The sequence below is a fragment of the Schistocerca cancellata genome, chromosome 7 (assembly GCF_023864275.1).
Source record: "Schistocerca cancellata isolate TAMUIC-IGC-003103 chromosome 7, iqSchCanc2.1, whole genome shotgun sequence".
Taxonomy (NCBI): Eukaryota; Metazoa; Arthropoda; class Insecta; order Orthoptera; family Acrididae; genus Schistocerca; species Schistocerca cancellata.
Genome location: NC_064632.1, coordinates 74,671,938 through 74,744,026, shown reverse-complemented (window position 1 = coordinate 74,744,026; position 72,089 = coordinate 74,671,938).

Below are 72,089 nucleotides of genomic sequence, written 5' to 3'. Positions count from 1 at the left end.
TGTGTGTGTGTGTGTGTGTGCGTGTGTGTGTGTGATTTTAAAACTAGTACTTAAAATACGAGTACTACTGAACCTATGTTAGAATTCGTGAAGTCAAAATGGCTGTCGGAGAAGTTGCTCCTCTTCTGTGCTGATTGTAAGGTTATTTCTTAAATACACTCCTGGAAATGGAAAAAAGAACACATTGACACCGGTGTGTCAGACCCACCATACTTGCGCCGGACACTGCAAGAGGGCTGTACAAGCAATGATCACACGCACGGCACAGCGGACACACCAGGAACCGCGGTGTTGGCCGTCGAATGGCGCTAGCTGCGCAGCATTTGTGCACCGCCGCCGTCAGTGTCAGCCAGTTTGCCGTGGCATACGGAGCTCCATCGCAGTCTTTAACACTGGTAGCGTGCCGCGACAGCGTGGACGTGAACCGTATGTGCAGTTGACGGACTTTGAGCGAGGGCGTATAGTGGGCTTGCGGGAGGCCGGGTGGACGTACCGCCGAATTGCTCAACACGTGGGGCGTGAGGTCTCCACAGTACATCGATGTTGTCGCCAGTGGTCGGCGGAAGGTGAACGTGCCCGTCGACCTGGGACCGGACCGCAGCGACGCACGGATGCACGCCAAGACCGTAGGATCCTACGCAGTGCCGTAGGGGACCGCACCGCCACTTCCCAGCAAATTAGGGACACTGTTGCTCCTGGGGTATCGGCGAGGACCATTCGCAACCGTCTCCATGAAGCTGGGCTACGGTCCCGCACACCGTTAGGCCGTCTTCCGCTCACGCATCAACATCGTGCAGCCCGCCTCCAGTGGTGTCGCAACAGGCGTGAATGGAGGGACGAATGGAGACGTGTCGTCTTCAGCGATGAGAGTCGCTTCTGCCTTGGTGCCAATGATGGTCGTATGCGTGTTTGGCGCCGTGCAGGTGAGCGCCACAATCAGGACTGCGTACGACCGAGGCACACAGGGCTAACACCCGGCATCATGGTGTGGGGAGCGATGTTCTACACTGGCCGTACACCACTGGTGATCGTCGAGGGGACACTGAATAGTGCACGGTACATCCAAACCGTCATCGAACCCATCGTTCTACCATTCCTAGACCGGCAAGGGAACTTGCTGTTCCAACAGGACAATGCACGTACGCATGTATCCCGTGCCACCCAACGTGCTCTAGAAGGTGTAAGTCAACTACCCTGGCCAGCAAGATCTCCGGATCTGTCCCCCATTGAGCATGTTTGTGACTGGATGAAGCGTCGTCTCACGCGGTCTGCACGTCCAGCACGAACGCTGGTCCAACTGAGGCGCCACGTGGAAATGGCATGGCAAGCCGTTCCACAGGACTACATCCAGCATCTCTACGATCGTCTCCATGGGAGAATAGCAGCCTGCATTGCTGCGAAAGGTGGATATACACTGTACTAGTGCCGACATTGTGCATGCTCTGTTGCCTGTGTCTATGTGCCTGTGGTTCTGTCAGTGTGATCATGTGATGTATCTGACCGAAGGAATGTGTCAATAAAGTTTCCCCTTCCTGGGACAATGAATTCACGGTGTTCTTATTTCAATTTCCAGGAGTGTATTTGTTGTCTCCTCTGTAAGAGGCAGTCAAATGAAAACCGAACATCCACCACAACGGAGCCGTGGGATGGTAGCATTCGAGAGTAATCACCACCCATCTTAAGACATTTATCGCACTTGGCGACCAGACGATCAATTCCCGTTTCGTTGAACGCAGTCGGCCACTGACTGATCCACACGCGCAGCCACTGTTGCACTTTCTCGTCGGACTTAAACCAATGTTCGTTTATATCTTCCTTCAGCTTGCGAAAGATGTGAAAATCACAAGGTGAATGATCCGGGCTGTACGGAGGATGTTGCAGTCTTTCCAAACCAAATCATTCTACCGTAGTCTTCGTCCGATTGTGAGTGTGAGGGCGGGCGATATTGTGCATAGGATTTCCGTGAATATCTTCTTCTCGAATGTGAGTAGTGATATCTCATAGAAGAAATAGGTGGCAGTAGTACAGAAGGGATCAAAATGGGACAAAAAGTCCACTGACAGAGGAAGAGTGAGACATCGTACGGTAAGTGTAGCAGGTGAGATGAGAAAGAAGAAACTGGAAATAAGGGGATAGGAGAAAAATAGGTAATTTACCATGTGACCGAAATACTGCCTCCCTGTTTCACAGAAAGAATACAACTGTTTTATGCTAAGAATAAAGATAATGACAAAAGAAAAAGCTTTAATCCGCTCTTAAATGAAGAGTGGTTTGCGGTAGGTTACAGGTTCCACGATAATTTATTCCACACTCTTCCCGGTGGAATGGAGCAAAAATTTGTGTTATGCAAACGTACAGCTAAAATGCTGGCAAATATGAGATCTGGTATTGCTGTTACGGAACGATGAGAGATATTTGGTGCATGAAGAGACGTACTGAGAAACCAGTGACAATATGATAAAGCCATAAGACTACAGTGAGTTATCTTCCGCCCCTCACCGCTTTCGCTTAACACTAATAAGACGAGGTAAAATAAGTAACAGAGTCGCACACTAACCCAAATCCCATATTTTCTTTTAAATTGAGACCTCAGGCTACAGGTATGAGGCATATTAGACTCTTGCGAGCTAACTGATAGGTTACTGAGATCAGTGCATCAACGTAGGGACAAATTACAACTTATCTCTAAGTTTGTTTCTGAGTGATATGGTGGCTTAGTCTTGCAACAAGATTTCTTTTTTGTTCTTCGACCTTTCGGTATTTTGAACAATGGCCAGTGTTTCACATTTTGCTTTAACATCTTTCATTCTGCTTCAAGCCTGCCATTGCTTAACTTACGTAGTAAATCGATAGTAAAACGTTCCCACTACAGTAAAGTGGAGCTACGTTGGGATGGGTTTTAGTATTTTCCTGAATTTGTGGAAAGCTTTACCTTATTATATGACTAAATGTAAGCTAGTTTGATATAATGTTCAAATGTGTGTGAAATGTTACGGGACTTAACTGCTAAGGTCATCAGTCCCTAAGCTTACACACTACTTAACCTAAATTATCCTAAGGACAAAGACACACACCCGTGCCCGAGGGAGCACTCCAACCTCCGCCGGGACCAGCTGCACAGTCCACGACTGCAGCGCCTAGACCGCTCGGCTAATCCCACGCGGCCAGTTTGATATAATGAACCTTCCTATTTTGAATATGAAACGCATTTTGTTCTATAACCATTTCTCGCCAAGTGAGACACCTCAGACTTTTCCCAGTTCCCTAAGGATTAGGATAACATTGTGACAAGTGATTATTCAGGATAAAACCAGTAAAGAGAAAGAAGTGTCCAAATGTTGGACTACTAACTCTTTATTTTAACAAGTATTGGCCCCACCACAATCACATTAAAGTAACAGTGACATAGAAATTCTGAAAAAAAATGATTAAACGCATCAAAGAATTTGAAAAATTAAAGAGTAACTGGGAAGAAATAAAAGATCATTAATAATGCGAATCACCAAAAAAGAAGAAAGCATTTTGTACAATTCAGTCCAGCATATATAGTTCCAACTCCTCTACATAAAACAATACCTCATCGACCAACTTTCTCCTGCAGGCTGATGATTTGTAAGTCTTCTGTAGCAGAGACCACGTAACCCTTTGTTGTTCTTTTTGTGACTTGTCCTGGATAACGTTTACTTTCACATGCGAGAAGTACATGCATCCCATTACACACATTCTCTATTTGATTCCATTGTTACGTAGCCAAGCGGGTTGGTGAAGACTCATCAGCGTCTTTGGATCCATCTTCTTCTCCGTAGCATTGATGGTTACACCCTAATCAGACTATGCTTAAGATACAGAAAACAAGCTCTCCTCAGTGCCACTGTCTGTGTCATCATTGTTTACCGTCGTCTTTGACAGACGAAAAGCTCTCTGTGCAGTTTTAGCTCTTTCTCTTGAAGTGACAGCTCGTTAACCCTGTCACCACGAACGTCTCCTGCAGAAATGCTCGTTCCTGCGGCAACATTTATCCTTTTACGCCTCACCGTTTGACGCTTCTCAGTTTCTTAAATTCTTTCCTGATCGAGTGGATCTATGTAGGTGTCGCCGATAATTCCAGTGAGGTTTGTTTTCTGGACCATCGTGAATGACGGAAGCCTTTCCAGCAGAATTTGGTGATCTAAGGGGTAGATGCCAGTCTTCCAGAGGCCTGCTTTGAAGTTGTCTCCTCTTGAGGTCACGCATTCCCACAGCTTCTTGTGCAAGATGGGAAGTTGATTCTTGGACAAGAGCTGTATCTGCTGCTCACTACCATCTGTTTTCAGTCTCCAAGGATCTTCCGCACCTGTACTTCGCAAATTCGGAAGTACGCAACATCAAGAGGCTGCAGAAGATGGGTAGCATTCGATTGCAGTGCAATGAATATTCTTCACACAGCCGGAACAGTTCAAGATTGATGTGCATGCTGAGGTTGCTGTCTATAATAAGCATAACACGATCTTGTCGTCTTAAGATATTCATGAGTAACTGGATAAATGAATCCTTAAAGTTCGCACTGTCAAACAACCCTCTCTTGTTTCTGTTACACCAAGTCCCCGTTGGCCCATTTTCCGTCCGTGTGTCCCACAATTTCTCGGCTTTGTAGCTTAAAAAAGGGGGGCGAATGTTCGCACTACATTACCACATACCATTTAGAAGGAACATGATTTTGAGGACTTCCATATTTGTTCAAGATACTTTATTCCTCTTTTAGTAATTATTTTCGACCCGCTCGGATCATAACCTAAATTGGTTTCATAGTAATTCCACACATTCTCACGTGGGACATTTTCCATCTCCGTCTCGAAATTGTCATAATTTGTCTGCTGCTTGCTGCACACGTGATGTTTCTCGCCGCCCTGTGTGTCAGAACAGAGCTGTGGCGTTGCATAAATTTTCTTGCCCAGTCTATCCCAGTGAAGTTGTTTTTACATCTGGCTTCCTTCCTGATTTAAAATAGGATTGAAGTGTCGCTATCGTAATGCTACCCCACCAGTCCCAAAGTATCCCCACTTTATGGTACTAATTTGTTAATTTCGCCAAGGATGACCATTTGTGTGTGAGTGTGTGTGTGTGTGTGTGTGTGTGTGTGTGTGTGTGTAGCAGGTATAATCAGGCAGGGCGGACGTTACGCAGCGCTCATGAATCAGGAATTAGTCGCGGGCGCTCTCTGGCCTAATGCGCCCCCTACGGCGCGATATGTGGGCCACCGCTCCACACCACACAGTGGCCCGCTCGCCGGGTTGCCGGCCATTAGGGGCTGTGTGCCGGCACCTGCGGCCTCACCGCGCCGCTTACGAGTGGCGGCCAGGCATGCTATAGGCTGGTCCGGGTCTTCTCCCTCCCCTTCCCTCCCACCACTCCTCCACCTGGGGGAAACCTCAGGCAGACGCGCTAATGGACAGCAGGGACGGCGGCGTCTCCAGGGGAGACCACCGGACGGGATTCGTCTGCCGCTAAACAGTGTTCGAAAGCGGCTATTACAAGCCATTTATACTTAATCCAATCCACTGCTCCTAATGTGGATACTGCGATGGGGTTTTAGTGTTCACTTCAACACGACTGAAGTAGGTCATTCAGCTGTGGTCGAGAAATTAAACGGTACTTCACCTTACCAAAAATCAAAATCTAACCGCAAACGTAACAGAGACTTACTGGCTGCATCATGCGGATAAGTGATGACAGCAACCACGAAAATTAATTTCTTAAACATGTTACTGGCAGTACTGACAAAAAAACCATTTCATCAGCATACACAGCACAAGACGGCATCACTGCTGAAATTATAAAGGTAATTACTGATGCACTTCTGTCCACAAAAGCAGATATCGTAAACCGCTCATCGAGCATAAGTTTTTTCCCTGAGGCCTCGAAACTGGGACTTACAAGATACTATTTGAAAAGGATGTTGCTGCTGCATCCTGCACTGTCCATGGCATTACAATACGTATTCCACCACCACCTAACCAACTGCTTGTTGATAAACCAACAGGTTTGAGGAATACGAATCAGGCTCTTGGGCGTCAGATTGTTGCATTTAAGCCACATCACGCAAAGATTGTAGCAGATAGAAAACTTATTTATATTTGTGCAAAAGTAATGTTTCCTGAAATAACAATTTCCGATGGAAAGAAATTTAGGTACACATCGATAGCTACAGACTTCGAAAAAGGATAACTGTCGGGATTGAAAGAAGGGCACTTATATGTCAGGCAGTTTTAGTGGATACGTCATGAACTGTCTTTTGAAGCAGGAAATTCTATTCAAAAAAATGGCCCTGAGCACTATGGAGCTTAACATCTGAGGTCATCAGTCTCCTAGAACTTACCTAACTAACCTAGGATTTTATGCCTACTTTACATTATAGGCTGCACTGTGTAGAGCGAGGCTGCATAAGTAGCCGGTAGGTGACTCCACACCACGCGACACCAGGTGATCACCTAGTGTGGGAACACGGAACGTTCGGGAGGCTTCCAATGCAGGAGGTGTGGGGTATAACCATTCGCATAGGGAGCCAAGTCGCATATCGCACACAATTTGCCTTTTCACATTACTATTAAATCTTAATTTCCAACCATAAAGGTGGTCTTACTTGTAATGAGAACAGTCATTCATTTAATAATTTCAAAAACTTTTATTATTTTTATGAGAAAAGTTAGATGTTTTAATTAATGTGAACTTTTATTTCATGTTAAGATGGACCAGTCAGAAGCGAGCAGGAGGAGACATGCGCGAAACGGTGGTTAAGCGTCTGTTAGAGTCGCGATCTGGACTGAGAAGTGTAAAGACATGCGTTGTAAGTGGCAGGACGCTCAGTGACAATAAAATGTTTCGTGTGACATTACCAGAAGATATACAAACTAAATGTTAAAGCATATTGCGTGCAGTTACTGTTAATCACGGTGTTCACGAAATATTTCAAATAGCAAAATTTAGTTTTGCTGACTTTGTGCGTCTGCAGGCTGTTCACGGCACAGTCTGAATAAATCTGGAGAGGCGTTTGTGGCATCCTAAGTCAGTGTCCGTAGTCCGGAGTTTTATTTTGCACTACTGATTGTTGTTGCACCTTTCAGTATAGGAGCAACGAACTCGCAACCTGCTGTGAAGAAGAATCCATAAGGGACATCAGTATCTAGAAACGGCGTCCACGAGATGTCTATAGAAGACGTCTGGTGAGCTAAGACACCTCCAGATAATCAGTGGAGATACAGGACGCAAATTTCGTAGCGTCCGTGTTATCATGGTGCAACCCAAACGGTGAAGTCCAGTGCCGGCTGGTGTAACGTGTGGAAGCGGAATTCTGCATAGCAATTTTCGGCATTATGTAGTAGGCAATGTGCTTATACCTTGAAGGCCATCGTTTAGGTGATAAAAAGGCTTAGTAATATGCAGTGCACATCTCAGTACTCTGCTTATTTTCATTTCGCTATTTTGTAACCGTATTTGTGTTATAAGATCATCTAATTATAGATTTAATGGGAAGACAAAACGCACCTTTCATATACTTCTTAGATTTTAGCAAGGCACATGATACTGTTGACTTCGATACTGTACTTGCCAACATAGGGTTCAAAGTTCTTCTACAAGTGCAGTGGAATGGTTTCGCTCTTATCTGACACCAGATAACGCGTGATGTTCGCCAGTGAAAACTCGCAATGGAGACAGGTGGTATGAGGCGTCCCACAGGTTTTAGTATTAAGTCCTATACTCCTCTCTCAGTACGTCAACGACGTCTGCTCGGTTCTGTTGTGCGAATATCAGGTGCGTGGTAATGAGCTCCATCGAACCAAAGTGAAATACGGATACCGAACATTTCTTTGCTGCCTGTCACATTACCAAAATGAGCACGGATAATGGAGTTAGAGCTGAAACCATACTAAACCTTCGCGGTATTACCTGGTCATTATACGCTCACTAGCCCGAAATGTCTGAAATCTCTAGCATCTTTCATCGTATATGGGACAAATATTTCTTTCCCACAGCAAAGAGGCTAGGGGTAATAACAAATAAAAACTTAAACTAGGCTGAGATCAAGGCTGCAATATGCACGAAAGTAACAGAATATCTCCATGACTCACAAAAATGTAGAAACCCCTTCTCTTTTGACGTGCAATATAAATTTGTATAAACGTTTGCACTTCCAATATCGTTGATTATCGATACGTTACCATGGAATGTCATTTTCAGAATAGCTCGTAGAGCTTTGGATCGGCGATGAATATCTGTTTGCGACGTATCTGTGACGTTCACTTTTTTGAACGTACTTTGCCGCCGTATACAACTGTCGCATTCACCGTCTTATTAACGTATACAATCTCTCACGTTGTTGGCGACCCTAAATTTCTCAACAGTGCAGCAGGAACACTCCATCACTCAACCCCTTTCTCAATGTCTTTTTCAATAACAGGAACCCAGCTCTAATTTCTATCCTTCAGAATTTCTTATTTCATGAAACATTACTTCCACACAAATATAAATACATTTTCTATCTGCTACTATCATTGCCATTATTGTCATTGTTCAGTGCAGCAGAAGTAATCGTTGTATGCTTATATTAACATTATTAATTCCTAGTCAATCGTTGTCCGCTTATATTAACATTATTAATTCCTAGTCAGTACTATCTAGTTTATTTTTAGTTCTATTAAAAATGTTCAATAACGTCTTATGATATTAGAATCATATTCGTAAGTAACTGTAACGTAAAAAGTACTGAACATCCAAGGCCCTCGTTTCATGAAAGTGAGGGCCTGAAGACGATACTGTGATCAGGTTATATAAATACATAAAATAAATAAATGCATGTCTGTTTGCAGCCACGTTTTGTATCGTGTAAGTAATAAGAAGCATTTAGATTTAAATTCACGTTCATTACTCGCTGTTCTATATCCGCTGTGATAAAAAAATTTTCTTTATTAATAGTAAAATTCAGGACTTCTCCTACTAAATCACATGGTCCATCCACAGAAACGAGAGAGGCAATTCGTTTCAGCTTCACTTTATTGGTCGTAACAGCAGATCATGTACGGATGTAACTTTATCAGTAGCTTTCTAAACAGTAGCGTGGGAGTGCCGGCTCCTCCAGTAACGAAATATTATTTCACAAGTAAGAGCATACACTTGTATGTATCCATGCTGATCCTGCCCTGTTTATGTCATAAGGACATGTTATATTTCGTCGCATTCTCGGTCTTCCCCTATGTTTCGAGGATAGGCAAAGAATTCCTCCGCTAACCACACTTCATTTCTGTTTCATTACAGTTATAAGTCCTCTCCTATTTCGGTCTCTTCCCTATTCCATTTCTTTGTTTTTCTGCTCTTAGGACAATCTAAATGTGAAAAATATGATGCAGTTGAGTAGAAAAGCAACCGCGTAACATAGAATACAGATTTAGTTGTGTGCCGCTTGACACGCACATTAGCTAACTATCTAGGCGTAAGGTCGAGAAGCAATATCAGTCGGAACGAGCATATAAGGTCGAGCATAAGAGAAGGTTAATTGTCGACTTCGGTTTATTCGGTGACCGTCTAAGAAAGTGTGGTCCATCTGTAAAGGAGAGCCTATACAGAACTCTAGAGCGACCCGTACTGGAGTACTGTTCGTTTGTTTTGGATTCCCATTAGTTAGGTTTACAGGAAGAATAGAATTAATTCAGAGGCGTTCCTAGATTTGTTACCGGTGTGTTCGATCAACAAGCGAATATTACGAGGATGTTTCATGATCTCAAAATGAAATCCCTGGAGGGAAGATGACTTTTTTTCGCAAAACATTGTCGATAAATAATTCATGCAATTACTGCTGATTACAAAATATGTCTACTAGCTCCAAAGTAAATTTTGCCTAAGGGTCGCGACAACAAGGTAAGAGAAATTAGGGATCGCACTACGACGTATAGATTGTAGATTTTCACTCGCTCCATTTACGAATGGAGCAGGAAAGGTAGTTAATACTAATAGTGGATGGTAACCTCCAGCATGCTTAGTGTGATATCTTGCGGAGTACGTAAGTAGCTGTAGAGGTAATGGTAATATACTCTTGTTTGCTTGCCAAACAACCTTCGCTTTCTTAATGGCTTTCACATTGAAAGACCATCTCTCACTGCTATAAGTTTGAAGTAACACAAGTAGGTTGTATGGCTTCCTTTTCAAATATAACAGAAGCCTAGCACTGAAAACAGTTTTTAGTTTACCAAGCCACTCGAGATCAGCTGTTTTCTACTGATTACCTTCAGGTAGTCGTCTTTAGCTGCCCTAAATAAAATACAGTGAATAGATCATAAACTGATAAAGTAAATATTTTTCGGTGGTTCTTTTGTATCTTTCTTAGCGGTAGTGAGTTGATTTTGCAGCTACTTATATCTTGCTACTTTCATTTCTTCTCTAGTGCTCTAGTTTGTTTGCACCGAAGGTAAAAGTCGCCGCATCATCACAACTAACATGGTAGAGATAAGAAGCATTGACGATGTAACCCCTGTTCATTCTCTCTGTTTCAGAGTTCATATGAGTCCCCATAGGATAGTTCAAAGTAGTTAAGGCTTTCATTAATATGGAATCACCTCGTTCGACTTCTGTTTACGATATGTTATCTGACACCGTCTTCATGAAGTCTAATGAGAGCTGCAGCATTGATGCATTTATTCGTCAATCTACTAACACTAGAAAAATCAGTGCCTTTTTTTCAAGGACTGACAGTATGGATTTAGCTGAAAGCGAGTCAGACACTTTCTTAAAAATTTTCATCCCAGGTAATATGGCACTTCAGACTCATTGCTACGTTATGCAATATTAGGAGCGGTTACAAAGTTTCCGTTGAAGGTCTTTGCTGCAGTGTGTATGCAACTCAGCCCGATTCCGATGCGGGTTTATAAGAACCGACAGTTAGGAAAGGGATTAGTGTGGTCTTCAAACGGAATTTTCGATCAAGTCTTGAATCTTTATTAACTTCAAATTGTTTATTGTGCTGTTTCTATTTCGACAATCAGTTTCATCCTTTATCTGACTACCATATTGGGTGTCCCATTTATCTTGACCATCATCAATAAATGTTTGTATAGATGCAAATTACAAAATGTTTCAAGCAAAAGCTCTTTAACCGTCAGGGGGACATTAATCAGCAAAATTGCCTTCGTTGTAGCTTTGTTTTTTTACAAAGATATGAACAGCGGTATAACTTTTTTAAATGGCACCCTGTATTTTTTATTCTGTAATCCATTTCCTCTCCTAAAGACCTACTCAAAAATGTATCACAGTGTACCATTCACTGAAACACATTGTTATTCATTACATAACTCAACACCGACGTTGACGCTCCCAGCGCTTAGTGCAGGTAATCGGAGTAATGGAACACATCCACATGCTGACGTTGACAGAGGACAAATGTAAACGTAAGTAGAATGCACACGCGTCATTCCGTCAACCATCATCAGTTGAAGATTTGTGTGACTAGAATGTACACCAACGAAGAGTAGGTAGAAATGTTATCTGCGGGTAATATAAGTTAGCAGAACAGTAATTGCAATACCGTTTTCTTGAGTACAATTATACTTAGTACGGTAGTTTAGTCCTTTTAAATATTGCCTTGTGGAGTAGGCATACAGTAAAGGCTGTCCTTCCTATAAAGTGCATCTTCTATTGTTGTTGTTGTTGTTGTTGTTGTTGAAAGTAGGTGAAATGCTACGCAGGCAGCGGAACTGTACAGAGAGCGACATCCTTACAAGAACCCACCTTCCCGACGGATGTTTCCTCGTCTCGTTGCGACGATTCAGGAAACGGGAAGCTTCAACACACGACAAGGCAATCGTCGTAGTACTCGCACCGAAGAAGCTGCTTAAGTTACTGTTCTCGCTTCCGTTGCTATGAAGTCTATGAGTCTACATGTGAGCACCCGGCAGCTTGAACACGAGATTGGCATTCCTAAAACCAGTGTACATCGTATTCTTACATGCCACCGGCTACATGCTACCATGTAGACATACATCAAGAATTGCATGAGAATGACTTCCAGAATCGTGTACAGTTCTGTCAGTTGGCACAGCAGCAAATCCTCGCCAATCCGAACTTCTTCAATGTTCTATTTACCGATGAATGTTCCTTCTCAAACAAAGGGCAGGTAAATAAAAGGATCATGCTGTACTGGTCCAGTGACAACCCATGATGACAGACAGGTGGAACATCAGCGTCAATAGAGAGTTAACGTCTGGAGTGGGAGGCATGATACTACAATAATTGGCCTTTATTTCATCAATGGTAGTCTAAACGACAGATGAATTCTTCCTCCTCTTCTGGATGATGTGCCGCTAAGAACCAGAATTCTTATGTGGTATCAACACGATGGAAGTCCAACACATAATGCCTTACGTGCACGTCGTTTTCTGAACTGAAGGTATCCTGCCAGATGGATTGGTCGAGGAGGAAAAGTTACTTGGCCTGCTAGATCTCCCGATTTAAATCCTCTGGACTTTTTTCTTTGGGGATGCATTAAAGACGTTATCTATCGAGATATTCCAACAGCTCCAGAGGACATGCAGGAACGTAATGTGCTTGCTTGAAACTCTCTTCAGCAGGCAACACTGGAAGCAGTAAATAATTCTTTCATTCAACGAGTGAACCAGTGTATCGGTGTCCAGGGTCACCACTTTGAGCACCTTTGAATATTCAACTCGTGGGCAATGGTACAGGAGAGTCAAAGTCAATTTTTTGTTGTGTTCTTACTTGGTTTTCATTTGCTTCCTGCCAACTCCAGCAAGTGGGCGATTTTGTGATCCCCAGCTCAAAGTAAGTGTTGTGTTATGTAATTAATAACGTTGTGTTTCAGTGAATGGTACACTGTGATACATTTCTGAATAGGTATTTTGGCGAGGAAATGAATTACCGAATGAAAAATACAGGGTACCATAAAAAAGTCATACCACACTTCATATATTTGTAAAAAACAAAGCTACAACGAAGTCAATGATGCTGATTGATGTTCACCTGACTGCTAAAGAACATTTGCTTGAAATATTTTGTAAATTGCATCTGGACAAACAGCTATTTAAGGTGGTCAAGATAAATGTGACACCCTGTAAAATGTTTTATGTTTGCTTTGTGCTAATTTTAGTGAACGTATTTTACATCTCAGAATAGAGGCTTAGTGGTCCATAGTTCCATGTGTTTCGTCTGCCTTCTTACCTATGACGTATAATAATTTATACATTTTTCCTATTTTGGAAAGTTTTTTTCAGCTGTAGATATCCCGTAAACAGTTTTGCACGTTCCTACTGTAAAACGTTGTCTCTATCTTTATCCGTCACTAAATTACTATGCAACAACATAATATCGCAGAGCCTTTCGTTTCTTGCTGTCTCGAATTGTTTTACACTTTTCGTTGGCATTGCTTCAGGAATAATATTACATCATTTATTAACTACCAGTTCATCTGATTCCTGTGTTGTCGGCCTACTATACAAAACTTTAAAGAAATGTTGAAACATTTGTACAATTTCGTCTCCCCTTCTAGATACTTCGCGATCTGCAATCTCAACTGGTGAATGTCGCTCCTATCAAACGGTACTTTCTATTTTTTTTATACTTTCAATAAAGCTTGACAGAGTGTCAATATGCGAAAACTGAAGTTTTAGCTAGACACATATTACAGTCCGCCATCTCTTTTGTTTCATAAAGATACAGAGTTCCGTTCACTTCCAGAACACGTTCGTAACATTTTCAGAGCAATTTCAGGTGACGATAAATGTCTTTGATTCACTTTTCACTTTTGTAGTATCATCTTTGTACTTTTTCACATTATCTCGAAGACATTTGTGAACAGTTTCGTCCTAAATGAAATCCTTATTATGTAAAGATCAATTAAATAAGTGTAACTGAGCTTGGACGTTGTTGTAGAGCACAGAAAAATCTAGGAGGCGAAGTGGTTTTCATTCTATTACTAGAACGGTTATCTACTTTCCAATATATTAGTGTTTCTACTACAACATTTTTATTGAATTATTGTTAAATTAGGTATTAGGTATTATCTTCCGAGTCGTGGAAAATAAGGCGGTACTCCACTACAAATAAACCACGTCCGTTGGATTATTCGGCGGGTAATTTGACGGACAAAACTCAACGATGAACAGCATCTGTTAATACGTTAGATGTATTGTCGGTCTACGAGTCCGCCTCCGATAATCCATACAACCACGTTCATACTGAAGCCAACTTCGTACCTCGATTTCCATGATCGCTCTAGAATATGCATCAGTCCACAAATAGTTATCATGCTAATTTATTATCTCTGTGTGTGAAATCCTCTTCATCCATTAACTAAAACTACGTAGCGAACTACTGATTCTCAGTACTCCTTAATAAAATCTGTTGAGTGAACCATAATCTGGCATCGATGTCATCGGACCTGGAAGTTTCCACAAGCTGTGAACTACGAGAGCTGTTCGGAAAGTAAGGTCCGATCGGTCGCGAAATGGAAATCGCAGTGAAACTCAAAAATTTCTTATACGCAACAGTTAGCCACACCTTCTAGCTATCTCTCTAAATAGTCGCCGCTCCGACTTAGACATTTGTCGTGGCGTTGTACAAACTTTCCAGTACTCTCGTCACAGAAAGCAGCCGCCTGTGCTTTCTGCCAATTCTCAATGTTGGTCTGTCTTTCTTTGTTTGTGCCGAAATGTTGTCTTCGTAGTCAGCGATTTATGTGAGCAGAAATGAAGGAGGGAATCAATTGAGGGCTCTATTGTGGCTTATCAAACACTTCCCATCGAAAACGCTGCAGGGGCGTCTTCATTGCCCTGCAGAATGCGGCAGAGTCTTGTCTTTAAGAATGAAACGCGTGACATCTATGTTATGTGGGCTGCATATCTTCAGGCGAAATCTCTCACCTGATCCACATACTTGGCGGGAGGCACTGTTGTTTTAGGCTGATCGCTTTACGCTCTGAACTGAAAAGAGCGACGTGAAGCGGTCGACAGGCACACTAAAGACACTGCGCAACACATCTGTGCAAAGTTCAATGGGATTTTCACAGTGGTATCCATTTAGCGCTCAATTGGACCTTACTTTCCGAATATGCCTCGTATATGGATATAGAAACTTCTCATTGAAATTTATCCTTGGATGAGTGTTGTTTACTTCTTTAGCGACTCATATTCTTTGGACCATTCTTCTGTATGAGACATGCGAAATGTGCAAGGCTACTGTTCTCTTATGTACATGTTGCGAATGGACCCGTGCCGCGAAATCGTCTGAACAACCTGCAGAATTTTCCTCTCGGGTGCAATCTGGTCTTCAGAATTCCGTTCGGTGTACCTTTTTAGAGTACCTGTCGATTCACGTTGTTGGCTCAGTCTTCGCAAAATACCATGTCTGTCATTTCTCGCGTGCTACAATACCTTGTCACCGTTAGTATTGGTCACACTGTGTGGTATCTCTATCCTTACTCCTGCACGAGCTGAAGAAGAAACGTACATAATAGTAGGTTTTGAACGTATTTGCAAGTGAAATTCTGGCTACAGCATCACATACATGTGAAAAAGAATATGGAAAACTGAAAGTATAATATGTGTGCAATGTGTGACAGTGTGTGGACAACCCACACTACTTGCAGGGGGAAGTCCTGAAACAAGGTCAGCCGAATCAGCTTATATCTGGCAGGTCGCTTCGTAACAACATAACATGCGAGTCTTTAAGATATTTCGAATCAACCACTCCGTCCCAACTCCCTTCATTGAAAAAGAAATCCGAAGTTCATAGCGCACTATCGAATAAAAATTAACTGGATCGATACGTAACACAAAAGGGAGCGTTTTTCGTTATCTTACAAGGGGTCCACAAACGCATATTTTCCTGGACATCGAGGAAAGATAATGTTACGACTGGCGCTTATGTACCAGTAATGTACACGTAAACCGCTGGCGTAATGACAAAGGCATTTTTTTTTGGTGAGAGGAGAACCAGGGTTCGATTACCAATAGTATTCCGCATTTTTCTTTAGTGTTTTTACCTTATCGAAATTGGTAAAGTACGAAGGTTTAAGCTAAGTAAATCAATAAGGAATAAAACAGGGGTAGGCAAATAAAATTCTGGAGCCGCTGCGAACTAAAATTTTAAGCGTTATTGTGTGAAGATAATTTCGAGGAGTAATACTCTGAATTCGTCACAATGGACTGCAGACAACTGACCGCTCGATGCTCATTAAAGCCAGGTATGGAATGGAATGTTATTTCGGGGCTTCAAAATGGCAACATGCTTCTGCAAACACTGCGGGAATTATCCAATCAAGCGGATATTATAGCGAGTCATAGCATAGTTCGTTATCGACTTTTAGCATTCATTATTGTATGTGTGGCACGCAATAAAATTAATTTACGAAAAAGAAATGTTTTAAATGCAAACCAAGTCTGTTTACCGTCGAGACGTCACAAGAAAGAAAGCAGTGAAGATTTTATTCGTTAAATGTTATTTATGCTGTGAGTATATGAGAAGTACCATCCATGTAGTTCCTCGAAGGAGAGCGACTATGATCAAATTTTTTAATTCTTTTGTATCTTGTTGATGGCTGTTGTGAAATGGTAACAAAATCTCTGTTAACTCAGAATATTACACATAAAATCAAAATAAATCGACCAACAATTAACGAAAATAACGGACTGTTGCCTTGGCAAACAGCGGCAAAGGATCTGGAATGTGATTCAAATGTAGGCGTGAATATGGATAAAACATTTACATTCGCAGAAGTCATGCCGCTGTTACCGAAAGCTAATGCATAGAAGTAGAAAATATTTCACAAGAATATGCATGTGCATCTGCTGCTGGAATAAAAGCATATTGAACCTCTATCCGCAACAAGTCTTCAGAATGTAGACTGATATTGCCGGTCACAATTAAAAATTATTCGAGACCCCTACAATTCCGCTCGCTGTTGCGGTTGGATCTCACCAGACCCAAACTGCAGCAGATGGCGGCGAAGGGCTTCAGAATCGGAAATTTGTTCTCTAATTATAACTTGCGTCTAAGCTCAGCTCAGCTGGATGAGGGCCTTTCGTCCAAGGCAGGCCTGAAGAATTCGTTTGGAAGTGAAGCAGGTCCATCCAGGCATTTGAGCGAGAAATTACTTTCTGCAGTCACTAGCGGCAATGAACACTCTTTTCTTCGCATTTTTCTGGTGTTACTTAATTTTGTTTGTCAAGTATTAAATATTTTGAGTGCAGATGAGTAAGAAGACGTTTTACAAGATGCTGGTTGTTGTGGGTTGGCACGAGAGCCAACACCAGTTATGAGAGGAAGCCGAAAGGCACGCGTTTTAGCTCACGCAGGCTGGCGTGAGGTCTGGAACAGGTCAAGGAAATTAGACTTTAGCAAAAAACGTACGTAGCTGCTGGAATACTTAACTTTAATCCATAAATGGTGAACGTCGCTCTTGACTGTACATTATTTACAGTATCATTCGTAATTGGTAATGGCGCCTTGCTGGGTCGTAGCAAATGACGTAGCTGAAGGCTATACTAACTATCGTCTCGGCAACTGAGAGCGTATTTTCTCAGTGAACCATCGCTAGCAAAGACGGTTGTACAACTGGGGCGATTGCTAGGAAGTCTCTCTAGACCTGCCGTATGGCGGCGCTCTGTCTGCAATCACTGATAGTGGCGACACGCGGATCCGACGTATACTAACGGACCGCGGCCGATTTAAAGTCTACCACCTAGCAAGTGTGGTGTCTGGCGGTGACACCACACTGTTCACCATCCATTGCTTGCATTTCAGCTAGCTAATCAGTTACAAAAAGTATGCTACTCATCCCTGCTCTGTCTGCACTCGTTTGCTGGACAATAAGGCTGGACCTTTGTAAGCACAGCCGTACTACTCACTCTCATCCCCCACCTCCTCCTTTTCCTTGAAAGGATACGGATCCTGTACACCTCCCGTAAACTTGACCCTCCTCACCCGCTCGTATCCCCGATCCTCTCCCATCCCCGCCCGCTGCCGCGCCTGTATTCCCACGTCCCACCCGGTCTCCATCTCTCCACCCTCCTTACCCTCTCCCAAGGTGGCTTCCGCCAGCTCCCCCTCCCTGATGATGTCCTTGTCCCCTCCATCCACCCCTCCTATCAACTTTGATCCTGCCCCACCCCCCACTTCCGGTGTCCTTTCCTTTCGGCACCCTCCCTCCCTTCTCTTCTCTTCCCTTCTCTTTCCTTTTCCCCCATCCCCTCCCTCCACCCATCTTCCCCCCCCGGCTTCCCCTGCCCCTTCCTCCCTCCCCCCTATGTCCCCTGCCCGTGACATCCCTGCTCTGCCCTCTCGCTCTCCCACTCCCCTTCCTCCTCCTCCTCTTGGCAGGTCCCCGGACTCGCACACGCATAGTGAACATTCGTGCGCCGGAGATCATCGCCTTCTGTGTCTCGTGTGTGTGACGTCGTTTAGTGTTTTTGGTGTCCGGCGTCCCGCTACTACGTTCACTTGTGCCGTCGGATTCATCAGTGTTCTGTGCGCCGTGTCAACGTGTTTTCAGTGTTGTTATCGTCACGTGTGAACGAATCCGTGTTTTTTGTGTCTCTGTGACCTCTCTCTTTTGCCCATCACTATGTTCATTATCATTCTCCGTTCTTATACTATTGTAAACACTATGGCTGAAGAGCGGCGTAGTGTGCCGCTGCCAGCTTGCCTGATTTGTACAGGTATTAAAATAACAATAAAGTAAAAAAAAACTCACTCTCATTTATTTACGTGAACCAATGGCGATCTTCAGAGGGCCCCTAAACTCTGCCAAAAATTGTATACATTCACCGACCACAGAAAGCTCACTGTAAAACAGTCTCTGGTGTTCCCACACATTGTGAATTTGGTCGGCTGGTGCCAAGGCGACTTTCCTTCGAAGCATTGTCTAGCCCGACTGTCTAGCATGTCCATTTGCACATGTGCAACCGTCACTTTCGCAGATACCGACGTGGACTGATCCCCTGCCAGTTTTATTGCCATAGAGCCCAGCCCCTCGTCCATAACCGAGTGCAACCTGCTTTCATACTGGCTTCTTATTTAGGTGTACATGTAACTCAACGTAGAAAATTGTAACCTAAGTGGTTAACTGTAGGGAATCACTTGCAGTGATTCATATTTCATTTATTTATTCCGATTTGATCTGAAAACTTCTTTAGGAGTTTACAGTTGTCGTGGGACAATTTGGAGAAAATGTTCGCATAAAACCTGTACTAATGAAACTCATTTGAGTAATTTATTTACCTATCTCGTTATCATTAGTTATTGTTTTACTAATCTCATTAACTCTCATATTCCTACCAAATTCGATATGGAAACAATGAAAATGAAGGTTACTTCCTCGATTTCTAGGGAAATATGCATTTACGGATTCCATACATGATAACAACAAATGCTCAATTTTCAATTAAGCATGGATCTAGTCAATTTTGAGGCGATTGTGCTCTTGAACTTTAGGGGTGGTTTCCTCAGAACGGGGAAGGATGCCCAGTCGAAATATCTGATAGTCTCTCCGCCTGCCACACATGTACCGAATCAGTTGACCGTGTATGAGGCCTTCCCTTGTGAGTACTGAATGTATTTGAGACAAGTAAAATGGCTCATTTATGCATAAGCTTTTGTGTCCGGACATAAGCTTAGAGGACATTCCTTTGTAGTTCATACCAGCACTGCATGCTTTAGTAGTAAGGAACACTTAAACACTACGGCTATTGCCAGTAAACTCTGTGCATTAACCGCTACCCGGATGTGGTCTCCTGCAGAAGCGAATTCTGTAGCTTTTCACACTTCAATAAATTCAGGTACGCAGAAACTGTTGAATGGATCACATTGTGACATATTGCTTGGGTGAAGCGAAATGGAATATAACAATCTCCCACGATTTATGTTCTTAAACCATCCCGGAATTTTCCTAACTGACAATACTGTACAAGCTTAGCTGTGCCACAGCAATTTGCTGTCCACCTCTTGGGTGGCAGGAAGACGGAGAGAAGTTGTTGAATACACGAGCGTTATACCGAGCGCCCAGCGGTCAGCGGCAATGGTAAACGACGCCCCTTGCGGACAGTGATGGATGCCAGGCGTCGCAGGCACTCAATCAGCTGCCGCTGCGACGCTGATGATGCTCCGCGGACCAGAGAAGGCGTCCACGTTGCGATGGCGACGCTGCTCCGGCTGGTTATGAATGCGACGCCCGGCGTCACAGACAGGGCCGACGCATTACGCGGTATGCTCTTTCAGCCTCTCCGCTTTCTTGTTTCCATGCAAATGTCTGTGAAGCGAATAGAGAAGCGGTGACAGAGGGCAGAAGGAATAGGTGGAGGGCTAAGAAGTCATGCATCAATCTACGAGACAGTATGTGCTGAGTATCAACTCGCCACGTGTCAGGTGAGGTAGCTTACACAGGTCTTATGAAAAGTATTCTTCTCAGAAGGACCTAATCTTAATGGCATCCCTCAGGGTTCAATTTTGTGGCCCATTCTATTCTTACTATATGTATAAACGAGCATCGTTATTACCCTGATACAGCAGAAATAGAAAATAAACTTCCTGGCAGATTAAAACTGTGTGTCGGACCGGGACTCGAACTCGGGACCTTTGCCTTTCGCGGGCAAGTGCTCTACCATCTGAGCTACCCAAGCACGACTGACGCCCCGTTCTCACAGCTTTACGTCTGCCAGTACCTCGTGTCCTACCTTCCAAACTTTACAGAAGCTCGCAGGAGAGCTATTGTGCAAGTGAGACCGTTCACCACAGATTTCGGTACTTATACAAGTACGCACAAACGCTTTCCAAGCACACGACGCACGTAAGTGCCACTATGTTCAGAATCTCTAACATAAACAAGATGTGAGAGAGACAACAGAAGACAGAACTTCCTGATTCAACGGATGTATGGGTAAATCAATGTACACTTTCATAGTACTTCACAGAAATGTGAGAATAAACAAGACGACGTGAGTTAAGGTGAATAATCGAAAATAACAACCAAGTGGCAAATACAAATAGAATATGCAGTACAGTAAACAATAGATTCAATAAGACAAACAGGTTAATTTATTGTAGCGAAGTGAGATGCGGCTTTGTTATCGGTTACGCAGAGTCTCTTCACTGATGTAACAAAAGTCATGCGATACCTATCAGCATCGTGTCGGACCTCCTTCTGCCCGGCCTGGTGCTACAAATCAACATGCCGTCGACTTCAAAAGTCTTTGAAAGCACCATGCAGAAATATTGAGCTGTGTTACTCTATAGCCGTCCATAAATGCTAAATTGTTGCCGGTGCAGAATTTTGTGCACGAACTAATGTCACGGTTTCACCAACTGCGACATTGTAGCGTATATGATCAGTGATCCAATACTATCAAATGCTTTTTATTCCATTCCTTGATCACAATATCAATTCTTTTGACGACGACCGGTTTCAGTCAGTAATGACAATCCTCAGATCTTTTCTACACCATGTCCTAAAGGGATAAGGCCGTAATGACATCGTCGAAACATATAAATATACTCAGCACATCATTGTCACATAGATCTAAAATAAGGTGTAGAATAGGCCACCTTCGTCCACACAGTCATTTTTGCAACTGTCTACTCACCAGTAGCTGGTGAGCTAAATGTGGTCAGAGCACTTAAAATACGTGGGCAGCGCTAACGCATGCTTGTACAGCAGAGCGCGATCTGGGGGTAAGCCGGTTCGAATCCTGGAGGTTGGAAAATTTTCACTGCACAGGTGATCACGTGACTCGTTCGCTGCGCCATGTGTTGACACTTACCGAGAGGTGGAGAGAGGTGGTGCCGTAATGTTTCAGATCATCAGGCTTCACGGCATTTTCTGGTTTGAATACCAAAGATCTTCGCAGTGTCGCATGAAGTGAGGGCATGTGACGCCGTTGATGGTGATCCATCGGAATGGGACTTTTCAGCTGGGCGACCACCTTGGTGGTATTCGCGGAAGAACAGTCTGTGTGCCGGCATGGGGGTTTACCCAGTCACTTCTCTCATCATCATCAGGAAACAAACACATTCTCACCCACCCACCCACCCACACACACACACACACACACACACACACACACACATACACATGCACACATTCAATCCAACCATGTAGTGTTAGGAATATTGTAATCAAGGATGTAGTAAATAAACAAAACAAAAAGAAGACACCGTATGCCCATGGCCAAGGCACCTTTTTGTCATTATTTCACGTCCTTACATTTACCCATGTTTACGGACAATGTTAGGTTCAAACCATAAATTTCTTGCTGGCCGCTACCGGCTTATGCTTACATAGACGCAGTGCTCGCGCAGTTGGTCGCGTGACTCGTTCGCTGTGCCATCTGTTCACACTTACCGATTCATCGGTGCGTGAACACTGGGGTGACTATTCTTTGGTCCGGCGAGGTGACAGTTTGTTGTAAGCAGAAGTAAACGAACTGTCATGGTGTTGTAACGATCTGCGTAATGCCCATCGAAATAAATACAGTCAAAGCAGGAGGTAACTTGAGTGCAGACATGTGTCAAAGGTGGGCTTAAACTAATAACTTAATCATCCTCTCATATCAACCGTAACACTGATGGAGCTGCAGATAGATTCCCGCAGTATGTTGTAGTGACGGAGGGAATTTCATTTATGACAACTACACGCATGGAGGATGGGAGACTGGGACAAATATGTGTCTGACACTACAGTAAATTCACTCAAATATTAAGAGAATTGCTTACAGTAGTTGGTGGGACGGAAACCTGCAGCTGGAACATATTGGGTATGTTGACGCTGAACAGGCCAGAAATATAGACACAAGAACTTGCTTGCATTTGTAATAACTGTTCTCCACCCAAAAATTAAGGAGAGTAGAAATATATTTTTTTCTCAGTAACAACCGAGATGTGAACTATTACTGACAAAAGCTGAACTCACTCAAAGTAATTGTGAGATATGTGGTACGCATTCAATGAATAAAGAAATTACCTAGTGAACTGTTAAAAAAAAACTCTTTATATTTATGACGAGAGTAAAACCAGTCAATGGATCAAGATGTTTCCCCAAATAACGAGTGATAGTTATGCCACAGAGAAGGAAAACGACAAAATGAAGGTCTAAATACTGTATTCTAAGTTATATCGCATACGTGGAAGAAGAAGACTACATACGTGACAAAGTACGGCCTCACTCCTCCCCAATCCCACCCTCTCCAACCAACATCAATGTTGAAGTTTAACGTGCTGTAGTTTAGTGTGTAGCTTAGTAGTTTTAGTTTGCATTCAAATGACATCGCAATGCAGCCTCAAGAGCATGTCATCTGAACTGTGCTCAAAGGTTCCTGAATGATCTACATGTTCTGAACTATTTATTGCTTCACTTCTGAAGTATGGCAACAACAATACACACACACACACACACAACACACACACACACACACGCGCGCGCGCGCACACACACACAATGTTTATACAATTTAGTTATAGGTTAAGCAGATCTAATGAATGTACGAGGTTCGATCTGTATGCCATAAATCTTGTTAAATAGGACAGAGATCCGAATTAAATATTTCCACATCTGAATTATTCTACGACTCTTGTCAAACTGTGCCAGCTTACGCAAAAACTCTATTAACTTCCACCCAAAAACTTTATCATTCTGCCCTACAAAGATAGCAACTTCTCCTGCTATTGTTTTAGAATTATTAAATAGACAGAGGAGTGAAAACTGAGCAGTGTTGAATTAAATATTGTAATTTGATTCAGTAGCAAAGCAATGACGACTTCGTTATGTTTAGCGTTTAATAAGGTTGTAGCTGTTGGATTATTAGGATTCAGTTTCACTAACTGTGCTAAATGGTGCATCTGTTATCTTATGTATTCTCTCTGAATGCGATTGACGGAATGTGGATTCCGCCCCAAGCTGTAACGAAATCTCGTAGTCAAGGTCACTTCTTTACCTAACTACATGTTACCCTGAGAAGCTCTTTACGAGGTTATGTACGGAAAGAAGTTCACATGTTGTGCAAAACTGGCACTCTCAGTGGCTAATGGATCGCAGCTGTCGTACTATATGTTAAAGTAAATCTGAAAATATCCCCAAACAGGACTATTCCAAAGCGTAGGTTCCTGGTTCATTCCACGAGTCCACTTTCCTCTGATTCCTCTGATATACAAACTGATGATAATACAAGTGAATACAGAATCATGACTATTGAAGAGTAATATGTCGAAATTGCTTTTAACGTGTAGGACTTCCCTACTATTGATTGTAACATTAATACTCAATCTTGTCAACACTTCGGACAACAGGTTTACAGTTACAAAGTTTCTCTAACGGTGTCCCTTAACAATCCAAAAATATCTGACCGGATTCCTCTCGAAGCAGAATCTGTAAGAAGAATCCTTTATCCCCATTAGCACTGATTCCTCGACTTGCGCCATAGGGTCGTCGGGTTTCGGGTTCCACTGGATAGGTCAGGAGTCCACTACACACAGCTGGCGGCTACACGGTAGCAGAGATTCTGTGGCGTGGACTGGGTGGTTTTTTGGTTAGATGGCCTCGGGCAGATAGAGAAAGGGCAACAGCCTCAAAGGGTGCGGGGCAAAGTCAGGACATGCGGGGACCAAGCAGCAATCAGTATTGTAATTGTAAACTGTCGAAGCTGCGTTGGTAAAGTACTGGAACTTCAAGCGCTGATAGAAAGCACCGAAGCAGAAATCATTATAGGTACGGAAAGCTGGCTGAAGCCAGAGATAAATTCTATCGAAATTTTTACAAAGGAACAGACGGAGTTTAGAAAGGATAGATTGCATGCAACAGGTGGTGGCGTGTTTGTCGCTGTTAGTAGTAGTTCATCCTGTAGTGAAATAGAAGTGGATAGTTCCTACGAATTATTATGGGTAGAGGTTATACTCAACAACCGAGCTAGGTTAATAATTGGCTCCTTTTACCGACCTCCCAGAAGCATTAGTGGCAGAACAACTGAGAGAAAATCTGGAATAAATTTGACATAAATTTCCTCAGCATGTTATAGTCTTAGGTGGAGATTTCAATTTACCAGATATAGACTGGGACACTCAGATGTTTAGGACGGGTGGTAGGGACAGAGCATCGAATGACATTATGAGTGCACTATCCGAAAATTACCTCGAGCAATTAAACAGAGAACCGACTCGTGGAGATAACATCTTGACCTACTGATAACAAACAGACCCGAACTTTTCGACTCTGAATATGGAAGTAAAAATGAATATAAAAAAAAGGAGGAAGGTTTTTCTGTTTAGCAAGAGTAATAGGAGGTAGATTTCAGACTACCTAACAGATCAAAACGAAAATTTCTATTCCGACACTGACAGTGTTGAGTGTTTATGGAAAAAAGTTCAAGGCAATCGCAAAATGCGTTTTAGACAGGTAGGTGCCGAGTAGAACTGTGAGGGACGGGAAAAACCAACCGTGGTTCAACAACAAAGTTAGGAAACTACTGCGAATGCACAGAGAAAAAAAATGGTTCAAATAGCTCCGAGCACTATGGGGCATAACATCTGAGGTCATCAGTCCCCAAGAACTTAGAACTACTTAAACCTAACTAACCTAAGGACATCACCCACATCCATGCCCGAGGTAGGATTCGAACCTGCGACCGTAGCAGTCGCGCAGTTCTGGACTGAAGAGCCCAGAACCGCTCGGCCACCGTGGCCGGCAAAGCAAAGAGACCTTCACTGCAAATTTAAGTGCAGCCAAAACCTCTCAGACAAACAGAAGCTAAACGATATCAAAGTTAGCGTAAGGAGGGTTATGCGTGAAGCGTTCAGCGAATTCGAAAGTAAAATTCTATGTACCGACTTGACAGGAAGTTCTGGTCTTACGTTAAATCAGTAACTGGATCGAAACAGCATATCCAGACACTCTGGGATGATAATGGCATTGAAACAGAGGATGACACGCGTAAGGCTGAAATACTAAACACCATTTTCCAAAGCTGTTTCACAGAGGAAGATTGCACTGCAGTTCCTTCTCTAAATCCTCGCACGAACGAAAAAATGGCTGACATCGAAATAAGTGTCTAAGGAATAGAAAAGCAACTGAAATCACTCAACAGTGGAAAGTCCACTGGACATGACGGGATACCAATTCGATTCTACTCAGAGTACGCAAAAGAACCTGCCCCCCTTCTAACAGCCGTGTACCGCAAATGTCTAGAAGAACGGAAGGTTCCAAATGATTGGAAAAGAGCACAGCTAGTTCCAGTTTTCAAGAACGGTCGTCGAGCAGATGCGTAAAACTATAGGCCTATATCTCTGACATCGATCTGCTGTAGAATTCTAGAACATGTTTTTTGCTCGCGTATCATGTCATTTCCGGAAACCCAGAATCTACTTTGTAGGAATCAACATGAATTCCGGAAACAGCGATCGTGTGAGACCGAACTCGCTTTATTTGTTCATGAGACCCAGAAAATATTTGATACAGGCTCCCAGGTAGACAACATATCCCTTGACTTCCGGAAGGCGTTCGATACAGATCCGCACTGTCGCCTGATAAACAAATTAACAACTTACGGAATATCAGACCAGCTATGTGGCTGGATTGAAGAGTTTTTAGCAAACAGAACACAGCATGTTGTTCTCAATGGAGAGACGTCTACAGACGTTAAAGTAACCTCTGGCGTGCCACAGGGGACCATTGCTTTTCACAATATATATAAATGACCTAGTAGATAGTGTCGGCTTTTCGCGGATGATGCTGTAGTATACAGAGAAGTTGCAGCATTCGAAAATTGCTGCCAAATGCAGGAAGATCTGCAGCGGTTAGGCACTTGGTGCAGGGAGTGGTGCAAATGGTTCAAAGGGCTCTGAGCACTATGGGACTTAACTTCTGAAGTCATCAGTCCCCTAGAACTTAGAACTACTTAAACCTAACTAACCTAAGGACATCACACACATCCATGCCCGAAGCAGGATTCGAACCTGCGACCGTAGCGGTCGCGCGGTTCCAGACTGTAGCGCCTAGAACCGGTCGGCCACCCCGGCCGGCGCAGGGAGTGGCAACTGACCCTTAACATACACAAATATAATGTATTACGAATACATAGAAAGAAGTATCCTTTATTGTAAGATTAAATGATGGCGAAACAAACACTAGTAGCAGTTACTTCTATAAAATATCTGGGAGTATGCGTACGGAACGATTTGATGTGGAATGACCATATAAAATCAATTGTTGGTAAGGCGGGTTCCAGATTGAGATTCATCGGGAGAGTCCTTAGGAAATGTAGTCCATCAACAAAGGAGATGGCTTACAAAACACTCATTGGACCTATATTGTACTTGAGTATTGCTCATCAGTGTGGGATCCGCACCAGGTCGGGTTGACAGAGGAGACAGAGAAGATCCAAAGAAGAGCGGTGCGTTTCGTCGCAGGGTTACGGAGATGTTAGCAAACTCAAGTGGCAGACTCTGCAAGAGAGGCGCTCTGCATCGCGGTGTAGCTTGCCGTCCAAGTTTCGAGAGGGTGCGTTTCTGGATGAGATATCGAATATACTGCTTCCCTCTACTTATACCTCCCGAGGAATCACGAATGTAAAATTAGAGAGATTGGAGCGCGCATGGAAGCTTTCCGGCATTCGTTCTTCCCGCGAGCCATACGCGACTGAAACAGGAAAGGGAGGTAATGACAGTGGCACGTAAAGTGCCCTTCGCCACACATACCGTTGGGTGGTTTGCGGAATGTTGATGTAGATGTAGATGTAAAACTTCATGAGCAAAGCCTTCTCGCAGTCCGCACAACATCTGTCACATTGTTTCTCGCTGCCAGCAGCCATTAAATAATACCTCACAAATGCAGATTGCGTTATGTTAAGAAGTTGTGCTGCACTGTTATTCCTATAAACTGTGTCCAGCTACTGTATTACTGGCCGTTTGTTCCACACAAGTATATTTGTAGTGTTTGTGAGCCAAGCTGTTACACATTCAGGGGCAGCTGGTTACAGTTGTGGGAGCATTTGTTCAGTTTCAAGGCAGGTTGTTATAGTAGTGGCGTAAGTTGTTAGAGTTTCTGGGGTCATGTCATTACAGTTGTGGAGCAAGTCATTACACAATCAGGGGTCAAGGTGATACAGTTTCAGGGTCAGCTAACACAATTTTAGAGACCAAGTTGGTACAGTCATGGGAAAGGTGTCACGGTTTCAGGGGTCAAGCTGTTACATATATGAATAAGTTCTGTTTGCTCTGGGGCAATTTGCTATAGTTGTAGGGTATATCTTTACTGATGTAAGGCAAGTCGTTATAGTTAATCTTTTGAGCTGAAAGTTGATGCATTTGTGGTGTTAGTTGTTAGAGCTGCAATTTGTTTTAGCTGCAGGGCAAAATTGTACAATTTTGGGACATGGGGTAGTATCATTATAAGACTTTAATGTGGCTACAGCATCATAGTATATTGCAGAGGGAATGAAAGGGATACAGTTTTCCGCAGTAGCCGAACACTGACTTCATAATTAGTCGCTTTTGCTTGTCAGATCAAGTCAAAGCTTGCTACAATGGTTATGAACTTGTTCAGTTGATGTTATAATTACACTTGCTGATGTCTGTGCACGTGTGTTGGTGCAATCTCCAAACATGTCATAATTTACAAGTATGGAGCACTAATTACCAGTAAAATGATGACCTACGGACCATTTTATATAGCTTGTTGTGATTGTTTGTGGCATAAGAACACAGCTTGCCTTGTGAAGGCAACAGGAGAAATTTAATAACCAAGGCAGTAGCCCAACTCCAGAAGAAATATACAGCGAAGTGCTGAAATAGGTAATACCTCGTTATTAACTGAGGAAGACCGCTAGTAAATATGCAATAAATTTCACGAGACTACATCCATTTTGTCGAAAAGCGAAAACTGATTCCACTGGTAATAATATTTAAAATTACCGGTAATTACACAGTTTTATTAGTTAAAACTAATTTATATAAAGTTATTGGAAGAATATTTTAAGTCAGATTAGTTATAAAATTTATTGCTCTGTAACACAAGGCACAGAGTGAATTAAGTACGTAAAACAAATTTAAATACAACGTTTACACAGTCTCTTAAACTCCTCCCGAACAGGTCATGAAGGCCCAACGGTAACGATCTGCCGCCGTGTCATCCTCAGACCACAGGCGTCACTGGATGCGGATATGGAGGGGCATGTGGTCAGCAGACTGCACTCCCAACCGTAAGTCAGTTTCCGAGACCGGAGTCGCTACTTCTCAGTCAAGTAGCTCATCAGTTTGACGCACAAGGGCTGAGTGTACCGCGCTTGCCAACAGCTGTCGGCAGACCGCGTGGTCACCAATCCAAGTGCTAGCCCAGGCCGACAGCGCTTAACTTCGGTGATCTGACGGGGAGCGGTGTTACCACAGCGGCAAAGCCGTTGGCCTACTCAGTCTCTTACCCTTATTTAATACAGACATAATTTTATTCTCAATTTCAGATCTTAATCCAACCGAGCCTTTTCTTGGATAAAAAAATCTGGCCACATTTTGTCGAAATGTGGACAAAATATCTTCAATAAACTGTCGTTGTTCCAAAAAAAGGCAAATTCTTTGAAAAAAGGATTTAATCTTCCATTCAGATTTATATATTTTTGTTGTGACATCCGTCGGGAAACACTCTGCTGGTGATGACGTGGCCGGTGCAAACATTTACATGACATAGAGAATGGCGAAAGAAAGGGAAGTGATGGGTTGGAATTCATGACATCCAGCAGTACAGGACATTGGGACAAAGCAATGGTGAAAGCTGGAAATTTGTACCAGGCCAGGACTCGAACCTGGATTTACCGTTTCTGACGAGCAGTTGTCTTAATCACTTTAGTCATTCGGACATGCTCCTGGACCGAACAAAAAAATTTTCAACTTATCAGACATTGGAGTTCAGCGTCCCCCATCTATTAACCCCGTCTTGGCAAGTTATTGGTTTCCGCAGGAGTTTGTACGAAACCAGTGCATCTGAACTGAAAGAAACGTCAAGGCGTCATCGCGGTCTACATAAATATAAATCTGAGTGGTGTCAGTTCTGTTGAACACGTCCGAGACAGCTGCTTCCACTCTTGATGATGGGATAATGTATAAATATGTATGGAGTAGAGAATGGGTTCAAATGGTTCAAATGGCTCTGAGTACTATGGGACTCAACTGCTGTGGTCATCAGTCCCCTAGAACTTAGAACTACGTAAACCTAACTAACCTAAGGACATCACACACACCCATGACCGAGGCAGGATCCGAACCTGCGACCGTAGCAGTCGCGCGGTTCCGGACTGCGCGCCTAGAACCGCGAGACCACCGCGGCCGGCCAATAGAGAAGGGGGAAAGAAAGGGAGGCGGTGGGTGAAATTTCATGACATCCAGCTGCAGAGGGCGTTGTGGTAATGCAATGACGAAAAGTGAAAATTTGTGTCGCAACGGGAAAAAAACTCAGATTTACCGCTTCTCGTGAGTGGTTGCCTTAATCGCTTCGGCCATCTGGATGTGGTCCCTCATAAACTCGAGTTTCCAATTTATCACACGCTCCAGTGGAGCATCCTTCAACCACTAACCTTCAGGCGCAAATTATTGAACGAACATCGAGATTTTGCGCTCTTACGGAACTGTACATACATTTATGTAAGAGCGCAATGGCTCATTGACGTTTGTTTCAGTGCGAATGCACTAATATTGTCGGAACTCCTAAGGGAGCCAATAATCTGCTAGTATGGGGGAGGACACTGCATTGCAGCATGCGATAAGCTGAAGGGAGGGTCGGTCAGGTACCGTATCCGGATGGCGAAAGCAGTTCAGGCACCGCAATACTGACAGTGCGACTTATCTTAGAAGACAGGGTAATGAAAGGCAAACCTACGTTTAAGACATTTGCAGAAGAAGAAGAAAGCTTCTGTCAACACTGACTGTAATACTATCTTCGAGGGTGGCAGGGTTAAAATACACGGACCCAAAGGTACACACTGATATGACAAAAGTCATGGGATAACGGTAGTATCGCGTACAAAAGGTATAAAAAGGGCAGTGCATTGGCGGAGGTTCATATGCACTCAGATGGTGCACGTGAAAAGGTATCCGACGTGATTACGGTCGCACGACGGGAATTAACTGACATTAGACGCGGAATGGTAGTAGGAGATCGACGCGTGGGACATTCCATTTCGGAAATCATTGGGAACTCAATATACCGAGATCAAGGAGTCAAGAGTGTGCCTAGAACACCAGATTTCGGTCACTAACTCTCACTAAAACAATGGAGCGACCGAGGGCCTTTACGTAAGCCATCGAGAGCAGCGGCATTTGCTTAGAGTTTAGATTGTTAAAGGACAAGCAACTCTGCGTGAAATAACATCAGAAAACAATGTGAAACGTACGCCGAATCCATCCGTTACGACACTGTGGCAAAATCTGGCACTTCTGGAGAAGAGAATTTAGTTAATATCGAATATAGATGAAAGTGGCAGGAAATTTTTTCTGGTGGTATTTCTCTGGAGTGCAGCCTTGTATGGAAGTGAAACGTGGAAGGTAAGCAGTTCAGACAGGAAAAGAGCAGAAGCTTTCGAAATGTAATGTTACAGAGAATTGCGGAAGGTGAGATGATTAGGCGGCGTAGCTAATTAGGAAGTTGTATTTCGTTTGTAGGTGAGCGATTTGGCCACCTGGAGTTGGTGTGAGGGGAGCTGAATTTGCTTTGGCGGCTGAGGACTAGCTGTGCAGCACCACTTCTGACGGCGCGTGTCGGCTCTTCTGGCTAAGCGAGCCGAGTACAAAGATGAGCAGCATGGCCGGATGTGGGTGAATCGTGATACAGGGATTTCTGATGACGTTCGGTCGCTTGAGAGGATGGACAATGCACCAAGAAATGGCGGAGTGTCAGACATGCTTATAGAAGGCTAAGTTACAGCTTTCGAGATTCGACGATAATTATTAATAATTATAATAAAATGTTATAGCAAATCGGGAACTCAGAAAAACGAGTCAGATCCAGAGGCACAACACTACTTGCAGTATTTTTAAAACTACAGTAGTTAATATTTTATAGGGGCTAAATAGTTACACACTGAACCTTTAATTAACAACTTTTAAATCATTCATATAATTTCAACAAACGATATCACAGATGGAAGCAGAGCAAGATAACTTTCATGCATGAAAGTCGCTTGTGTGTATAAGTTTTATTCCTTGATTTATTGCGCTTTTTATATAGTTTTCATTAAGCAAATGTTTATCAGAACATCGTATTCGTCACAATAACAGAGCAAATGAATGAAATACGAATATATCAAATTTTGTCATATTTGTGTATTTCTTTAATAAACAGTTCATTATTTCGCCAGCATTTTTATTAAAATTTTGTATAAAAGTGCTATTAAAAATCATAGGAATTTCAGAAGTGGTCAGCTGCATGTGTTATCTGGCACCACTTTTAAAAAGAGTACCAGAAGACGTTTCGGTCAAGCAGATTTAAATAATTTTTAAACAATATTTAACGATTATGTGTTGCTATATATCGTGAGAACACTTGCGTCAGAATGCTGGCTTATTTATTAATGAACAAACGTTTACTTTTACACCGAAGTGCCAGAGAAACTGGTGTAGGCATGAGTATTCAAATACAGAGATACGTAAACAGACAGAATATTGCTTTGTGGTCGGCAGTGCCCATGTAAGACAACTAGTCCCTGGCGCAGTAGTTAGGTAGGTTACTGCTGCTACAGTGACAGGTTATCAAGATTTAAGTGTGTTTGAATGTCGCGTAAAAGTCGGCACACGAGCGATGGGACACAGCATCTCCCAGGTAGCTATGAAATGGGGAATTTTTCATACGACAATTTCACCAGCGTACCGTGAGTATCAGTAGTCCGGTGAAACATCGAATCTCCGACATCGCTATAGCTGGAAAACGTTCCAGCAAGAACGTAACCAACGATAACTGAAGAAAATCGTTCATTGTGACAGAAGTGCAACCCCTCAGCAAATTGCTGCAGATTATAGTGCTGGGCCATCAACAAGTGCCAGCATGCGAAACGTTCAACGAAACATCGTACATACTGGTTTTTGGAGCCGAAGGCCCACTCGTGTACCATTGATGACTGTACAAAACAAACCTTAACGTCTCGCCTGGTGCCGTCAATACCGACATTGGACTGTTCATGGCTGGAAACATGTTGCCTGGTCGGACGAGTCTCGAGCCGATGGACGTGTACAGGTTTGGAGACAACCTCATGAATGCATGGACCCTGCATGTCAGCAGGGGACTGTTCATGGTAGTGGAGTTGGAGTGATTGGGACCCCTGATCCTTCTGCATGCGACTCTGACAGGTGACACGTATGTAAGCATCCTGTGTGATCACCTGCATGCATTCATGTAAACTTCTGAAGGGACCTCATAATTCGTGAGGTCTGAATGTGCTTCAGTGTAAAACTCCGAACTTTTTCCGCTTGTATTACCGATCAGGTTGTAGAGAGAGCATGAGTTACTTTCGTTTTTATCGTCTGTGTTAATTTGTGAATCATCATGTTGAAATCTAGGCAGTTTTAAACTGGTGAATTTTTCGTGTATTGCGATCAAGAAATATACTTAGTTTTCGTGTATCTTTGATGATTATTTAGTTTCGGGACTTTGCTAACGTTCTCGTAATGCTCTCAGCCTAAGTTTACTGTATACAATAAGTGTATTTTCTGTCTGTACTTGAACTGGATTTCGTAGGACGACTTTCTGTTCATGTAAGATGTCCTTAATTGAATAAATGTTTTTCAACCTAATTCTCTGTCGTTCACATCAATTAGAGACATTGAAATAGACACTTTTTATTAACTTACTCATTTATCTTTTGTTTTGTAAGATAGCTTCAGGCTATTTTTTTGCAGCGAGTTAGCTTTTGGCCGTGAAAGCAGACATGCGCGTCTCGACCCTTCCACTACATTGAGCTGTTTTTTTAAACAGTTCCGTGCATTGCCCAACTACCTATCGTGCGAACAACAACCGGTAAAGTCTCAACTGGTTTGCTAGTGTAGGATGCTGTTTAGTAAAGCAAATACTCAACGGAATACCATTTTTGTAGCGTAGCAAGGTACTGAAAAAAATTGGGGCAGAAAGAAATTTGCCTTGTTGCTGAAAAGCCGCCTGTTGTGGCTCTCCTTTTCTACCTTCACCTTGGCTGCAGTTACATCATTGCACCACTTACATTAAAAGGTGTCAGACGTGTTCTTGACTACTCCGAGACTTCCGTAGGTCGCTTCACGAATAGCTCTCACAATTGCCTTGTACACTACTTCCACTGTCGTAATCATCAGTCTGATGTGTCTTTCTACTCAATTTAAGCTTGTGTAGGAAGGCAGTCGAGGAATCCTGGAGTTAACTTATCCTGTACTGTGATCGATACAGTTTCTCTCCACTCTTATTACAAATACTCTGGTACCTACAAATTTTCTGAAAGCAGGAAATGGTCAGATACATGTTCTGCTCTCCAGCAGGCTTTCATTCCTCCACCTTAGTGCGATTGTGTGTCAATTGAAGGTGGAGAGAGGGAGAAAGGAAAATATAGGAAAGGTAAAGGATTACTGCTGTCAGCTACATCGGGACATTAAGCGGAATCAGCAGTGATGAGAAGATGTGCACCGAACCGGAATTCGAACCCAGGATCTTCTGCTGACGTGGCGGGTGTGTTATCCACTTCTTCAGCCGGGAGACAGTATTATCGCACCTGCGCGTATTATCTCAGCACGCCTCACGACCGACCAACATTCCCACCGTGCTCCATCTATCTGCAATTCCTGTCCATTTCCTCCATGCTCGCTATTCTGAGATTTCCGCAGCACGTCGGGTGTACTTGTGCATTCGCACTGAAATACGTGGATCCATTGCCCATCTAGGCCAATCAGTTCTATGAATGTGTGGTGTCTGTTCTTTCGGAACTGCTCCTCGTTTCCGGTCACGCATTCCTTCTATCTGCGCTTTCCTTGAGAGGTCACACGACATCCTCCTCCCGCCGACTCGTACCCAGCCAAGAAAGCAAATTCGCTCTCCACAGCACCAGCCCTAGGTGGACCAATAACTCGCCTACACACTTGTAACGTTACAGAGGAATCATCAGGTAGTGGGGCGTAGAGTACCCTCTACTACCTAGCGCGGATGGACTCTGGACGTCAGACGCGTACGCATCAGCGCGTTAGTGATGTGTGACGAAGTGGGTAACATGGACTACACGTTTCAGAGTGGCTGTAGCCACTTGCGAACAGTAAGGGTGTAGCGGCCCTGATGTGTTGTACTCCAACTGCTGATGGATTGTGCAATAACGGCATCAAATTTCTAAGCCCTTCCTTTTCTAACCGAGGTATCTGTAAGATGTCGCCATGTCGGTAACCGAACCTCATACAAGATGTCCAGCCTGAGGAGCTATCTTCCCTGTCTGTAACTTCTCCCTTTGATCTGCATTAGTAGAAATCTCTATATAGGCATGGACATTTGAGGTAAATTTACATTGTCGGTTAGAATAATTGTGCACAGTGTATATGCAATCGTATGAGATTCAACGTACTGACAAATACAGTCAAATGGTATCGCATTTCGTGTCAGTAGAACAACAAATAACAAGACAAAACTATTAATGTGGAAGAGGGAAGAACCCAGTATAAAGGAGGTTTGCTCTGTGCAGTGTTAGTGTGTGTGTGCGTGCCTTTATTGCAGATAGCATACTGACAACATTAGTGACAGTGCGTATTGTGTACATATACCATGGTTGTGACCATTTGCCACGGGGAACACAGTTATCATGTGATGAAAAATCAAAAATCGGTGAGTAGAAGGAAATGTGACTTTCTACTAGTCAAATCGCCAAGAAATTGAACCGGTCAAGTACAATGGATTATAATTTCATTGGTTCGGGCGCACGGTATGGATGGAACGGTAAATATGGGTAATGTGCGATGTTAACTAAGGCCTCGAAGTGGATACTTTTGCTAAAGCAAGAGTCACAAGTTGTTAGTCCTTTCAATATGTTACTGATTTACAGTTGCCAGTAATTGCCAGATGTGTACGAGAAAATTTCAATGTCAATAAAATTGACCAAGAGCCGTTTGCTTTAAGATATTTTATTTCATTCTGAAAGCAACCAGTTTCGACATTTCATTTTGCCATCTTCAGGGCCCTTATGAGTGTATCCAAATCAACGACCATGTCGTATAGCGCCATAAATCACTGGATGTCGTCAATTCCAATTGTTATACAATTTCTTCATACTAAGATGTGACAGCAACTGAGCACACCTGTGCTGTTACTGGTAGTGAACACTTCTCTGTAACATCCCGTGAAACACGTCTTCTTACATGTAAGTCATCTAACGGTGCTGTTGCTCTCTCTGAAATCAAAACCTATGCCTTTCTTCCTCCACTGTACAAAACATTTGTCTCCACTGATTTAATGGTATACTTTCAATTAATTAGTGAAGTGTAATTAGATATATAACATACATACGACGTGAAGTCATGAAGGAGGAATGCGACCATGTTGAAAAATATGTGCAGTATGTATTTTGGAGACCGTGCGTAGTTAGATATTACATTGAAATTTCTGAGAAGTTATGTCCTGCTCCAAATCATAATTATGGAGAATCTCTTCCTAGGCCAGTAGAACCGCGTGACGGGAAAACATCATAAGTCATTCCCGTTTACAAATAGTGTAACAGAACGAGTACGCAGAACTGCAAACTAATATCGTTGACTGTCGTTTGTTGTAATATTATATTACAAGAGCAAACATCGTGGCGTTCCTGGAGGAAAACAAGCTTCTCTGAAACATCCAGCACGAATTCAGAAAAAGCGATTCTTGTGAAATGCAGATTGCTTTAGTATTACACCATGCCTTTCAAACAGTACAAGCAGGTTAACAGGAAGATTATGCCTTTTTAGAATAGCGAAACGCGTTCGACACTGTACCTTTGGTCTACTGCTAACCATGATGTGATCATACAAACATATTTACACAGAAAGAAGCGTATACACAGTATACACAGAAGATATATAAAAGAGAATCAGCAACACTTTCAGACTTTTCACTAACGGAACTGTGGTCTACAGACAAGCATCGTTGTTCGACAATCAGAAACAAGTGAAAAAACACTTGGACGAAACTGGTGTAATGAAAGGGCGGTCTCTCAAAATGTGAATAACTTCATGCGGCTCCATTAGGAAAGGGATATAACCGTAATGTATGCGATTACATGATAAGCTGTGAACACTGTAGTTAGGGCACACCGTAAATGTATTTATGAGCAATACTCGGAAGCCATGTGGAATGGATCTAACACGTAAAATCAGAACGTAGAAGACAAATGGAAGGCTTAGATTTGTTGAAAGGAAGTGGGGAACTGTAGCGTATCTGTTAGAGAAATCACCTGATAGACGATGGCGCGAGCCATCGCAAGGTATTGGTCTAGCGTTCGGCGTCCCTGTTTAGTAGGAACGACTGCAGTTATCGAATTATTAGCCTCGCTCCAGGATCTCAACACGTCAGTATAATCATTATGGAGTGTAATTAAGATGCTCGGGGACCTTACACGGGAATTTTCGAAAGAAATTCAATTTGACAGATTTAGATGACTGGTATTCAGCTATGCTTGTGCTGCAGCTCTTCTCGCACCGCTGTATATTTCCTGCAGGGACCTTGAAAGTATGTTAAGGGTGTTTAGTACAGAAATGGAATAGGGCAGAGAATCGGTTGTATGCGCCATACACCGTGCATTGGTTTGCGGCGTTCAGACGTGTATGTAGAACTGATTGCTGAGAACAAAACGCTCTGGAAAAATACAACGAATGATCCAAAGGTAATTCAGAGAGACCTAGACACCCTAAAGTAGCTAACTTCAGTTGTGCTATTCTATGAAAAACTGCAAATTATTTGCGAGAGCTAACGAAAATCTCCATGTAGGGAAACGATATGAAGTAACTTTACCACACAACACGGTGTAATGCGTTAAAAAGAGGTTTGTATCCTGAATTTGGACAGAACTTTTTGCGCCCTCCACTGGAATCATCTTTACACATAATCACAAAAAAGAAAACGAAAGGAAGCTTTCGATAGTCCTTGCTGTTAACACAGATATCATATTTTTAATCGGAAAAGCGATCAGAAGATTGCTGAGAAGTTAGACAGACCACGTTACTGTCGTAAGGATCCTGTGAACCGAACCAAACAGTTTGCCGCAGATGTAACTGCACTGCGATTCAAATTCAGGTACTTCAACTGTTATGCAATTATTGTACGGTGGGATGAAAGAGAAAACAAAATTTATGATATTAATATTGTATTAACTTTATTCTGAAATAACAAAATGGCTCTGAGCACTATGGGACTTAACATCTATGGTCATCAGTCCCCTAGAACTCAGAACTACTTAAACCTAACTAACCTAAGGACAGCACACAACACCCAGTCATCACGAGGCAGGGAAAATCCCTGACCCCACCGGGAATCGAACCCGGGAACCCGCTGAAATAAAAGCATGACGTTGCTACAGTATGTCCCCAAATGGTGACCCACTCACAACTGATGGTCATTCAGAGTGTGACAAGCATTGTGACGAACTGTCTACTGAGTAATCTCTATGGGAGGGATATTACATGAAATAATCCTGCACGACAGCAGTATCGTCTAATCGCTTTCTACCTAAAAAGTGTGTTATAACGTGGAGGGGAACAGAGCTTGCTACAACAACAGATTTGCCTACTGTTTTCTGCATGTTTTCCACAAGATTCTAGGTTAAATTCCTTCCGTTCTAAGGCAACATAGCTCTGAGTTGTTGTCTGTGTGCGAATTCCCATGTATTGCACCACACTGCCTAGTATACGTGACGTCGTATGATTAATAAGAGTCTAATAAAGTTGTGGTTGTCTACCAATTCTGAGTGCATGATGTCAAGACGTTGTAAATTTATCGTTAAATACATATTTTGAATCCATACATTTCCAGTTATCTGATTCCCTGAGGAGACACCTTAAACCCTTTATCGATTAAAGTTGTCCCCGTTAATGTGTATAAGGGATTCTCTTCATGACTGGCAAGCATACAGTGATGAACAAAATTGTAAAGTTATAGTCACCAAAATTTAAAGAAATTTTTCTTTATCATCTGAATAAATAGCAAATCTACAAATAGATTCATTTAACCCTCCAGTGATGAGATCAGTGGAAGATCTATAATATATTTTGCATTTTCTAGCTCAGTAATATTGTCTTGGTGTTGTCTCTAGCACTAAAATGAGAGATTACGTTATTTACTAAAACTTATAGTATTTATGTGGTCTTCAGTCCGAGGACACGTCTGATGCAGCAAGCCTGTCCTGTGCAGGCCTTTTCAACTCTGCATAGCAGCAACTACCTACATCCACTGTAACCTGCTAACTGTAACCAAGCATTCCGCTCCCTCTGCAATATTTAAGCGCCACACTTCCCTAACTTTACGGATCTCATATTTACTCAGGATGTGTCTGTCAAGTGGTCGCTCCTCTTAGTCAAGCTGTGTCAGAAATTTCACTTCACCAAAATTCTGTTCAGTGCCAAGCAATTTCAAATTAAGTTAATTCAATTATTTGCGCAGCAGTGTATCCGACAATAGGCGACGTAGACTGGAAACACCAAGAAAAACATTCCTGAGAAAGAGCAATTTGTTGACATCGAACTATATTTAAATCTACATCTGATTGGTAGGTGGTTAGTGTTTAACGTCCCGTCGACAACGAGGTCATTAGAGACGGAGCGCAAGCTCGGGTTAGGGGAGGATTGGGAAGGAAATCGGCCGTGCCCTTTCAAAGGAACCATCCCGGCATTTGCCTGAAACGATTTAGGGAAATCACGGAAAACCTAAATCAGGATGGTTGAAGACGGGATTGAGCCGTCGTCCTTCCGAATGTGAGTCCAGTGTGCTAACCACTGCGCCACCTCGCTCGGTCTACATCTGAATCCACATCACACTCTGGAGGCCACAGTATGGTGCGTGGAGAAGGGTACCCCCACCACTACTAGTCAGTTTCTTTTCTGTTCCACCCGCAAATAGATACCAGTTCGATTTTACACAGAGTACGCGAAGGAACTTGCCCCCCTTCTTGCAGCGGTGTACCGTAGGTCTCTAGAAGAGCGTAGCGTTCCAAAGGATTGGAAAAGGACACAGGTCATCCCCGTTTTCAAGAAGGGACGTCGAACAGATGTGCAGAACTATAGACCTATATCTCTAACGTCGATCAGTTGTAGAATTTTGGAACATGTATTTTGTTCGAGTATAATGACTTTTCTGGAGACTAGAAATCTACTCTGCAGGAATCAGCATGGGTTTCGAAAAAGACGGTCATGTGAAACCCAGCTCGAGCTATTCGTCCACGAGACTCAGACGGCCACAGACACGGGTTCACAGGTAGATGCCGTGTTTCTTGACTTCCGCAAGGCATTCGATACAGTTCCCCACAGTCATTTAATGAAGAAAGTAAGAGCATATGGAATATCAGACCAATTGTGTGATTGGATTGAGGAGTTCCTAGATAACAGGACGCAGCATGTTATTCTCAATGGAGAGAAGTCTTCAGAAGTAAGAGTGATTTCAGGTGTGCCGCAGGGGAGTGTCATAGGACCGTTGCTATTCACAATATACATAAATGACCTGGTGGATGACATCGGAAGTTCACTGAGGTTTTTTGCAGATGATGCTGTGGTGTATCGAGAGGTTGTAACAATGGAAAATTGTACTGAAATGCAGGAGGATCTGCAGCGAATTGACGCATGGTGCAGGGAATGGCAATTGAATCTCAATGTAGACAAGTGTAATGTGCTGCGAATACACAGAAAGATAGATCCTTTATCATTTAACTACAAAATAGCAGGTCAGCAACTGAAAGCAGTTAATACCGAAAATTATCTGGGAGTACGCATTAGGAGTGATTTAAAATGGAATGATCATATAATGTTGATCGTCGGTAAAGCAGATGCCAGACTGAGATTCATTGGAAGAATCCTAAGAAAATGCAATTCGAAAACAAAGGAAGTAGGTTACAGTACGCTTGTTCGGCCACTGCTTGAATACTGCTCAGCAGTGTGGGATCCTTACCAGATAGGGTTGATACAAGACATAGAGAAGATCCAACGGAGAGCAGCGCGCTTCGTTACAGGATCATTTAGTAATCGCGAAAGCGTTACGGAGATGACAGATAAACTCCAGTGGAAGACTCTGCAGGAGAGACGCTCAGTAGCTCGGTACGGGCTTTTGTCAAAGATTCGAAAACATACCTTCACCGAAGCGTCAAGCAGTATATTGCTCCCTCCTACGTATATCTCGCGAAGAGACCATGAGGATAAAATCAGAGAGATTAGAGCCCACACAGAGGCATACCGACAATCCTTCTTTCCACGTAAAATACGAGACTGGAATATAAGGGAGAACCGATAGAGGTACTCAGGGTACCCTCCGCCACACACCGTCAGGTAGCTTGCGGTGTATGGATGTAGATGTAGATGTAGAGTGAGGGAGTAACGACTGTCCATACGCCTAATCAGTCTAATGTTATCTTCGTGGTCTTTACGCCAAATGTGCGTTGGTGACAGCAGAATCGTTCTTCTGCCAGCTGCAGATGCCGGTCCTTTAAACTTTTTCAATAGAGCTCCGAGAAAACAACGTCGCCTTCCCTCCAATGATTCCCATTTGAGTTCCCGAAATTCTCCGTGACGCTTTGAACAACTGTAGTCGGTGGTGACTTCAATCTACCCTCGATATGCTGGAAAAATTATACGTTTAAAGCCGGTGGCAGGCGTAAAACGTCATCCGAAATTGTACATAATGCTTTCTCAGACAATCATTTTGAACAATTGGGTCACGAGCCCACTCGAAGCGTAAATGGTTGCGAAAGCATACTTTACCTCTTAGCAACAAATGATCCTGTATCAATAGGTAATATCGTGACGGATACAGGGATGTGAAACCACAAGGCAGTTCCTGCTAGGCTGAATAGGTACCTACAACCACCAAAAACAAACGCAAACTACATCTATTTAAAAAGATGCTTAAAATGCTCTTAACGTATTTTTAAGAGACAGTCTCCACTCATCCGATCTGATCATGTAAGCGTAGAAAAGATATATAACACATTAAATAATAAGTGATGCTACTGATCCCTCGTAGCACGCAAAACGGATCAGATCGCTGTTGCTGAAGCAACGAACAAAGCATGCCAAATTCAAATAAACGAAAAATCCCGAAGATTGACGAAGTTTACCAGAAGTTTGAAATATAGCTCGAGCTTCAATGCGAGATGCTTTTAATAATTTCCACTGTGAAACTCTGTCCCAGAATCTGCCAGAAAACCCAAAGAGATTCTGGTCACACATAGAGCACACAAGTGACAAGACTCAATTAATACCTTCACTGGGTGATAACAACGGTGAAGTCACTGATGAGTGCCACTAAAGCAGAGTTATTAAACTTGGTTTACCGAAACTCCTTCACCAAAGAAGACGAAGTAAATATTCCTGAATCCCAGCCAGGAACCACTGCCAAGATGAGAAACATACAAGTAGATATCCTCCCTGTATCGAAGCACCTTAAATCACTTAATAAAGGCAAGGCATCCCGTCTTGACTGTATACCAGCCATGTTCCTTTGAGAGTATACTGATACAATAGCTCCATATTTACCAATTACATACAACCTCTCGCTCATAGAGAGATCCGTAACTAAAGACAGGAAAATTGATCAAGTCACACCAATACTTAAGAACAATAGGAGCAATCCGCTGAATTACAGGCCCATATCAATAACGTCTATTTGCAGTAGGGTACTGGAATATATACTTTGTTCGAATATTATGAATTACCTAGGAGGAAACGATTTATTGACACATAGGCAGCTCGGATTAAGAAAAGATCGTTCTTGTGGAACACAACTAGCTCTTCATACTCATGTAGTAACGAGTTCTATCGACAGGGGATATCAAATTAATTCCATATTTTTAGATTTCCAGAACGCTTTCGACACTGTTCCTCACAAGTGTCTTCTAACCGAACTGCGTGCCTATGGAATATCGCCTCAGTTGTGCGGCTGGATTCGTGATTTCCTGTCAGAAAAGTCACAGTTCGTAGTGATAGACGGAAAGTCATTGAGTAAAACAGAAGTAATATCCGGCGTTCCCCAAGAAGTAGTATAGCCCCTCTATGGTTCCTGAACTATATGAATGACATAGGAGACAATCTGAGTAGTCGTCTTAGATTGTTTGCAGATGATGGTGTCATTTAACGTTTTGTAAAGTTATCAGATGACCAAAACGAATTTCCAAATGATTTAGTTAAAATATATACATGGTGCGAAAAGTGGCAATTGACCCTGAATAAAGCAGTAGCCGATCGCGACACAAGCAGCAACAGGCAAGTAACCAATTCTGTCACTTTTAGGGGTTCCTAACCAGGAGCAAATTTTATATCATCTTTTAATAGTGTAGTCTCTTGTGATTCTGCGTGTTAATTTAATATCTAATAGCCACAGTTCCCGCGTTTTCGTTTGCGTCGGAAACTAAATCGATTCAGTGACATATTACAAGTTCCTAATCACATGCGAATTATTTAGTTTCACTTGGGTGATTCGCTAGTTAGGTTTTTGAATCTCCGCGTATTAATCTAATTCATTACACACAGTTCCTGCGTTTTCGTCGAGGTCTACAGTAGAGTTGCGCAGCACTCGGCGATAGTCCGTTTATTTGCATAGTTTGGTTTTCCGCAGTCTTTAGTATGGATAGGGACTGCGATTTTTGTGCGCAGATGCGAGTCGAGTTCGTGACACTTCGCTTCGATTACACAGCTTGAGGCTGCAGTGGATGGGCGCCACTGTTGTGAGCCGTCCGTGGGGATTCAACGGACGTCCACTACGTCAGAGTCCTCCGATCGACCCTCACTGGTGGCCAATCCAGTTACTGCTCGCACTGTGGCTGACCCCTCACCTGTGGTCGAGCGGGAGGTCGCCCAGGGCGAAGCAGGCGGCGAAAGACATCCCAGGCGGCCGGACCTAATGCCCCCCCCCCACCCCCCGTGTGTTTGACAAACAGGTTCCAGGCGCTGTCTGCGATTGACGCTGTCGCTGAGCCAGATGCTGTCGCCTGTCCTATTTCAAAGGAAGCCTCTCAGTTTGTAAGATCCGGACATTCGCAGAGGGTGGGATTATTGATAGTTGGGAGCTCCAACGTTATGGGACCCCTTAGGGACATGGCTGCCCAGAAGGGAAAGAAAACCAATGTACAGTTCGTTTGCTTACCGGGTGGAGTCATTCCAGATGTGGAACGGATCTTCCCGGATGCCATGGAAAGCACAGGGTGCAGCTAACTGCAGGTTGTTGCTCACGTCGGTACAAATGATGCTTTGGATGACAAGAGATTCTCTCTGGTTTCGAGCGGCTAACGGAAGTGGTAAAGGCTGCCTCTCTTGCTTGCTAGATGAAAGTCAGCTGACCATTTGCAGCATAAATATTTTCAACATTTCGTAGCCCTGTCAGCAACTGTATAAATATTAATTTTAATTTAAAAAACAAATAGCCTCAGTTGCAAAGATTACCTTCTTCAGAATAAAAGTAACTATCCTTTGTCCATAGTGGACATCGTCCACAAGGTTCATTGCCTAGATTTACCTACGTAAATCTAGGTAATCTGTGACACAGAGGCTGCTGATTTTTAAAATTAAAATTAATTTACTGCATAGTCGACAGCACCGATTGCGGACCTCTGGTGCAGAAAAGAGTATAGGGTCTGAATCAGAGGCTCAGACGGTTCTGCGACCGTGTAGGCAGCAGATTGCGCCAAAGGGTGGTTGGGTTTCGGGTTCCGCTGAATAGATCAGGAGTCCACTATAACCAGAAGGCGGCTAAACGGGTAGCAGGGGCTGTGTGGCCTGGACTGGGCGGCTTTTTAGGTTAGAGGGCCTCGGAAAAACACCAGAAGGTCTTCAGCTGCAAAGGGATCAGGCCGAACACAGGAAGAACGTAAATACAGGAACCATCGGTATAACAGTTGTAAATTGTCGTAGCTGTGTTGGGAAAGTACCAGGGCGCCAAGCGCTAATAGATAGCACTGATGCTCAAATCGTTACAGGCGCTGAAGGCTGGCTAAAGCCGGTGATAAGCACAGCCGAAATTTTTGCGAAGAACCTAATACTGTTCCGAAAGGATAGGCTAAACATGGTTGCGGTGGCATATTTGTTGCTGTAAGAAGTAGATATTTCCTATGAGTTACAGTGGACAGAGGCCATTGTTGGCAACCGGAATAAAATAATAATTTGATCCTTTTACCGATCTCCTAGTTCAAATGATACAGTTGTTGAATGGTTCATAGAAAACTTGAGTTTGATTTCAAACACGAACCCGACTCATACAATTATAGTTGGTGGTGACTTTAATTTAACCGCGATATGTTGGCGAAAATACATGTTTAATTCCGAAGATAAGCACAAAACATCATTCTAAATTGTGCTAAGCGCATTCTCTGAAAATTATTTCGAGCAGTTAGTTCATGAGCCCAAGTGAATAGTAAACGGTTGTGAAAACACACTTGACCTCTTAACAACAAATAATCCTGAGTTTATAACGAGCATCAAAACGTATACAGCGATTAGTGAACACAGGGTTGTCGTAGCGAGACTGAATACTGTACCCACTAAATCCTCCAAAAATAAACGAAAACTATACAGTTCAAAAAAGCAGGTTAGAATTCACTTGACGCCTTCCTGAGAGACAATCTCTACTTCTTCCAAATTAATGATATAAGTGTAGACCAGATGTTGCTTGAATTCAAAGAAACACTATCGGCAGCAATTGAGAGATTTATACCAAATGAATTAACAAACAATGGGGCTCATCCTCCTCGGTACACAAAACGGGTTAGAACACTGTTGTAGAAACAACTAAACAAACATGCCAAATTTAAAGAGACGCAAAATCCCCAAGATTGACGATCTTTTACACAAGGTCGAAATTTAGCGCGGACTTCAAAATAGTTCAAATGGCTCTGAGCACTATGGGACTTAACATCTGAGGCCATCAGTCCCCTAGAACTTAGAACTACTTAAGCCTAACTAACCTAAGAACATCACACACATCCATGCCCGAGGCAGGATTCGGAACTGCGACCGTAGCTTTCGCGCGGTACCAGACTGAAGTGATTAGAACCGCTCGGCCACAACGGCCGGCGCGCGGACTTCAATGCGAGGTTCTTATAACAGTATCCACAACGAAACTTTGTCTCGAAACCTGGCAGAAAATCGGCCGGGCGCTGTGACCGAGCGGTTCTAGGTTCTTCAGTCTGGTCGCAGGTTCGAATCCTGCCTCGGGTATGGATGTGTGTGATGTCTTTAGGTTAGATAGGTTTAAGTACTTCTACGTTCCAAGGGACTGATGACGTCAAATTTTAAGTCCCATTGTGCTCAGAGCCATTTGAATCATTTGGCAGAAAATCCAAAGAGATTCTAGTCGTATGTGAAGTATGTTAACGGCAAGAAACAATCAATGCGTCCTTGGCGCGATAGCAGTGGAGATACTAACGAAGGCAGTGCTGCCAAAGCAGAAATACTAAACACAGCCTTCCGAAATGCCTTCGCAAAGGAAGACGAAGTAATTATTTCAGAATTCGAATCAAGAACAGCTGCCAACATGAGTAACGTAGATGTAAATATCCTCGGAGTAGTGAAGCAACTTAAATCACTTAATAAAAGCAAGTCTTCTGTCCCAGACTGTATACCAATTAGGTTCCTTTCACAGCATGCTGATGCATTAGTTCCGTACTTGACAATCATATACAACAGTTCGCTCGACGGAAGGTCCGTCCCCAAAGACTGGGAAGTTGCACGGGTCACACCAGTATTCAAGAAAGGTAGTAGAAGTAATCAACTTAATTACAGACCCATTTCATTAACGTCGATATGCAGAAAGATTCGGGAACATATATTATGTTCGAACATTATGAATTACCTTGAAGGCAACGGTCTATTGACACACAGTCAACATGGGTTTAGAAAACATCGTTCTCGTGAAACATAACTAGCATGAAGTGTTGAGTGGCATTTACAAGGGATTTCAGATCGATTTCGTATTTCTGGATTTCCAGAAGGCCTTTGACACTGTGATACACAAGCGACTTACAATGAAACTGGGCGCTTGTGGAATATCTTCTCAGTTATGTGACTGTATTTGTGACTTCCTGTCAGAGAGGTCACAGTTCGTAGTAATTGGCAGAAAGTCATTGAGTGAAACAGAAGTGATTTCTGGCGTCCCCCAAGATAGTTTTATTTATTTATTTATTTATTTATGCATTTATTTTACCTGGCAAGATTAGGGCCTTCAGGCCCTCTCTTACACCTAACCAGGCATACTCAGATTCAACAAATTTCAGTTTCTACAGAACATTAAGGGCATATAACATGTTATACAGTATTAATGTTAAAGAAAAAAATAGATATTATAAAAGTAGTACAATGATAATTATAACAATCAAAAAATAATTATAACAATCAATAATAATAATAATAATAATAATAATGACTATGTATATGAAAGTAAACATATTTTTCTTTTATGAATGTCAGTCCTATTGCTAGTTGGGAATTTTCTCGTTATATTCTCGCAGCTTGTGAGTTATTCTCATCAAGCAGAGACATAAGACGATAGAATGGGGTGAAAGAGATATAGAAGAGGTAGATAGGTTAGAGGAAGAGAAATAGAATGGTAAAATTCGAAGCTATGATGGAGAGGAGAAAGATGAGAGGGGCACAACAATGGTGGCTATACCGTCCCTAATATGTAAGTCTTGAGTTCCCTCTTGAATGTTAAGTGGTTCTGAATAAGACGCAGATCACAGGGGAGCGCGTTCCATAGTCGTATGGCTGAGATGGAAAATGACATGGAGAAAGATTTTGTGTTATGTAAAGGTACAGCCAAGATGCTAGACGTATCCGATCTGGTATTGCGGTTGTGGAATGGTGATAGGTGTTTAATGTGAGAAGATAAGTATTGGGGGCACCAGTGGCTAAGAAATCGATGAAGTAAGCACATCGTGTAGAGATCGCGTGCCTTATGTGGGCGTATCCAACCTAGCTGGGAGTATGAAGGACTGATATGATCATACAACCGTATATTGCATACGTATCTAACGCAAGCATTCATCACTAGCTCGAGGCTTCTCGAATTTTCACTATTTGTGCCATGTTGAACTACATCACAGTAGTAAAGATTAGGCAAGACTAGTGTTTGGACTAATTTTTGTTTAACATGGGTTGGAAATATTTTTCTAAATTTTTGAATTGCATGTAGGGAGGAGAGCGATTTCCGGCAAGCTGTGACTGTTTGTTCTTCCCAGTTTAGGTGTTCATCCAAGATTATTCCAAGGTCTTTTACTGTTTTTTGGTATGGTAGTTGGGTACCATTGAGGAGTATTTGAGGGACTGTTTCGCGAAAGTACCGACTGATTAACTTTGGATGAGATATAAGTATGACCTGGGATTTCTTAGGGTTTAGTTTCAGACCTAGGTTCTGTGCCCATCGAGAAACAGAGCAAAGATCTGCGTTCATACTCGCTACTGCGTCAGCAATGTTCTTGGGGCTTGCACTTATGTACAGTTGGATGTCGTCGGCACATAGATGGTAGTTGCAGGAGTGAATCACTGGAGAAATATCATTAATGTACAGTGAGAAGAGTAATGGACCAAGGACGGAGCCTTGGGGAACTCCAGAGCGCACGTTTTTCCATGATGACTTTTCCGACCCACAAATGACTTGTTGACTTCTGTTTTTGAGGTAGCTGTCGAACCAGTGTATTGCGCTGTTTGAGAAATTCAGCTGCTTCATTTTAATTAGTAATATATCAAAGTCAACTGTATCCAAAGCCTTGCTGAAGTCAAGCAGTGTTAGGATGGTAGCTTCACGTCTGTCCATAGCATGTTTAATGTCATCAGTTACTTTGATTAATGCAGTTGCTGTACTATGGTGCTTTCGAAAGCCTGACTGATATTTGTCGCGGATGTTATGAGTTTTGAGGTAATCCGTCAGCTGTTCATGGACGATGTATTCTAGGGCTTTAGATATTGCAGGTAGTATGCTGATCGGCCTGTAGTCACCTGGCGACTTAGGGTTGTCAGTCTTGGGTATAGGTTGAATTAAACTTTGCTTCCACTCAGTAGGATATGTACTACTGACAAGAGACAGGTTGAAGATGTCTGTAATAACTGGAGTAATAGTGTTTACGACGTTCTTAATCATGCCAATGCTCACTCCATCATTTCCTACTGCCTCTGAAGAGATTCTCATAATTGCCTTGTGTACTGTGCCGGTAGTGACATGTTTTAGGAAAAACTTGTCTCTCGAGAGATTGATATTTTGGGGCTGGTAATTTGTCGCTGCGTGGCAGTTTACAGCTGTTGAGTAGAAATCGTTTAATTCTTCTGCAGACGCTTGATAAACAGCGTCAGATCTTCGCTTCCCTATACCGAAACTGCGCAGCTTTTTCCACAGTGCAGCAGGTTTTGATATGCCGCATACGACAGAGCGGGCATGTCTGATTTTGGCATTCCTCACGCTTTGCTTGGTTCTGTTTCGGAGTTTCCTATAAGCTTCGTACGCCTCGGGAGTTGGGTTACGCTTGAAGGCCCTATGTGCAGCATCACGTTTATTCATTAACTGGCGTAATGCAGTGGTGAGCCACGGAGCGGGAGCTCTCTTTACCTTGACAGTGCGTTGAGGAGCATGTTTATCATACAGTGCAATAATTTTGCGACATAATTCCCGAATTTTTCCGTCTAAAGTCGGTTCATTGCTTATATCATGCCAAGGGATATCTGAGCAATCCTTTTGAAGAGCGTCATGGTTAACATTTTTTAGGTTTCTGTAGGTTACCAGGTGAGATTTTTCTTTGGTAGTATGTACTGAGTAATTTAAGAATATCACGTCATGAGCAGAGAGTCCTGGAGCGGATGTCTGATTGGCGCGAATTATTTTATCCGGTCGCTTTGTTGCTATTATATCTATGAGTGTATGGCTGTGTGGCGTGTGATGAGTTGGGTCCAGCGGTGTTAAACTCATATCATTGGAGTGGAACAGTCTCCTTAGTTTTTCTGCAGAGGGAGATTTTAACTGTAAGTCGATGTTTGTGTCGCCCATAATGATTATGTGTTCATACAGTGTCACGAGCGAGGACAGGGCAGACTGAAAGGAGGACATAGCACCGACGTTTGGAGGTTTGTAGATTACTCCAATTAGCAGTTTCTGATTTGATGTATTTATTTCGAAAAACAAGAACTCTGCTTCTCCTTCGCCCTTTGCATCCGATGTGCATAGTATAGTAGGTCTCAGATCAGAGCGAACATAGGCACCCACACCACCCCCGCGTCGTGTTTCACGATCTGCCCTTAGGAGAGAGTAACCAGTGATTCGGATAGCGTCGGAAGAAATGTTTGGTTTCAACCAAGTTTCAGAGACGAGGATAACATGGAACAGCGATTGGCAGAACAGGTCACAGAACTCGTCGAAGTGAGTCGTTAGCGACTGGGCGTTCGCGTGGGCCACAAAGAGCCCGCCGCCGGAACCGGTCCGTCCCATTGTGGCCGCCTGTAGGACCGAGCGCGCTCCGTCTACCTGCTGGCCGGAAGAGGGACAAAAGCTGGATTTCGCGGGGGAAGACATATTTACAGGTGTGTCCAAGGTCGTGACTGACTCAAGCGTCTGTGGGCTAAAGGTGAAAGACAAGCTGGAGATATCGGAGAAGGGAGCGAAAAGAAAGATGGAAAGTGGCAGTAGTGGCTACGAAAAAGATAATAGTAGTAGTAGTGGTAGTGTCGAGGATGAAAATAACAGATATAGAAAGGCGGTTTTAAGGAGATTCCTGTTAATGGAGAATGTTAATTCCCGTTTGACTGACAATATGAACATACATGAGCACTTAGACAAATGAAGAAGCAATATTTATGTGAAACAATTGACTGATTTTAAATAGAGTACTTATGGTACTTATAGAAATAATGAAGCAATATTTACGTAAAAAAATGAAAAGAAAGAATAAAAATTAACTTATATTAGACAGAGTACAATATGAGACTTTGTGTCTCGCGAGATTTCGCTCAGTCTTTCAGTTCGGACATGTTCGTCACCGTTTTCCTCCCTCCTTCCGTCTTGACTACGATCCTGCCATCCTGGGTCCATACATTTTGAAGGCCGAACTGTGTTATCGCAGTGTTCAAAACTTTTAGTCTTTCGCGCGTCAGATCTTCCCTCAGGGTAACCCCACTCTTGGCGAGTTTTCTTTTCTGGGCAAACACTTCAGCTCTTTTCCGGTATGATACAAATTTAATTACTATGGGCCTGGGTTTCATCGCACCTGGTATCCTGCGCCCAACACGGTGGCTTCTGTCAATATCGGCCACGCCGATCTGCACGCCAAGTTTCTCACGCACGAGGCTAAGGGCCAGGTCGTCGGTGTTTTCACGATCGTTTTCAGCTACCCCGAACAAGCGCAAGCTGTTCCTTCGCTGATACTGCTCAATTTCATCGGTGGCCGCAGACAGTTTAGCTTCTAGGTCGGCGGCTTTTTTCTCTTGTGCGGCCAGCGACTTTTTAAGAGACTGGATTTTGGTGCTGTTGCGCCCGACAGACTCTTGCAGTTTGTCCATGACCGCGGCCGTCACAGAGTCCGTGATGGACTGCACGATTACGTCTAGCGTGTCTTTACTGTGCAGCGCCGCACTCACCTGGGACCGGACGAGCTCCCCGATGTCGGGAAGCGAGGCCTCACCTGCCGCCGGAGACCGGGCGCCCGCGCTGCCTGCGCCCCTGTAGCCTCGTCTGCTGCCGCTTACTCGTGCTCTTCCCATTTTTCACTCACTTATCACTTATCACTTGTGGTAATCAACGGAGAACAACACACCACGGCAAGTAACACTTGTTTAGTCGTATGCACACGTTGTGGACTGCCGCACTACTCTGTAACACCTTCAATGAGCGGAAAAACTCGCGAGCCAAAGAAACGCGCGTCACTCAGTGGCCGCCATCTTCCTGGTCCTTTGCTGTTTCCTATCTATATAAACGATTTGGGAGACAATCTGAGCAGCTGTCTTAGATTGTTTGCAGATTAAGTTGTCGTTTATCGACTAGTAAAGTCATCAGAAGATCAACGGAAATTGCAAAACGATTTAGAAAGATATCTGAATGTTGCTAAAATTCGCAGTTGACACTAAATAACGAAAAGTGTGAGGTCATCCACATGACTGCTAAAAGGAATTAGTTAAACGTCCGTTACATGATATATCAGTCAAAGAGAAAGGCCGAAAATTCAACTAAATACCTAGGAATTACAATTACGAACAACTTCAATTGGAAGGAACACATAGAAAATATTGTGGGGAAGGCTAACCAAAAACTGCGTTTTATTGGTAGGACACTTAGAAAATGTAACAGATCTACTAAGGAGACTGCCTCCACTACGCTCGTCCGTCCTGTTTTAGAATACTGCTGCGCGGTGTGGGATCCTTACCAGATAGGACTGACGGAGTACATCGAAAAAGTTCAACGGAGGGGAGCACGTTTTGTATTGTCACGAAATATGGGAGAGAGTTTCACTTAAATGCTACAGGATTTGCGCTGGACATTATTAAAAGAAAGGCGTTTTCGGTGCGACGGAATCTTCTCACGAAATTCCAATCACCAACTTTCTCCTCCGAATGCGAAAATATTTTGTTGACACCGACCTACATAGGGAGAATGAATCTGAGCACTACGGGACTTAACATCTGAGGTCATATGTTCCCTAGAGCCTAGAACTACTTAAACCTAACTAACTTAAGGACATCACACACATCCATGCCCGAGGCAGGATTCGATCCTGCGACAGTAGCAGCAGCGCGGTTCCAGTTAAAGCGCCTAGAACCGCTCGGTCACTGCGGCCGGCTACTACATAGGGAGAAACGATCACCACTAGAAAATAAGGGAAATCGGAACTCGTACGGAAAGACGTAAGTGTTTGTTCTTTCCGGACGCTAAACGAGGCTGGAATAATAGAGAATTGTGTAGGTGATTCGATGAAACCGCTGCCAGGCACTTAAATGTGATTTGCACAGTATTCATGTAGATGTAAAGAAAAGTGTGAAGTTATTCACATTAGTTTTCAAACAGATCCGCTGAATTTCGATTACGCAATAAGTCACACAAATCTGAAGGCTGAAAATTCTATTAAATACTTAGGGTTTACAATTACAGATAACCTAAATTGGAAAAATCACATAGAAATATTGTGGGTAGAGCAAATCAAAGACTTTGATTCATTGGCAGAACACTTAGAAGGTGCAACAGGTCTACCAAACAGGCTGCTTACACAACACTTGTTCGCCCTGCCTGGAGTATTGCAGTGCGGTGTGAGAAGGGCAGCTCGTATTGTATTATTGCGAAATAGAGGAGATAGCGCCACAGACATGATGCGTGAACTGGAGTGGCAATCGTTAAAACTAAATTGTTTCTCGTTGCGACGAGATCTTCTCATGAAATTTCAATCACCAGATTTCTCCTCCCATTACGAAGACATTCTCTTGTCTTCCACTTACGTAGAGAGGAATGATTATTACGATAAAATAAGAGAAATTAAGGCTCGCGCAGAAAAAAATTAAGTGCTCGTTTTTCCCGCGCACTTCTCGAAAGTGTAACGGTAGAGAGACAGCCTGAAGGTGGTTCATTGAACCCTCTGCCAGGCACTTTATTGTGATTAGAAGAATAATCATGTACATGTACATGTAGATGTAGCTGAACATACCGGTATCAAATCTAGGGGTCCGCCTCTGAACTGCTTCGATGTTTTCCTTTAATCCGACCTGGAGCGGATCCCAAACACTCGAACAGTACTTAACAATGCGTCTCACTAGTGTCCTATATGCGGCCTCCTTTACAGATGAACCAGAGTTTCATAAAGTTCTCCCAATAGCCCGCAGTCAGCAGTCGCCTTCCCTACTACAGTCCTTACATTACACTCTACCTCATATCGCTTAGATATTTAATCGATGTGACCCTGTCAAGCAGCACACTATTAATGCTGTATTTGAACATTTGTTTTTGCTACTCATCTGCAATGATAAGAAGTTCTTTCTGAAGGAATTGAAACATGAGATAACTAACAGTTTACACGACAATACAGAGGTTTTTTGAAATATGGTGCTGCAGAAGAACGATGAAGATTAGATGAACAAATTGGAGACCTAATGAGGCACCACTGAAGGGAGGAGGATGACAAAGTTTACTTTTGATGCAACTTGACTGGAAGAATGAATCGGTTGATGGGCCACATCAAGAAATCGTCAGTTCAGTAATGGAGGTAAGTGTACGGTGCAAAAATTATAGAGTGACATCAAGGCTTGACTTTGGTATTTATTTATTTAACCTGATCTGTTTCACACGTACAGAACCTTCTTAACATCATACTTACCTGAGAAATACTATTAGTATGATTTGAGTATCTAAAGTAACAGTGGGTGTAAATAATACTGACAATGAATTAACGAAGTTAATGCTGGCAGTACTTCTCCTACTGCTGTTGTGCCACTACTGCTGATGATAATAATGTTGTTGTTGTTGTTTTTGTGGTCTTCAGTCCTGAGACTGGTTTGATGCAGCTCTCCATGCTACTCTATCCTGTGCAAGCCTCTTCATCTCCCAGTACCTACTGCAACCTACATCCTTCTGAATCTGCTTAGTGTATTCATCTCTTGGTCTCCCCCTACGATTTTTACCCTCCACGCTGCCCTCCAATACTAAATTGGTGATCCCTTGATGCCTCAGAACATGTCCTACCAACCGATCCCTTCTTCTGGTCAAGTTGTGCCACAAACTTCTCTTTTCCCCAATCCTATTCAATACCTCCTCATTAGTTACGTGATCTACCAATCTAATCTTCAGCATTCTTCTGTAGCACCACATTTCAAAAGCTTCTATTCTCTTCTTGTCCAAACTATTTACCGTCCATGTTTCACTTCCATACATGGCTACACTCCATACAAATACTTTCAGAAATGACTTCCTGACACTTAAATCTATACTCGATGTTAACAAATTTCTCTTCCTCAGAAACGCTTTCCTTGCCATTGCCAGTCTACATTTTATATCCTCTCTACTTCGACCATCATCAGTTATTTTGCTCCCCAAATAGCAAAACTCCTTTACTACTTTAAGTGTCTCATTTCCTAATCTAATACCCTCAACATCACCCGACTTAATTCGACTATATTCCATTATCCTCGTTTTGCTTTTGTTGATGTTCATCTTATATCCTCCCTTCAAGACACCATCCATTCCGTTCAACTGCTCTTCCAAGTCCTTTGCTGTCTCTGACAGAATTACAATGTCATCGGCGAACTTCAAAGTTTTTATTTCTTCTCCATGGATTTTAATTCCTACTCCAAATTTTTCTTTTGTTTCCTTCACTGCTTGCTCAATATACAGATTGAATAACATCGGGGATAGGCTACAACCCTGTCTCACTCCCTTCCCAACCACTGCTTCCCTTTCATGCCCCTCGACTCTTATAACAGCCATCTGGTTCCTGTACAAATTGTAAATAGCCTTTCGCTCCCTGTATTTTACCCCTGCCACCTTTAGAATTTGAAAGAGAGTATTCCAGTCAACATTGTCAAAAGCTTTCTCTAAGTCTACAAATGCTAGAAACGTAGGTTTGACTTTCCCTAATCTTTCTTTTAAGATAAGTCGTAGGGTCAGTATTGCCTCACGTGTTCCAGTATTTCTACGGAATCCAAACTGATCTTCCCCGAGGTCGGCTTCTACCAGTTTTTCCATTCGTCTGTAAAGAATTCGTGTTAGTATTTTGCAGCTGTGGCTTATTAAACTGATTGTTCGGTAATTTTCACATCTGTCAACACCTGCTTTCTTTGGGATTGGAATTATTATATTCTTCTTGAAGTCTGAGGGTATTTCGGTTGTTTCATACATCTTGCTCACCAGATGGTAGAGTTTTGTTAGGACTGGCTCTCCCAAGGCTGTCAATAGTTCTAATGGAATGTTGTCTACTCCCGGGGCCTTGTTTCGACTTAGGTTTTTCAGTGCTCTGTCAAACTCTTCACGCAGTATCATACCTCCCATTTCATCTTCATCTAAAGCAACAATAATAGAGTCAGATATAGAAATAATTTGTAGGTGAACATGTTTTCTGAAATGGTAAGTTCTGGGAAAAGGAAATTCAAGGGGACTGTACCGGCTAAGAATACTTGGAAACGAGGAAGATTAGACTGGAAAGAAGCACGTGCAAGGGTAACGAATGCGAGCCGGTACTGTGGTAATCCTTATTGTTGCTGTATTAGATAGGTCATTAACTGTTTTTTGAAGCTGGAGAAATTGTTCCTACCACTTAGGGTGTTTAAGCCATTTTGTTCGGACAAGAGTGTTATGGTCGAGAAGAGAGCTGAGGGATATCAGAAAAGACAGAGGGTATGGAAATCTCTACCCTGCACGCGGCCAGGATAGCTATGCATTTGACTATGAAAATTGTCAGAGTCGAATATCAAGGATAAAACGAACGCCGACATTCATAACCACTTAGAATCGCCGTCAGCTTTCCTGAAAAAGGCATTGCAGGATAACATGGCGCTAATCAATAACTGGAAGTATAGGTAGTGCTACGAATTTCTTTTTATGATCATGAGGGAAGAGATTTCTATATTTTTTTGGCATGGAGAGATGCTCAACTCAATTTAGATTTTCATTCATTATTACTCCTAGACTCTTTGTCAGGGCGAGAGAAGTCGATGTTTTGCCCCTTTTAGGGTTAAAGATTGTGGGGATTCCCGACATTTCTTGTAATGAGTGTAGAATGCTCAGCCAGTACCTCTTGGTTTTTGAACGAGCTGAGCTTTAACCATATACGAGGGATATTCGAAAAGTAATGAACGATAGTTCGTGAAGTGGAAACCAAGGTGATAATCAAAACTGTTTTATTTGCAACAGTTAGCTACAACTTCCTGCTACTTATCTCCATAGTCGCCGATACGACTAAAATATTTGTCGTAGCCTTGTACCAACTTTCCAGTACCATGGTTATAGAAGGCAGCCGTCAGTGCTTTCCGTCAATTCTCAACGCTGGCCTACAGCTCGTTGTCTGTGCCAAAATGTTGTCTTCGTAGCCAGCGGTTCATGTGAGCAGAGATGAAACTCAGAGGGAGACAACTAAGGGCTGTATTGTTGGTAATCAAACATTTCCAACCGAAAACTATGCAGGAGCATCTTCACTGCCCATGCAGAATGCGGCTGAGAATTGCCTTGAAGAATAAAACGCACGATAGTTATGTAATATTGGCTGCATAGCTTCAGGCGAAATTTCTCACCAGGCTCTCACACTTGGCGTGAGGCACTATTGTTCTAGGTATCTTTATGTGCTTCCTGTGTGCTCAGAACTCAAAAGAACGACGTAATGCGATAGACGGGCATACTAGAGACACTGCCCAACACATGTGTACAAAACTTCATCGGATTTTCGTTGTGGTTTCCTTTCCGCGACCGATCGTTCCTTACTTTCCGAATAACCCTCGTATCCTGCGTCCATTTAGATAGTGCACAGAGGTCGGTGCTTAGATTCTCGATGGCTATCTTCCGGTTTATTTATTTAGCACTTGGATACAACAGGAGATCATCAGCATACATGTAGTATTTGCAGTAGGACGAAACTGATGACACATAACTGACGTAGAGTGAGAAGAGTATAGGACCTAATACTGAACTCTGACTACGCATTGAAATGGCTGCAGGTTGCAATAGCTATGCAGAGAATGCAGGGAGGTGCAATAAACAAGTCCAATGACTGAAAGATATATGCCCCTAGTTGTTTATTATTAGATCCACCCCACTTGTCTTCAGTTTGCTTCTGTATCAACAGCCTTTCAAAAGCTTCGGAGTGATGTTCGGGCCGTTCCAGCGGCTGGTTTCAGTTAATTACGTTTCATTAAAATTCATTATAGCACCAAATGTAAATCAAGACTACCAGCTAAATCTCACCCACTGCGTAGGCACGATGGGAACACTCGACACGCCACGCCGCTAATTGACGCTGCCTTTTCATTACACCTCACCGTCAAGCGTGCTTCCCATCCTCTCCCCCCCCCCCCTCTTTTTTGCGTCCAGAAAGATTCGGCCACTGGCACTCGCTGCTTCGCTCTCCACGTGACGGCCGGCACTGGAGCTGTGAGTGTGTGTGTGTGTGTGTGTGTGTGTGTGTGTGTGTGTGCGCGCGCGCGGCCCGCGCTGGAACACTCGCCGCGGCCGGCTGGAGAGCCTGGAGCTAATTGCGCGCCCCTATCGATTGCCCGACGTATTGATATAATTTCCTCGAGTCCTCTTGACGCGCTGCGAATTAAAAAAGCCCCGTCAGCGGGCGCCTCCGTCAATATGTGCTGGACGAAATTGAAATTGATGACTGGCTTAATTCTGTAACCACCTTCCTCATTTTGGGTCGATTTATCTCCATCAGTTGGCTCGCAACGAAACCCCTGAGAGGGGAATTTCCTTCGTACACAGCAGCCGAACCTAATCAAAAGTTCAGTGACGCTTTTAATTTTGCAGGATAGAGTAGTAATTCGGTGCGTAAATGAAGCGTATCAGAGGCAACGTCAGTTATTGAGGATGGTTGGGAGACCTTCAAATTACCATCAGCCAAGAGAGAGTCTCGCGAAAAGAGTTAAACAAGAATAATGTTCGCAATGCTGTGTTGTTTTGTTGAAAATATGGCGACGTTCACCACTTCTGTGGGTGTACTGAATAAAAAAAACGCATTTTACTCCACAGCAACACATCTGGCTTGAACACCTTGCATAAAGTATTTCTTGAATTGTTAATGAGAACATCAGAAATGTCAGACATGAAGACTAGGAAAACAACTACAAATTATTTCAGTTAACACCACACGCCCTTCGATTTTCATTTTAATCGATTTTTTACGCTAACCGTACGTTAGCAAATGATTTGCCTCATATGAATCCCCGATTTCCTTCATGTGATCAAACGTGACATTACCGAGTGCTGCGTTTGGCTTAAGAGTGCTAATTGCCTGCTGTACCCTAAACATAACTAACTGGTTCAAATGGCTCTGAGCACTATGGGACTTAACATCTGAGGTCATCAGTCCCCTAGAACTTAGAACTACTTAAACCTACCTAACCTAAGGACATCACATACATCCATGTCCGAAGCAGGATTCGAACCTGCGACAGTAGCAGCAGCGCGGTTCCGGACTGAAGCGCCTAGAACCGGTCGGCCACAACGGCCGGCCTCGCCATACTACAACTTGCATCAGCTTGCAGGTTTTCCGTGTGGTGTCAGTGTTCTTGACATCCTTGAGTTGCCAACATACTACCTCCAGAGAAGTGATTCAGATCTTGAAAAAGTCCAGAGTAGTGGAGAGTGGTAGTGATGTTCAGTCCCAATGGGGCACTGTTAAGTGGGGTGTTCCCCAAGGGTCGGTGCTGGGGCCACTGCTGTTTCATATTTATATAAATGATACGCCTTCTAGTATTACAGGTGATTCAAAAATATTTCTGTTTGCTGATGACACCAGCTTGGTAGTGAAGGATCTTGTGTGTAATATTGAAACAGTATCAAATAATGTAGTTCATGAAATAAATTCGTGGCTTGTGGAAAATAATTTGATGCTAAATCACAGTAAGATTCAGTTTTTAGTTTTTAACTCACAATTCAACAAGAACCGATATTTCGATCAGACAGAATGGGCACATTATAAGCGAGACGGAACAGTTCAAGTTCCTATGCGTTCGGATAGATAGTAAGCTGTTGTGGAAAGCCCATGTTCAGGATCTTGTTCAGAAACTAAATGCTGCTTTATTTACCATTAGAACAGTATCTGACATAAGTGACAGTTCAACACAAAAAGTAGTGTAAATCGCATATTTTCATACGCTTGTGTCGTATGGTATTATTTTTTGGGGTAATTCTTCTGATTCAAAAAGTGTATTTTTCGCTCAAAAACGGGCTGTTCGAGCTTCATGTGGTCCAAGTTCGAGAACCTCTTGTCGACCCCTATTCAATAGTCTGGGAATTCTGACATTGCCCTCACAGTATATATTTCCTTTAATGTGGTTTGTTGATAGCGATATTAGCTTACTCCCAAGAGTTAGCAGATTTCACTCAGTTAATACTAGGCAGAAATCAAGTCTGCATGTGAAATGCACTTCCTTGACTTTTGTGCGGAAAGAAGTGCAGTATTCTGCTGCATCCATTTTCGATAAGCTACCACAAGAACTCAAAAATCTTAGCAGTAGCCCAAACACTTTAAACTGAAGAGTTTCCTCATGGCTCACTCCTACTATTCTGTCGAGAAGCTCGTGGAAGTGCTGAAAAAATTATGCAAATTCCAGTGTTACATTGTTGATTTTCTTTATTTAAACTTACGACTTGTCGCCTGAATATATTTCTTATATTAATTTTGTCTGTTCCTACTATCCTGTTATAATTTCATGTATTGACTCGTTCCATGACCATGGGGACTTCTCCTTAATTTGGTCCCACGGAACAATAAATAAATAAAAATAAATTAAAGTCAGCAGATTTCCAGTTTCTCTTACTCCTCTTTCCAGGTTTGGGAACTTTGACCACAGTCCAGTCATTCAGTCTATTCATAATCTCACTGCCGCCAACTTCATTTCATAACTACTGTAAAGACGCGATTCCGAAAACCTTCGCAGACTGCAGACTACAACAACCGGTAGTAGACGGCACCACTGGTTCCCAGTTTTTGCAATGCGAGGCGTGCGGAAGGCAGCGACAGCGTCCCCTGCCGTCCTATACCTGCTTACGGTTGCGTTTACAGCCGTACGCCTTGTGCCTAGTTGCCATGCCACTGTGATTGCGCCAGATGCAAGTAGAGCCACGAGTGTAGGTGCATGTCATCTGTCCAACATGTGCTTGCGAGTGATTCCATTCGCGCCTGTGTTGACACTGGGCGCCTCTGCTTCCGAGTTGGGCAAGCTACAGCCGCACAGCGACCAGCCGCAAGCAGCACCAAGGGACCAACTTCGGCGAGTGGCGGCACCTTCGTTCAGGAACCAGTAGTGCCGCTGCCGCCGAAATGCATAGCAACCGGAGACGGTTTTTACTGGACGGACATACAGATTTAATCAGTGGATGTGAGTGTTTCAGACTCCTACGAAGTAAATTGAATAAACAGCAGGACGTGTAGGATAGAGAAATGTTTTAATGAAAGATAATGTCTAGCAAACTGTAGCACGTAAGCTAAATAAAATAAGAAAGTATTTGAAAGCTGTTATTTATTACCGAACTGATCCGTATGTGCACCGTTTATGACAATTATTATGCGAGTATGTTAATAAAGCAAGAGTACACGGGGTGTTCCGAAAATCCCACTACATAGTTCTAGGACTTATGGACGGTAATGACTGGATTATATTTTAAGCAGGGACCCATATTTGGAAACGTCATCCAGCGACGCTAGAGAGCGTTAAAGTCATAGTCGGGGGACCATGTAAATGTACGTATATGCAGAGTGACTCCGTGATGATGTTACAAATTTTCAAGGATGATGGCGAAGAATAAACTTACCAATGTGAAGTGAGAGTTCCTGGTTCGGAAACGAACGAGTCGCAAGTTACAAGCGAAAATAATTCTGATACTTATAAGAGTGGAATACATCTACCGGTACTGTTTTTACTAATATTGTAGGGTGCGCTACATTCAGAGGTGATAGTATGGACAAAAGCAAGGGAAATGTCTAGCAATCATAGGTTCTAAAAAGTATACCTGGTGTGTTATGACCACCCGTTCGCCTTCGCTGGTGTGAAACACATCTCCTCCGTTGGACAGGTGCTCATAGCTCTTAAGGTATGCACTTTAGAGACCATGTTTACTACACATTTCCTCTTGTTTGGCGCCATATACCACCTCTGAAAGTTTTTTACCCTACAACGTTAGCAACAACAGTACCGGTGAATGTATTCCCCTGTCAGACCTATCAGAAGAGACTCGCTTATACCTTTCGACCCATTCGTTTCCGGTACAGGGACCCTTCCCTCAGATTGACACGCTGTAACTGAGTCACACTGTATATACATACATACATACATACATTTACATGGACCGGCTCCTACAGCTTTGACGCTCTGTAGCGTCGTTGGATATGGGATACTGTTCACAATATTATATACATACTATCCTCTACAAATCGTAGGAGTGTGTAACGGTAATTTCCGAACACCAATTACATGGTTCGTCTTACACAAACCATTGTTTACAATCTGTTGGTAACGCATGCCTCTTGTCACGCCGCAGAACCATATTCACTGTAGAAGAAATCTTAAAAATTTTCCGTCATTTCTGTGGTGTCACCGCCAGACACCACACTTGCTAGGTGGTAACTTTTAAATCGGCCGCGGTCCGCTAGTATACGACGGAACCGCGTGTCGCCACTGTCAGTAACTGCAGACCGAGCGCCACCACACGGCAGATCTAGAGAGACGTACTAGCACTCGCCCCAGTTGTACAGCCGACATTGCTAGCCATAGTTCACTGAGAATTACGCTCTCATTTGCCGAGATGATAGTAGCATAGCCTTCAGCTACATTTGCTACGACCTAGCAAGTCGCCATTACCAGTATAGATATTGAGATTCTATTAATGTATCATCAAGAGCGATGTTCTACAAATGTGGATTAAAGTTAAGTATTCCAGAAGCTACGTACTTTTCTTTATAGCATTCATTACGTATCCTGTTTCAGACCTCACGCCAGCCTGCGTGAGTTTAAGCGCGTGCTTTTCGGCTTCCTCGCATTGTGTGTAGGCTGTCTTGTCTGGACACAACAATTTCAAATCCATTTCTGCTTAGAAATCCTCCAAAACGAGAAGAGCAAAGCATGTTGTTACTTCCTTAATAGCTATAAAATGGAGTACTTTTCTCTTCAAGGTAATCATCTTGTTACAAATTCTAAAACAACAGGCAGATATTATCAGGTCATCATCCACGTCAGCTGCCTCAGCAATACGACTACAAAAGGCTTAACATTTCCCTTTATATACTAAAGGAGTTTACTGTCACTCGAAGACTACGGCGTAAGTATAATAATAAATTGGTCTATCTACACTCCTGGAAATTGAAATAAGAACACCGTGAATTCATTGTCCCAGGAAGGGGAAACTTTATTGACACATTCCTGGGGTCAGATACATCACATGATCACACTGACAGAACCACAGGCACATAGACACAGGCAACAGAGCATGCACAATGTCGGCACTAGTACAGTGTATATCCACCTTCCGCAGCAATGCAGGCTGCTATTCTCCCATGGAGACGATCGTAGAGATGCTGGATGTAGTCCTGTGGAACGGCTTGCCATGCCATTTCCACCTGCCGCCTCAGTTGGACCAGCGTTCGTGCTGGACGTGCAGACCGCGTGAGACGACGCTTCATCCAGTCCCAAACATGCTCAATGGGGAACAGATCCGGAGATCTTACTGGCCAGGGTAGTTGACTTACACCTTCTAGAGCACGTTGGGTGGCACGGGATACATGCGGACGTGCATTGTCCTGTTGGAACAGCAAGTTCCCTTGCCGGTCTAGGAATGGTAGAACTATGGGTTCGATGACGGTTTGGATGTACCGTGCACTATTCAGTGTCCCCTCGACGATCACCAGTGGTGTACGGCCAGTGTAGGAGATCGCTCCCCACACCATGATGCCGGGTGTTGGCCCTGTGTGCCTCGGTCGTATGCAGTCCTGATTGTGGCGCTCACCTGCACGGCGCCAAACACGCATACGACCATCATTGGCACCAAGGCAGAAGCGACTCTCATCGCTGAAGACGACACGTCTCCATTCGTCCCTCCATTCACGCCTGTCGCGACACCACTGGAGGCGGGCTGCACGATGTTGGGGCGTGAGCGGAAGACGGCCTAACGGTGTGCGGGACCGTAGCCCAGCTTCATGGAGACGGTTGCGAATGGTCCTCGCCGATACCCCAGGAGCAACAGTGTCCCTAATTTGCTGGGAAGTGGCGGTGCGGTCCCCTACGGCACTGCGGAGGATCCTACGGTCTTGGCGTGCATCCGTGCGTCGCTGCGGTCCTTTCCCAGGTCGACGGGCACGTGCACCTTCCGCCGACCACTGGCGACAACATCGATGTACTGTGGAGACCTCACGCCCCACGTGTTGAGCAATTCGGCGGTACGTCCACCCGGCCTCCCGCATGCCCACTATACGCCCTCGCTCAAAGTCCGTCAACTGCACATACGGTTCACGTCCACGCTGTCGCGGCATGCTACCAGTGTTAAAGACTGCGATGGAGCTCCGTATGCCACGGCAAACTGGCTGACACTGACGGCGGCGGTGCACAAATGCTGCGCAGCTAGCGCCATTCGACGGCCAACACCGCGGTTCCTGGTGTGTCCGTTGTGCCGTGCGTGTGATCATTGCTTGTACAGCCCTCTCACAGTGTCCGGAGCAAGTATGGTGGGTCTGACACACCGGTGTCAATGTGTTCTTTTTTCCATTTCCAGGAGTGTAGTTCACCTCGAATCAGCTTTCGTCGTACAGTCACTGAAAGCAAATAGTTCTTTTCCAATCAGGAAATGGGGTAACATCATACAGTGAAGACTCAAAGAAACTTGTACACGTACCTAATATAGTGTACGGCCCCCGTAGAAGTGATGCAACACGACGTGGCATGGCCACCACAAATTTCTGGAATAGCGCTGGAGGAAACTTGACACCATGAATCCTGCAGGGTTGTTCACAAATCGGTAAGACTGCGAGGGGGTAGAAGTCTCTTCTGAACAGCACGTTGCATGCCATCCCAGATCTGCTCAATAATGTTCATGTCTGGGAGTTTGGTGGCCATATGCTCAATACTGTTCATGTCTGGGAGTGTGGTGGCCATCGAAAGTGTCTAAACTCAGAAGAGTGTTCCTAGAACCACTCTGTAGCAATTATGGACGTGTGGGGTGTCGTATTGTCTTGCTGGAATTGCTCAAGCACAATGGACACGACTGGATGCCGGTTATCAGACGTACGTGTCACCTGTTACAGTCGCATCTAAAGGTATCAGGGTCCCATATCACTCCAACTACACATGCCTCACACCATTAGAGAGCCTCCACCACAGTGAACAGTCCCCTGCTGATACGCAAGGTCCATGAATTCATGAGGTTGTCTCCATATCCGTACACGTCCTTCCGCTCGATACAATTTGAAACGAGGCTCTTCCGAGCAGGCTACATGTTTCCGGTCATCAACAGTCAAATGTCGGTAAGACGGCCCCAGGCGAGACGTAAAGCTTTGTGTCGTCAGTTATCAAGGGCACACAAATGGTCCTTCGGCTCCAAAAGCCCATATCGATGATATTTCGTTGACTAGTTCGAACGCAGAAATTTGTTGATGGACAAGCATTGAATTCTGCAGCAGTTTGCGGAAGAGTTGCACTTCCGTCACGTCGAACGATTCTCTTCAGTCGTCATTGGTTCCGTTCTTGCAGGAACTTTTTCCAGCCGCAGCGAGATTTAGATGTTTACCTCATTCCTGATGCTCACGGTAAGCTCGTGAAATGGTCGAACTGGAAAATCACTTCATCGCTACCTCGGAGTGGTGTGTCCCGCAGCTCGTGCGCCGACTATAATACCACGTTCACAATCACTTGGTAACCTGCCGTTGTGGGAGCAGGAACCGATCAGACAACTGCGCCACACTCTTGTTATCTTATATAGACGATGCCGACCGCAGCGCCGTATTCTGCCTGTTTACATATCTCTGTATTTGAGTACGCATACCTATACCAGTTTCATTGGGTCTTCAGTAAAGTTGTGCCCAGCAAACACTTTTGTGGAGGGATATTTAACCTGTGTACCGCTATTTTCTCTCCAATAGCCGATTGTTTAAATATCTCGTTATGAGATTATTTTCAGTAAGCGCCGACATCAATGCCAATGAATTTACAATATGCATCCACAATATCCAACAAAACAATTGAAAAGAAAGCTTTTTAATTAAAAAATAGCTACCCACTATTCTCTGGTGCTCTTACGTGAACATGTTTCCCGTATTTGCAGATACCCAATTAGATATATCCGATTAATGTCGAAATTCTTCTTCAGAACGTCTGAAATCTGATTAAGTGAAAGAAACCATTAATGTAGACAGCAGTCTTGTTCTTAAAGTCTTCAGTACAAGTTTCACAATTCTTGACATCTAGAATGGTGATATACGATATGTAAATGACAAAGACCTGTAGCTTTCGTCCGCAGCCAAAAATCGAAAACAAGTAAGTAATGTAGTTTCTGTTTCAAGATGATGACTGAAAGGGCAAATGCCAGGTTTTAAGAGACGGTTGTCGGAAATAGAGGCGAAATACCTGAGTTAACAAACGATGAACGTCGTGTACTAGTACAGAAAAGAAAATGCAGTAAATGTGGTAGTAATATTGATACGATATGGAAAATGTGGAAAGAGTCAAGCGAAAGCAACCAAAAATATTTTAAAAATACTAATGGAAAACAAGGATGATGACACTAATCTATGTTTCCATCAGATGAGCGAAGTTTTAAGGAGTTTACCTCCAGTCTGTAGGCCAAAGCAGAAAAAAGTACGAAAATAGTTTCTAACAATGAGATTATGGCTCCATAGTGCAAAAAACAGCAGCCATAAAGTGATATTTGCAGTCCTTCAACCTCCGCACATCTGGCGCCAATTCATGGAAGTGTAGCGTAACGTAATAATGAATGAAAGTTTGCACAGTTATGTGCCTCCGTGTCAAAAATATATTTGTTCAGCACTTACTTCATTTTTTAGACGCAGTGGTTTTATTTCATCTTTATTAAAACAGAGCACCAAATTAAAGTCTTTTATTCAAACGACAATAGCTCCTGAATAATTTTTCAGCACCTAAGAAATATTTTTATTCAACGCTGTGTAACTTCCTTCCGCTATTCCACTTTTACATAAAAACATCGCCGGCTTCCATCTGTTCTGGTGTGTAACAATGAAACATCATCTTCCTCTTCTTACAACAGCGCCATAGTAGCGCAAGACCACGGAATCGCTGTCTTCCACAACACACCGAGGCCAGGCGACTGCGCTGCCGACCACCGTCTGCAGTTGTGGTCGGACGCTGTTAGCAGGTTAGGTGTTCGTTCCATCTTCTTCCGTTTCTTTCCAGTTTTAATTGTGTACTGGCTTTGTGAAATTACGATGCTCTGACATTTTCTTTTCCCTGTGAAGCCACTTTTGGTGACCATGAACTGAACTAATGGATAGTAACTTCTTCGGTTTTCCGAGCGGTCTGAGGCGCTGCAGTCATGGACTGTGCGTGTGGTCCCTGCGGTGGTTCGAGCATGGGTGTGTGTGTGTTTGTCCTTAGGATTATTTAGGTTGCGTAATGTGTAAGCTTAGGGACTAATGACCTTAGCAGTTAAGTCCCATAAGATTTCACACACACACACACACACACTTCTTCGGTATTTCCTTTTCTTTTTTTTTCAGCCATCAAGGGGAAGTAACCTGCCATATCTGGAACATAAAACATTTAACGATCTACCGAAAGTAAACTCTATTTCTGATGTACGATGTGAAATGGCTAGATTTTTGTATTTTATCACATTAGTATCACAACTGGAAATAGCAAAATTTTATAAAATATTAATTCACCGCCACTGCGATAGTACTTGCGAGTGACTTCGATACTGATTTTATATATATATATATATATATATATATATATATATATATATATATATATATAAGATGTAAAACATCTACTGTTTAGATACATCAGATTTATTAGATATTACATCGAGTAAGTCTTACAACAAAACTACTTTTTGGAAGAGGACACTATGAGAGATCTACCGTTATTGATTGACACGTAGGTATTTCTTACTCAAAGTATGTTTACTGTTATAAACATTTAATTATTTTTCATTTATAGAGTTGCTTAATTACATCGAACTTTCACGGGTAAGCGAAAACATTATGACCTGTACCCACCGCTACCCTGCCTGGTGGCGTTGCGAGCAGATGACGCGGTAGCAAAAGTTTGTAAGCAGAACAGACACGGAATGGGGATCATTCTAGCGAAGGTTGTGCTGCAAACGGGGAAATCCCGTGAGATAAGCGACTTTGACTAAGACACAGAGCCTGTGAAAGGGGATCTCGAAACCGGGAAAAGTGATCGAATGTCCGAGTGCTACTGTCGTGAGCACCTACGCAAAGAGGTAGAACAGTGAAACTACCACTATGCGCTGAGTGGTTGAACATCAAGGACTCTTTACAGAACATAGGGTTCGGAGGATTGTCTGCTCTGTACAGTAGGATAGTTGGTGATCTGTGGCATTTCTGCCGATAGAGCGCAATACTAGTTCAGGCACTAGCGTTTCGGAACAAGCTGTTCATCGTACATTGTTCAACATGGAGCTCCGCAACAGACGTCCCCTACGTTTTCACGTGTTGACCCCGCGGCATCACCAATTATGATTCTTGTGGGCACGGGATCATTGGTATTTGACAGTCGATCAATGGAAAGGCTTCGGCTCTTCTAGTGAATTACATTTTCACTACTCTACAGCGATGGTCGTCTCCAAAATCTCCGTCATCGAAGCCAGGAGCCGTGGCCGAGCGGTTCAAGGCGCTTCAGTACGGAAATGCGCTGCTGCTGCGGCCGCAGGTTGGAATCCTGCCTCGGGCACGGATGTGTGTGATGTCCTTAGGTTAAAGTAGTTCTAAGTCTAGGGGACTGATGAACTCAGATGTTATGTCCAATAGTGCTCAGAGACATTTGAACCATTTTTTCCCCGTCATCGAAGTGAACTGCGGCTCGAAACGTGCACCGCATCACGGACGCAGAGTGGTGAAAACAATGTTATGCTGTGCGAGACATTCTCCTGAGGTTGCGTCGGACCTGTGGTACTGATTGAAGACACGCTTGCAGCTGCGAAACACCTGTTTCCCTTCATTTCTTATGTTTCCCTTTACGGCAAAGTCATCTTTCAACAGTATAATTGTCCATGTACCGCTGCCATAACAATGCTACAGTGATTTGAGGAACATTACAGTGAACTCACGTTGATGTCTCGGTGACCGAATTTGCCTGATGTTAATCCTATGAAACCTAACTGCGTCGCTATCAGGCACCATCACCGCGTACGCTAATCGTCAGCCTGTTATTTACGCGAATTACGTTACCGGTGCGTACACATCCAATGCCGCATACCACCACAAACCTACCAACAAACTGTCGGATCCCTGGTACGTAGAGTCATTGATTCATTTCGTTCCAGAGACGGACAAACAAGCCATTAAGTGCGTGGTCATAATGTTTTGGCTCCTCTCTGCATGTTAATACGGATATCTGAGCTAAAATCATTCTTATCTGAAATTAGTGCAAATTTAACATTTTTGAAGCTCGTTTCTTAATCAAAAGAATGACGCTCAAGACTACTGATAACTTAAATGCCGCATATCGAAAAATTATATTTCTTTTGAAAAAATGTGGACGTGCCATAAACTGTGTGAAATTAACTGTTACATACGGAATATTTTATTTTATTTTTGTTTCTACAGAATTCCTCGTTTTCCCAGTCGTAAAAAAGTGGGTTCCATTATTTTAAACATCATTTAGTTTTTACTATAGATACATTGCAAATATTTCTTGTCACATTAACAAACGCTTCATAATGACAGACATATAGTTTCATAGCATAAACCTACCCCTAATCGATATTGGTGTTACAAGGTGACTGATCAGCAGAACAACAGACAGCGGACCGACAAAAAGAGGGAGAGCAGAGTGGTGTTACTGGCTTGATGAGAATCTGGAATTTTTTGGCATCTCATGAATAGCTGCACTTCATAAGTGATAGATCAAAATACTCTATGTGCTAAGTAAGTTAAAGTCTATGATATAGGCTGTTGTTCATACAGTGAACTATCTTGCTTCATATGAACTGACACTTCGTATGTATAAGAAATGTTTGGCTCAAATCGAAGTTGAATAGGTCAATGTTCCATATCTTTAAGACATTCCTCAGTTTGCAAGAAACGTTCGCAACACTGCTAGAGATAAGTGGAAAAAAGTAGAAGCCCTTCAGTGATCCTCGTTGGATGGCTGACCTCGTTTTTATGGTTGAAATCACCAATTTTAATGCATTCCTTCAACGCAAACGAGTCGTCATTTGGTAATGATTGAGGAGGACACGACTGATGCTTTCAATCAAAAATTAAGCCCATGAAAAATCTGACTCAGGTTTGTGACATTGAGCGTTTCCCAGAGCTCAAGGCAGTCAATTGTGGACCAGACTGTGGTGTCACCGCCAGACACCACACTTGCTAGGTGGTAGCTTTTAATTGGCCGCGGTCCATTAGTACATGTCTGACCCGCGTGTCGCCACTGTCAGTAATTGCAGACCGAGCGCCACCACATGGCAGGTCTAGAGAGACGTACTAGCACTAGCCCCAGTTGTACGACGACTTTGCTAGCGACTACACTGACGAAGCCTTTCTCTCATTTGCCGAGAGATAGTTAGAATAGCCTTCAGCTAAGTCCATGGCTACGACCTAGCGAGGCGCCATTAACCATATCTAGAGAGAGTCTCACTTGTGTAATCAAGAATGCTGTATACAAATGATGGATTAAAGTGAAGTATTCCAGCACCTACGTACTTTTCTTTATAGCATTCATTACGTATCCTGTTTCAGACCTAAAGCAAGCCTGCGTTTGTAAACGCATGCCTTTCGGTTACCCGTCGCTGTGGACTGGCTGTCTTGTCAGTCCACTACACAGACAGTAACTGAAATTCTTCATCATCAGTTCTCAAACAGACACCAAGACGTAGGACAACTGGAGACTCATTTCGACTCATTTGTCATATAGTTCACGCTTTTTTTTTTCGCGTTGCAAAAAGATGCTACTTGCGAGGTCATTTCGCCTATAAAACTTTGTTTTTAAACAACTCTCTTGCAGATGTTTGTGGAGCATGCAGACGTGCATACAGAATGACGTAGTAGAAAGGCAGTATACTTAATAGTCTCGTAAATTTTTGCGACTAGGCGGAACTAGGAAGAACAAAAGAGAAGTGCATCGTCTGGGGTATTTGTGAAGAAGCTCTTACAAATGGCACTGCAGACTCAATCTTTACGGGTCGTCCATAGCCTTACATTTTCTCAGCCCGTAACGGCCTAACGGACGGCGGCAGTGTCGGTAGCAACCTCGGCCACACACCGGGGTGATGGGCAACACGGCGCACGGTCGGGCCCGAACGGCGCGCAACAGATGCCCGTAATATCGGCCGGTGCGTCGCGTCGCACCGTTAGAATAAATCGCAATAAGCGCCCCCGCTGGCGGTGCCGATTTAATCAATATTCAGCGCTGGCGGGCGCCCGCACTATGCTATGCTTACGCTGTGCTATGCTCCGCTATGCTGCAGGACGGGCCACGGCACGTCCCCACCCACCCTACGTGGTCGCCACGCTCTCCGGTCCACCGCCGCACTGCCGTACCCCAGTGGACGACCGCTTTATTCGCCGTTTGCGGTAATCTGCGGTTTTATCGCCGCCGCTTGGGAAGGGCACCACCCGCTGAAATGGTCGGTTAGCCTGGAGTGTTAACCAAATTTGGTTTTGTTCAAAAGCATCACCATCGCCACGGGACATCGGCAGCACATTGGGTGGGTGGGTTCAGGTGTATCGTAGGGATTTGGTAAAAATGCACCCTCTGACCTGCCAGGGTAGCCTCTGAGTTATGGTTCTGCCCTTGTAGAGCTACCGTAGGCTACCGTAGACAATGGTACGTAAGCACAGACTACGGTAGTTTTTCTAGTAGCTGTGATCAGTGTCCGTATAAGGGATTGTTATGCGTGTTGAATACTTATTGGGCGTTACCTAATAACTAATGTTTTCTTTGCATAAGCGATTAGTGTCTTACTAGATTCCTCTAGAAACCGAAAGTTCAAATGGCTCTGAGCACTATGGGACTTAACATCTGAGGTCATCAGTCCCTTAGAACTTACAATTACTTAAACCTAGCTAACCTAA